The sequence below is a fragment of the Ammospiza nelsoni genome, chromosome 10 (assembly GCF_027579445.1).
Source record: "Ammospiza nelsoni isolate bAmmNel1 chromosome 10, bAmmNel1.pri, whole genome shotgun sequence".
In the NCBI taxonomy this organism is placed as follows: Eukaryota; Metazoa; Chordata; class Aves; order Passeriformes; family Passerellidae; genus Ammospiza; species Ammospiza nelsoni.
In genome coordinates, this window is record NC_080642.1 from 980136 (window position 1) to 1051294 (window position 71159).

A 71159-nucleotide genomic window follows, 5' to 3' on the forward strand; every position below is an offset into this window, starting at 1 on the left:
CTATGATGGTGTTTGCTGAGGCCAAACCACAAAGAACAGGTGAACTCACTGATCATCAGAATTAACTCCTGACAAACAATAATGAAATTCAAACTGAACCCTGTTAAACATAAATTAGAGCAGAGTGAAATAGCAATATTGAATTAGCAGCAAGATTTGTGGGGCGATGTAAGACACTCAGTGTAAGTGTGATAAGTATCATAAGTTGTGATATAATATTTAATTGAAATATATTTCTGTCAGCTGGACACATTAAAAAGTTGAGCGTTTTGTTTGAAAGGGATAAAGTGTGTGTTTGGTAGTTCAAGGAAATGAATACTTGCATGTTAGAGCTGTGAACAGCTCCATCCAAGATGAAACTTTGCTACCAGCACCTATCCTAGGCCCACCAGGACAGGCTGATCCATCCCAGCCCCACCAGGACAGGTTCTGATACATCCCAATCCATCAGGACAGGCTGATCCATCCCAGCCCCGCCAGGACAGGTGTATATCCATCCCAATCCATCAGGACAGGCTGATCCATCCCAGCCCCGCCAGGACAGGTGTATATCCATCCCAGCCCCATCAGGACAGGTGTATATCCATCCCAATCCATCAGGACAGGTGTATATCCATCCCAGCCCCACCAGGACAGGTGTATATCCATCCCAATCCACCAGGACAGGTTCTGATCCATCCCAGCCCCACCAGGACAGGTGTATATCCATCCCAGCCCCACCAGGACAGGTTCTGATCCATCCCAGCCCCACCAGGACAGGTGTATATCCATCCCAATCCATCAGGACAGGTGTATATCCATCCCAGCCCCACCAGGACAGGTGTATATCCATCCCAGCCCCACCAGGACAGGTTCTGATCCATCCCAGCCCCACCAGGACAGGTGTATATCCATCCCAGCCCCACCAGGACAGGTGTATATCCATCCCAATCCATCAGGACAGGTGTATATCCATCCCAATCCATCAGGACAGGTGTATATCCATCCCAGCCCCACCAGGACAGGTGTATATCCATCCCAGCCCCATCAGGACAGGTGTATATCCATCCCAATCCATCAGGACAGGTGTATATCCATCCCAGCCCCCCCAGGACAGGTGTATATCCATCCCAATCCATCAGGATAGGTGTATATCCATCCCAATCCACCAGGACAGGTGTATATCCATCCCAGCCCCACCAGGACAGGTGTATATCCATCCCAATCCATCAGGACAGGTGTATATCCATCCCAGCCCCACCAGGACAGGTGTATATCCATCCCAGCCCCACCAGGACAGGTGTATATCCATCCCAGCCCCATCAGGACAGGTGTATATCCATCCCAGCCCCACCAGGACAGGTGTATATCCATCCCAGCCCCACCAGGACAGGTGTATATCCATCCCAGCCCCATCAGGACAGGTGCTCAGAGGTTCTGTCCCTGGAGGTTCCCTGGCCTCTGCAGCTTAGCACAAGACATCCAGGCACAGATTTCCTTCCAGCTGGAAATGTTTCCCAGCCTGTCCCAGCCCAGCCCAGGACACAGCAGCTGTGTGGTCCCCAGATGGCCACCAGTGACACACCCTGTGCTCAGGGCCAGGTGATAAACCCAATCCAGCCCTGTGAGAGCTCTGTGGAGCTCACCCTCCTCACAGGGAAGAAGACCAACAAAGACTTAGGTTTCAAATATAAAAAGCGCAAAAATACCACTGTGGGCTGATATTTCAGAGCCAATTCAATGGCAGTGGGAAGGGCTCCAGGACAAATACAGCACAGATATTGGGGTGCTGAAGCAACATCCCAGCTCCTGAGGAGAGCAGCCAGAGGACAGCACCATCCACGGAGCTCTGGGAGCTCTGAGAGCTCCAGGCTGGCACAGGCACAGAGCACAGGAGCCCGGGCACAGCCTGGGCACCACAGCAAGGGCAGAGCTTGGTCCCTGTGCCCCTGATGTCCATCCCTGGTGAGCAGGGCTCCAGCTGCAGCTGCTCCCTGCTGCTCAGGGGGAGTGAGGTTTCCTTATTGCTCAACAAAAGCTGCTCTGTTGGGACGCTGTGCTGGGGTTTGTGGTGCTCCTGCTGCCAAACACCTGCATTTATCCAGACACAAGTGCAAAAGAATCAGTTTGTGATTTGTTTCTGCTGTCAGACGCCAGCCCCAACAAGGCACCCAGTGAAACTCTGGACACTCTGCTCTGACACGGGGGTTTGGTGCCTTCACAGCCTGCGCACCAAGAGTGAGCAGGTGAGAAACAACAGCAGCCCCCTGAGCTCAGTGTTGGGCAGTTCTGCATTAGCAGAAGTACTGCAGAATGTTTGGGGGATAATCAGACCCTTTATTCAGTTTTGCTCTTTCTTTTGTACTTTTAATGTCAGTTCTGACTTGCTTCCTTTTATCCATATAGTGAGATTTCCCCCTTGGTTCTATTTGAAGTGGTGTAATTTGTTTATTTTATTATTATTACAGATAACACAATCAATCTGTGTATTTTAAGGACAACTTCATCTGAGACTTGCTCTGTTTGTTTAGGCTGTTTATCCTATTGGCTGAGAAACTACCAGGAGACTCTTCAGAGTGCAGAGCCGTGCCTGTGCCTGCAGAGCAGCCAGCTGGAATTGGCAGCTCTGCACACAGAGACTCAGCACTGCCTTCTCCAGGCCTCACACACCAAAACTGAGCCTCGGCTGTGGCTCTGGGGGCTGAGCTCAGCAAGGTGTGTGACCCTGAGCTGCTCCTTCCTGCAGAGCTGCTGGCATGCAGATGTGCTGGCATGGATGAAGATGTGCTGTGCTGGGATGGAGATGTGCTGTGCTGGGTGGAGATGTGCTGTCCTGGCAGGGAGATGTGCTGGGTGGAGATGTGTTGTGCTGGGATGGAGATGTGCTGGGATGGAGATGTGCTGTGCTAGGATGGAGATGTGCTGTGCTGGGATGGAGATGTGCTGTGCTAGGATGGAGATGTGCTGTGCTGGGATGGAGATGTGCTGTGCTGGGATGGAGATGTGCTGTGCTGGGATGGAGATGTGCTGTGCTGGGATGGAGATGTGCTGTGCTGGGATGGAGATGTGCTGTGCTAGGATGGAGATGTGCTGTCCTGGCAGGGAGATGTGCTCGGATGGGATGGAGATGTGCTGGGATGGAGATGTGCTGGATGGAGATGTGCTGTGCTGTGCTGGGATGGAGATGTGCTGTGCTGGGATGGAGATGTGCTGTGCTGGGATGGAGATGTGCTGTGCTGGGATGGGATGGAGATGTGCTGTGCTGGGATGGGATGGAGATGTGCTGTGCTGTGCTGTGCTGTGCTGTGCTGTGCTGTGCTGGATGGAGCTGTGCTGGGATGGAGATGTGCTGTGCTGGGATGGGATGGAGATGTGCTGTGCTGGCAGGGAGATGTGCTGCAGGTCCATCCAGAGCAGCACTGACACCAAACTGGAGCACACAGGGGGATAAAGGTGGTGCAAGAACAGCTCTCCCAACGGCCCTGGTGGCCCTGGGCAGTGGCACTGGCCGTGGCACGGTGGCACAGGGGTGTGTGGTACCTGCCAGGGCCGCCACAGGGGCACTCACAGCACAAACCCAGACACACCTAGAGCTGGCAGGAGCTGCTCCACTCAGCCACTCTGTCCCCACAGCATGGGAACTCCAACAAGGAATGCAGCAGTGCTGGATTAGCCCTAAAGGGTCCTTTACAAAGGCACTGGCAGAGCCATTTCACCACTGCCATGAACCAAATCTGTACGAGCAAGCCCAGGGCTTTTAATCTGGATTTATGACTCTGCTACCAACTCCATAAACCATCTACAAGCACTTGAGTGGCTGGATTAAAGTCAGCTGTGTGGGAAAGCATGTGAGTCTGTCAGCTTCAATGGAAGCAGGTCCACCTTGCACTGATCCTGACCCTGGCTCCAGAGAACCAACGGGAGCCTGGACACACACGCGGCACATGGAGCAGCTCCAGGTGTGTTTTGGAGAACTGGATGACTCAGCTATTCAGAGGTTTCCTGTGGGATCTCAGCACCTCAGGATGGAGGTGCAGAGAGGCCGAGACCACCCTTGGGGGGCTCGGGAGTCCTGGAATGCTGCCAGAAGTGTCTGGTGGCTGCACTTTGATCCGACACAGGAGATGAGACCTGTATGAAGACTGGGAAGGTTTCACTGGGTGAATGGTGAAGGGATAAGTTAGTTAAAGTGTAAAACACAGGGTTTAGGATTTTGGTACAGGGGGGTCTAAAGAAGTAAGATGGAGGAATTGGGGCGTGTCCTGTCCTTCTTCTTCTTCTTCTTGGCCTCCATCTTCTGTGGTGGTGGTGGCACTTTGGGATTGGTTATTACTAGAAGTGCACCGGTTAATAAGGGTAGAAGGTATTGGAGTAAAATGATAAATATTGTACACGTAACTTAGGGTATGAAGATAAGTGACCGCCCGGGGGCTCGCAGTGTGCCCATAGCTGACTTGCTGTGCAGACCTCTGTCGGGCTGAAAGAAAATCTTTTAGATAAACAATTAATAAACACCGAGACCGAGACAAGATCAGAAGTCTCTCCTCATCCTTTGAAGCGCCGGGCTCTTCAAGGCCATCCCTGGGCCTTTCCAGGCCACCTAAACAGCACCGAAAACCTTACAGTTTCCTGCTTCTCCTCAGGAGTTTACAGATGCTCCCCACAGGACCTGCAGGCCGATCCCACCCTCCCTTCACAGCAGCTTTGTGTTCAGCTGGCACAGCCACTGCCCAGAGCAGCCTGCCCTTAGGGATCCTGCAGGATCAGGAGCTGTGGGTGCTGACAGCTTTCATTCTCTGTGCTGTCAGAGCAAACACAGCCCTGCTCCTTTCCGTGGTGCCAGCTCTGGCTATCACCATTGCAATTGTTCTCTGCGCACGTTGTACTGCACCAGGGTTCTGCTTCACCTCTGTGTAACACAGCCAGCGTTTCTTTCCTTCCCACACCGTGTCCTAAAATAACACTTTTTAAGCCCAATCCCCGTCATTGTGGGGAAAAGTGTGTATGGAAAATTATTATGTTGGGAACGTGTATTTAAACAGATGCCAAAAGCACACAATTTTAAAATAGTGAGAGCAAAGCAGAGCACTGCGGGGTCTGGCCAGAAGGAATCTTCACTCCAAAAAGCTTATTTCATATACACGGTAATTTCCCCAAATAAATAATGCCATAATGCTAATAATGTTTATGGGATGAGATGGATCTCTTCTGAATGCCAGCACAAAATTTAAATTAACTGACAAGAGGCATAATTTACCTTGAGTTCTCTTCATTAGGCACCACTGGCAGCTTCTCCTGAACTAGGAGGAATAACAATTAACTTCAGATGGAAATATGAAATCTAAATTACAGTTGCTAAACCTAAGAAGAGTAAGGAGAAGATTCTATTATAATAAGATATATTCAAATTACATACACAGCACCTTTAATTTGGGAGAGTGGGCTCGTTAGGAGTGACAGAAATGTGGATAGAGTATGAAGTTTAGTATTTCTTTCTATTCCTCAAACAAGCAACACAAGACTGCACCTTGTTTTCTCTCAGTGTTTATATACAGAAAATCCCAATCAGCTTCTCAGATACAGGTACAACCTATCACCCATTCTACTGGGCCAGTTTCCACCCTAAATCTTCCAAGGGTTACTGCAGAGGACACCAGGAACTGTGCTTGAAACTCCAAGGGAGTAACAGCTCCTTCAGCTTCCCACCCTGCCATCCATGATGAGGACTCCAAAAGCAGAGGAGAACTCCTCAGTTTGTGTTACTGGACTTATTTCAGCTGGGGAGCTGCATGACACCCCTCCTGCCCCAAACCACCCTTTCTGCCCCAAACCAACACCCCTCCTGCCCCAAACACCCCTCCTGCCCCAAACCAACACCCCACCTGCCCTAAACCAACACCCCTCCTGCCCCAAACCAACACCCCTCCTGCCCCAAACACCCCTCCTGCCCCAAACCAACACCCCTCCTGCCCCAAACACCCCTCCTGCCCCAAACCAACACCCCACCTGCCCTAAACCAACACCCCTCCTGCCCCAAACCAACACCCCCCCTGCCCCAAACCAACACCCCTCCTGCCCCAAACACCCCTCCTGCCCCAAACCACCCCTGTCACAGACATCTTCCATGGAAAACCCTTTCCTTAGGATTTTTCCTCCTGAGAAGCTCAGAGGCCTCAGGAACAGAATGCAAACAATGGTTATCTGCTGCTGTGGAATGCAACAGGTGCATCTGGGATTGGTCTCATGTGGTTGTTTCTGATTAATGGCCAATCACAGTCAGCTGGCTCGGAGTCTCTGGTCAGTCACAAGATTTTATTATCATTCCATTTCTTTTCTATTCCTTGCAAGCCATCTGATGAAATCTTTTCTTCTATTCTTTAGTACAGTTTTAATATATCCTTTTCTTTTAATATAATACATATCATAAAATAATAAACCAGCCTTCTGAAACACGGAGTCAAGATTCCCATCTCTTCCCCCATCGGGGCCGCTGCAAATTCAGCACACCCCTCCTGCTTACACATGCGTTAGAGTTTTATTGGTAGATCCAGCCCCAAGCAGGACGTGCTTTGAAGCCCTGCCTTTAATGGGGCTCACCCCAGATGTGCTGTGAGCCCTCGGGGGGCCTGGGCACTGCGTGTCCCTCCTTCTGAGAAATGACAGGAGTGTCACCCCCCAGGGATGTCCCACAGCTGGCAGCTCCATGCCCGCGGCGGGGCTCCATGTTCCACAGCATCCCCTTCATCCCAGGCATTGTTCTCAGACAATTTCAAACATCTTCCCTTTGCACTCGGACAATGCCATGTCACTGTTCCCTCACCATGCTCAGCCCACTTTGAGTTATTTCTGCAGCTCACACGGGAAGTGGAATAAACTAAATAAAAATTCCTGGTAAGGACAGCAGCTGAGTGATACAGAACCAGGCCCTCATGAAAGCCATTACTCTGGAACACTTAAGGGGAGGAAAGAATTTATAAGACAGACTAATTTATTTTTTTTCCAAAAGCATGTAAATAATTTATGAATTCAAGCTCTAATGGAAAGCAGGTGGGACCTGTGCTATAAACGGCTGCAGCTCCAGAAAACTGAAATGCTCACTGAATATACCTTGGTAGGACACCACAGAGCACTGTTCTTCAGAAAATACAAAACCCAGAATTGTGAATCTTTGTTTTGGCAGAGGAGGATTCCAGCATGTAAAATTGCATCATCTCAAGTACCACCTGGAAACAAATGGAGGAAGCATGTGCTGTGCTAGAAACTGCTGTAACATTTCAAACATTCTTGTCCTGCTTCTTTCCACTGCAGGCCAGCACAGAGCCCCGGTGAGAACATCTGGGCCAGCACAGAGCATGGCAGGAAGGCAGGACAGACCCAGAGGCAGTCACGTCACGCTGAATGGAGGCCAGGGCAGTGGAAGCAGCCCACGTTTTCACCCGCAGAAACGCTGTTTGCAGGGTTTTGTGGGCGCTCAGCCCCCAGGGACCCTGGAGGCAGCGGCAGCTGCAGCTGTAACCAAAGCAGAGGTTGTGACTGGCACTTGCTGGGGGAAGCTGAGTTGTCGTAAACACATTCATTAATTTCTTCCAACAAAACCAGGCGTGTCACCCCCTCAGGGGCTTCTTTATTCAATCCCCTGGCACCCAGACCCTTTGAATTTAGCAAGTGGTCCAGCCAGGCAAACCATAGAACTTCAGAAAAAACTTCAGAAATTTCAGAGCTTCTCAATCTTCTGAGTTTGAGCTCAGGGAAAAGGAAAACCAGCAGTGGCTGAGCCCTGCTCCTGAGCCCTACCACCAGCACAGAAATGTCACATTAGCTGGATCTGTATTCCCTCCTCACTGTGTTCTAAGCTTGCTGTGTATCTCAGCTCAAACAAAAGGACTTCAGGTGCATCTCATTTTAAGGCTGATGCAAAAAAAAAATTAATTATTATTATGTTGGAAAATCTGATTGTGCTTCACCACCACAAGGTGAGAAGAAAATTAAAAATAAAGTATCACTTGTCAGTATCTTTATAAAAACTAAAGCTGGGAGCTCTGAATGCATCTTAAGAAAGCTGTGAACATCTTCACAAACTGAAATTTCTAATCCTCTAAAATGCTGCAAGCAAAATGGTTCATTTTTAAATCCTCCAAAATTTTGGATTATTCCCTCTAATCTTCACTAAATCATACAAAAGATAATGAAAAGCTAATTTGTTTTAATCACTCCGAGGAAAATAATCACAGAAATCTCTTCCGCTAACTCCTCATAAGTGCCATCTCCCCATAAGTGCATCAGCAAAGATTTGGTGCCTGGCCAGGGGAGCCTCAGCCAAGTCACAATGACTGTGGAAGGTTTCAGTGCTGCTCTCACACAGCAAGGCTGTTCCAGGGAGCACAAACTCCTCAGAAAAACCCCAACAACCACATTTCAGTCTGGTCTCACACACCCTTCCTATTTTAATCCCATTCTGCCCAGTCACCTTATAGATACAGTACTTTTTATCAGGTCTCACACAGCAAGGCTGTTCCAGGGAGCAGAAACTCATCAGAAAAAAACCAACAACCACATTTCAGTCTGGTCTCACACACCCTTCCTATTTTAATCCCATTCTGCCTAGTCATTTTATGGAAGATAAAGTACTTTTTATCAGCCCAGCAGTGCTAAAGGCTTCTTAAGAAACCAATATCTGCATCAGACAGGTGTGAAAAAGCCACCTGTGAGATAAAAGGTAAAATACCTTTTCTTTACTGCTACCATATCAACGATGAATATCTGGATATCTGACATTAAGTTATCCCAGATGCAGCAGGCTGTTCCAGGAGTGTTTCAGAGCATAGGATACACCAGACCTGGGAAGACGCAGGAATAAATATTTATAAACACTCTTGTGAATTTTGTTTTGGCTCAGCCATCAGAGCAGAACATTATTTACATAGTAAAAGCAAGCTCCTATCTGTAAACAAAAACTAATGATCAGGGTGATGATATATGCTGAGGGCAGAGGATTTTTGTCTCAGGTAAAACAAACAAAACTCATAAAGATGAGAGCAGCCAGTCAGTGAGAAAGGAGGAATAGTGTCACACATCCCACAGTGTGAACTGTGCCCAAAGCTAAAGAACAGCTGTAAATGATGCATGAGCAGAGACAGCATTCACCTGAAACTGTCAAGAAAAGCCTGAATAAAATATAAGGACAAAAAAAACCTCTCTATGAAGAAATTGTACACTGTAAATGGAAAGAGCTGAAATTTCACAATGTAAGCAGTCAGTTGATGCTGCATTTGGAATGTAAAGGGCACAGATGGGGCTGCCCCAGTGCAGGTAAACACTGCTGTGGGAGCTCAGGTGAGCAGGAGCTGCAGGCACAGGTGTGGAAATTCCTCCTCATACCCAGAGCTCAGGTGAGCAGGAGCTGCAGGCACAGGTGTGGGAATTCCTGCTCATACCCAGAGCTCAGGTGAGCAGGAGCTGCAGGCGCAGGTGTGGGAATTCCTCCTCTCACAGGAGCTCAGGTGAGCAGGAGCTGCAGGCGCAGGTGTGGGAATTCCTGCTCATACCCAGAGCTCAGGTGAGCAGGAGCTGCAGGTGCAGGTGTGAGAATCTGTCCCAGATTCTGCCCTGCTGGGGATTCAGCCCAGGCAGAGCCCAGGGAGGGCAGGGCTAGGGCTGAGGATGATGATGATGATGATGATGATGCTCCCAGCAGTGAGCACACCTGCAGGGCTCTGCCTTTGGTCCAGAGGAGCTGCCCCTCCAAATGACAGGATGCACAGCACGCTCCCAAAGGGGGAGTTCTACAAGGAGAGACCTCAGAGCATTCCCAATCCTCTAAATCACGCACACAGGATAAACAGAACAGAAGTGAGACAAGCTCAGCACACTGTGGGGGTGTGGAGTGTTTTACAGCCATTGTTTTGCACCATTCCCTCACCTAAATCAAGAACAGCGGTGTCAGAAATAATTCTTTAAAGTATGAAAATAAACAAAATAATTGTACTAGTTGTGAGCATTGCTGAACGTTTTCCAGAGGAAGTCTTGCTGGACTGAAGGTCAAACTCTAACAGTGGTCTAAGAAAAGAAAAACTTAAAAGTCCATGAAGACATGTGGAAATTACATCAATGCATGACTGTATTTCATAAGAATCCTCACAGAACAAATACTACTATTTCCAGTCCTCAGAAGCGAAGAATGCATGTCACAAATTTCACACAAAGTTGAAGCAAGCGTGCTCTCCAGCCCTTCACACGTGGTAGGTGAGTGGTGTTACCCCTACAAAAACAAACACCAGGACCTCTGCCTGGCCACGGCAGCGTCACCAGGATGTCCCCACAGTGATGGGGCTGGCACACAGAGCTCAGCTGTCCCTGGCTGCTCTGCCCTGGCTCTCCTGGTGTCTCTGGGGGACAGAGGAGCTCCGGGCGTGGGTGGCTCCAGCTCCTCCTGCAGCCACCCCGATCCTGCAGCCACCCCGGTGCCCAGCTGGGCTGGATGCTGTGCCTGCCCCATTTCCTCCTGCAGCCACCCCAATGCCCAGCTGGGCTGGATGCTGTGCCCCATTTCCTCCTGCAGCCACCCCAATGCCCAGCTGGGCTGGATGCTGTGCCTGCCCCATTTCCTCCTGCAGCCACTCCAATGCCCAGCTGGGCTGGATGCTGTGCCTGCCCCATTTCCTCCTGCAGCCACCCTGGTGCCCCAGCTGGGCTGGATGCTGTGCCTGCCAGCTGGGCTTGCACTGCTCCTGACACCTGCCCCGAGCCCTTCAGCCCTTTCTAATCCCTGCAGCAGCCCGTGGCTCTTTCAAAAGCCAATTTGCTGGAGAGAGAGCAAGGGACACTTTGTGCTTGGTGTTTGAACTGAAAATTTGTTTTCCAGAAGCTCTTCACATTGATAGCTTTGGCTGTATTCTGAAATCTCCCAGTGTGACACACTGAACTGTGGGATCCTGCTGCTGCTGTCACTCACAGAAACCCAAACTTGCCTCGAGCTGGAGAGCAAGGGTATAAATGCAGTGTAATGCCAAAGATATTCATGGAATTCCCCTGCCCACAGGTGACAGAGCTGCTCTCAGGCTGTGTAAGAGCAGCAAGAAAAGCTCACTGTGGCTCTTGAATACATAAAACCCAAACTGCCAAGGCCAAGGAACACTCCAGCACTTGTCTTTCATCCCACTCCTCCCAAGGTCAGCATTTTTAGAAGCACATGTTTGTAGTGCTCAGGATTCCATCACTGAAGTTATGCTGTAATAGGTACACAAACAGCTGAATTTATATCCTGTATTTAAACAAGACTTAAACTCACTGTAACTTCAAAACCTTCCACAGGAGCAAATCAATTTGACATGAGCAAGTATCCCTGGATTGCTGCAGTCAGGAGATATGGGTATGGACCCAATCCACTCTGAGATCCTGATATACATTACACCTACAAAAAAATCTGAATTGGAGTTCAGAGACCAATTTCACAAGTCAATCCCACTGCTGATCCAAAACCAGACTTGGATGGGTCAAATTTCCAGAAAGTCCTACACTCCCTTTCTGCACAGGTAAGCAGAGGAGTTTTTATCACCATGGTCTTTTTTCAGGGTAATTATTGAACAGAGAGAAGAAAGTTAATTATGGTTTGGGTTTCTTTAACCTGGAAGAAAAGCCAGCAATTTTGTGCTACTATGAGAAAACTTCCCCGTTGTTTTCTGCCTTTCCTTATCCTCCACCCTGCCCAAGCTCAGAGACACGGGGTAGGGGGAGGAAGGTATTTTTGGGTTAGATGTAATTTTCCCTTCCTCTCTGGAAAGTAAACAACAACAGAAGCTTGTGCTTGTCTCAGTTATGAGTAAAAAATAAACCAGGACTTCATAATAAACTCACCTGGCATTTAGCAGACACGGATCTCCCCAAAACACAGAAAATATCATGCCACAGAACCTTGTAAGTGGCAAACAAGTATGATGGGGGAAAGCAAAGTCTTCACAATGTTTTTGAACACAATTACATATTCCAAGATCAGAAAGCAGCAGCAGTCACATATACCTGCAGTACAATGCATACACAGAGCCTGGCTAATGTGTGATTTATTATTCACGTCTTATCAAATATGTAAATGTGCATTCTCATAGAAAACACACATCATGCACTCGAAGCCAGGCATGTGTTACCAAGATGATGTTGAACATTTATTTCTGCATTTCAAATTATGAAATCTGTGAGACTTCTCCTTGTTCTTTACAAAACAAGTAGTTTTCTAATTCTCATCCCTCAGTTCTATGTGTATTTTGAGACATCCTAGCTCCCTGCCAAAATCAGTGGTGTCTTTAAAACTTCTTAAGGAATGTAATAGGTCTGGAAACTCTTAGTAGGCTACTAAATCCCCCTGTAAACCCTGGCAAATTCCCAGAGTGCCCATTCTCACAGGGATACATGGCCTAATTACAAACCCATTAAACACTGCAGGTTCAAGGGTCTGCTTTAAGCCTGCAATTATTTGATCCTCCTCACAGTAAAAGCTCCAGTGAAACAGAGACAGGCAAAACAGAGCCAACAGGAGAGGCAGAAGCAGGATCAGAGAGCAGGCAAACTGAAATTGTGAGGAAGTGAACAGCAGAGGAAAAAGACCAAGCAGGGAGGGATCCTGTGGAGCTGCCCCTGGCACAGGTGTGCTCACCCCTGGCAGCATGCAATGCATTCATCTGCTGTGTGATGTAACACATGAGCAGTGCCAGGGCACAGAGCTGGTGCCAAAGGAATGGAGCAGCTCTCTGTGGCTGGGCAAGGAGCAGGGATCCTGTGGAGCTGCCCCTGGCACAGTGTGCTCACCCCTGGCAGCATGCAATGCATTCATGTGCTGTGTGACATGAGCAGTGCCAGGGCACAGAGCTGGTGCCAAAGGAATGGAGCAGCCCTCTGTGGCTGGGCAAGGAGCAGGGATCCTGTGGGATGAGCTGCCCCTGGCACAGGTGTGCTCGCCCCTGGCAGCATGCAATGCATTTGTTTGCTGTAACACATGAGCTGAGCTGTGGGAATGCTCAGACAGTGCTCAGTGTGCAGCTGAGCACACCAGGCACGAGCACCCACCCATTTCCCAGGGCTCAGGCACCTCCTGCTCCTCGTGTCACCCATGGGGCTTGGACACGGGCCCAAGGAAGGCAGGACAAGTTCTCACTGAGACAAACAACAGAGATTTCTTTTCCCACATTCACACATGCAGCACATTTGCCCTTCCATATTTTAAGACAGAAAATGTAATGTAAACCGTTAGGAAAACCTCTTGGTTTTCTCTCCCAGATGTGCTGTCTCAGTGTGGCCTGAGAAGGATGGCTGGGGTCAGGACAGCTCTGCCACTGTTCTGACAGTCCAGAGTCAGCACTTTTGCCTCTGCATTTTCCATACTGTACTTGTGCCACGCAAGCCTTGTACTTTGTCATTTGACATTAAAAAAGACCAGAAAGAGACATTTAAGTCATGGACTTGATTCAAATGATCTCATGGACAGGGCTGTGGAGCCAGCTAATCTGTGGCATTGAAACACAACCTATTTTTCTTGCTGGCTGTTTGCTCATGTCATTTGGGTGGTGAAAAGAACCTCTCATCCAGGACGCCAGTGCCCTGCAGTCCCAGGCTGTGGCATTCCCAGGTGTGTGGCATTCCCAGGTGTGTGGCATTCCCAGGTGTGTGGCATTCCCAGTGCTCTGCAGCCTGTGCTGTGGCATTCCCAGTGCAGAGCAGCCTGGGGACGCTGAGGGTGTTCACTCCTTGGGCTCTCTGTGTCCCCAGCAGTTCCACTCCTGTTTTTGCTGGAGTGAAGGCCTCTCTGTGCCTCTGCTCCTTTTTTCCTAGAGCTGTGGGTTTAAAGGTAACCAGAAAAGTGTGACTGAGCCTTCTCAACTGTATTAGCACTGCACAGGAAACCTGTGGTTAACAGACCTCAATTCTCTCCTCTCCTTTTCTTCTGTGTTTGCACCATTGTTCGTTTTCACTCCATCTGCACATGCAGCTTTACGTCCCCTGTTTTGACCCTCTTTTTCCACTAAATCACCCACTATTGTCCCAATAAATTTAACTCGTGGCTCCTGGTAGGGCTGCAGAGACTCAGATCCCCAAAAAGCCTGTTAGCCAGAGCTAACTGCAGCAATGTCTGTGGCTCTTAGGCAAGCTCCAAACCCGCCAAAACACAACAAAGCAAACAAAAACACCAACAAACAAACAAACAAAACACGGGGAGGGGGATTAAAAAAAAAAAAAAAAAACACCCAAGCTTTTCAGCCTTTTCAGCCTTTTCAGCCAAGCGCTTTATCAGGCTTGCAAACACCTGCAAATCACTTGCACTGCAAAGCCTGTCGCCTAACAAAGACAAAGCTTTGTAATACAATACAATTAGACCTGAATAATTTAGGCATTGAAACAAATATTTTGAGGCCAAGACTGTTTGCTTTCCTGAATGAGAAATTACCCAGGCTTGGATTCATTACAGACCTACTGAGAAACAACACCAGAACCAAAAGAGGAAATGCTCGTGTGGAGAGACTTTACCACCTCAATTCTCACAGTCCAGCTGCACTGAACATGCACAGGGCTCAGGAGGGAAGGCAGGAGGTTCCCCATTTTCCTCTCCTCTAGCAGAGGACATGATGGGGAAGGGACCAGCAGGGTTGAGAGACGTGGTCTCACTCACACAGGCTGCACTGATATTAATTGTTCCTTGAACCCTGGCTTTGCTGCTTTGAAAGGTGAGCTTTTCCAAAAGGAACTAAATACAAGTACCAAAAATGTTGTTTCACAGTCGTGTGAATGAGTCCTAATGTCACCCAGAGGTCGTTTGGGGAATGAGGTGATGCTGTGGTCCTTTGGACCAACAGGAGGAGAACACAATATTGAATGGATCACTGGCTTTTCTAGACTCCATGAGGAAATCCAGTTGAGCTATTGGGATACAGTTTGCTTTTCTGAAGGCTGGACAGTGAACCCATTTCTGTGTGTTGTTCTGAGCTACTTGTGGGCCCAGATTTTGGAGCAGCTTCCTTCCCTAGCCAGATTTATAAGGGATACTACTGCTAAGTATTGCCAGCTCTTCTCAAATCAGCAGCGAGCAGAACTCTTTGTTTTTTAAGGACACAGATTTAACAATAGTGTGCTCTTCCACATTAACTCCCTTTTGTTCATTTTCTGACTCTAAATGCTATGTTGAGTGTTATTTGTTTCTATAAATTTACCTCGTATTTGTTTCAGCCTGGTGGCTGTGCATCAGAAGCCCAGAGGGGTCCGTGAGCAGCAGTGCCAGACCCTCCAGACTCGTCCCTAAAGGATGAAGCTGCACACTCTTCCTCCTGCTCCTTCCCACAGCAAGATCAGAGCAGCACACCTCAGCAAGGTGCTAAGGGAAAACTATTTACCCTTATCTCTGAATTCGAGGGTTCCATTGTTTCTTTCCATTGTGGGGTGAACTTTCTGCTGTTGGTTTGCCTCTTTGTTTTTTATCTTGGTGAAATCACAGAGGAAGCAGAGGAAGGTGAGTAAGAGGGGAGCAAACACTCAGTGTTTAACTGGAATCAACACAAGGGTCAGCTGCTCCTTGGGTCACTGGGCCTGCCCTGGGGAATCTGCAGGCCATGTCCACGGGCACAATGAAGATACAGCTCTGTCACCCCTAGAATGCCAAGGGATTATATTAGTTGCAGGTTGGCTAGTCCTTCTGGGCCTAGTATTTTGTATCAGGAGAGGTCCATTAGGTGGGAGGCAATGCTTTGTCCTCCGTTGAGGAATTTGGTCATGCTGAGGCAGTGGATTAAAGGGTTAATGTACCCCAGGGATGTGGAGGTTGGAAAAGCCCTCTAGGACTGTCCATTCCCCCAGCACTCCAAGGCCACCAGTGACCATGTCCCCAGGTGCCACATCCACACAACCCTTAAGTCCCTCCAGGGGTGGGGACTCCTCCACTGCCCCGGGCAGCTGTGCCAGGGCTGGGCAACCACTTCTGGGAAGAAATTCTCTCTCATATGCAAACAAAACCTCTCTGGCAGAACCTGAGGCCATTTCCCTTTGTCCTATCACTGTTATCTGGGAGGAGAAGAGACCCCACCTCAATGCTGTGTCCCCTGCAAGGCTCCCTTCTGTGACTGCCCGCAGCAGCAGAGATAACATTGTCCTCAAGAAGCAGGTCTCACTGCTGGCTTGCTGGGAGCTTTCCCCAGGACAGACCCAAAGGAGTCTCAGTGTTTGGCTCAGGGATCACACAGCCTGTGTCACCCACGCTGCTCTCTCCTTCCAAGCACGGGGCTCTACAGGAGTGGAAACTCTCTCCCTGCCTGTCAGGTACGTCAGTCCTCTTTGGGCTATTTACAGATTGCCAGACGAGTGCCTTCCTTTTCTCTCTCTTTGTGGTTCATTAGGCAGTTCTACTTTTTTTTGGTTCACCTAGAATTTTTGAAGCAAGTCCTTTTTTTTTTTTGCCATTTTAGTTCAGTCTGTTTGCACATCACCCTGCACTTCCCAAGCTTTGTTCAGTGGAGGCTGTGCAATGGGCACCTGGTTACAAAATCACATGCATTTTTAATGCCTCCTCCAGTCTTACACTGCTTGGTGAAATCTGCTATTGTTTAAGGCATCAGGTAATGACAGGAGGGACCTGCAGGAGCACATGGCTTGTCCCAGGAAAAGGACTGGAACTCTGTAAGAATTACTGCAGGAAAGCGTGAACGTGGGATATTTATAATAATTTGAACACTGATCCTGGAAAGGATATAATCAGTATTTCCCCCACTCCTCTCTGTAAGAAAATGAAGTATTTTTGTTCTCTAGACCTCTCGAAGTTTTTTTCTTGCCCATTTTTGACACTTCTATTGCTTCTGTGGTGAATAAAACCTCCTTCTTCAGAAGTTCATTTCGCAAAAGTGCTTCATTTGTACAGCTAATGCTCATCTTCCCGTCCTCATTGCATCTGCCCTGCAGATCACTCACTGGGCAGTCCCATAAAGAAACGGGGATTCAGTTTCCACCTTTCTTGGCAGAAGTTACCCCTCTCAAGCCGCAGACATTTTAGTGTGTGTAGCCGGTAATAAAAGATTTCAGAAATTCCTGCCATGTCTGCCTCAGAGGTAATAAACCTCTAAAGGAACGCAGCAGAAAGCAGTGTGGTGTCTGGTTTGAATGAGAGGAATGACTGCAATTCATATTGTTGCTGCTGATGTTTGTCAGTCTCTTAGTAAAAATGAAACTTAATGCAGATGAAACTTTGTAAGAATGAAACAAATATCGGTGGCAGAGAAATCTTTTCACAGCGCTCAGAGCTGCCTGTCCGTGCAAGAAGTCACAGCTATCTCCCTCCCAAGGAGGAATCACTCGGTGAATGAGGATGCAAGATCTTGCAGAGCGTATGCGACTGCATTAATTTGACAAAGGCGATGAGTGCGCACGAAGCAGGCACGGAGGCGCAGACATGCGGCCGCTCCATCCCCTCGCATCCCCTCCTTTTCCCGAGCCTCCCGGGGGAGCGGGGCGCGGGCAGGTGCGGGGCCGCTCCATCCCCGCTCCATTCCCGCTCCATCCCCGCTCCATCCCCGCTCCATCCCCGCTCCATCCCCGCTCCATCCCCGCTCCATCCCCGCTCCATCCCCGCTCTGCCCCGGCGGGGGCACGGCGCGCCTCGGGGGCGGGCGGTGTTTGTTTGCTCCCTGCCCCATCGCGCTTTGATGATCGCCGAGAGGAAGAAGCCTTCAGGTCAGCCGGAGAACTGCTGGCCCGGCGGCCGGCGGACAAGGGCTCCTTTGATCGGCGGGCAGCGGGAGCGCCGGGCTCGGATGTCCCGGCCGGGCGGGAGCCCCGCGGCGCCGCCGCTGCCCGCGGGCGCTGAGCGCCGCCGGCCGCTGCCCGGCACAGCCCCGCCAGCCCGAGCCTGAGACCCGGCCTGAGACCCAGCCCGAGACCCAGCCCGAGCCTGAGACCCAGCCTGAGACCCAGCCCGAGACCCAGCCCGAGCCTGAGACCCGGCCTGAGACCCAGCCCGAGACCCAGCCCGAGCCTGAGACCCAGCCCGAGCCTGAGACCCAGCCCGAGCCTGAGACCCAGCCCCAGCCCCAGCCCGAGCCTGAGACCCAGCCCCAGCCCCAGCCCCAGCCCCATCCCCATCCCCATTCCCAGCCCATCCCCAGCCCCATCCCCAGCCCATCCCCAACCCCAGCCCCAGCCGCAGCCGGCGCCGCCTCCCCGCGGGCCCCGCGGGCGCGGACCCGCCGGCTCGGGCCGTCCCCGCCGCCTCCGCCCGGCGCCGCCCGGGGATGTGCGAGGCGGCCCCGCGGCCGGAGCCCTGCGAGCAGCAGCGGGTGAGTTGAGTGCGGGACGGGGCTGCGGGAGCGGGGCGGCACGGACGGACGGACGGACGGACGGACGGACGGACGGACGGGGCTCCGCAAGCCGGGAGCTGCTAGCGGGCAGCGGCGCTCCCCGAGCCGGGACGCTGGGGCTGGGGCCGGGCTCGGCCGCGGGTCGCAGCCCGGGAGCCCGGCCCGAGCCACCCTCGGCGGGCCGGGACCGGCCCGGGCAGCGGCTGCGGCACCGCCGAGCGCCCTCCCCGCCCAGGGCGGCCCGGCCCGGCCTTAGGCGCCTCCCCGGGGGCCGGAGCCGCGCTCCGAGGGCTCCGGGGATGCGCAGAGCTCCGGGGACGTGCCGGGATCCGGGCTGTGCCTTGCTCCGGGGATGTGCAGAGCTCCAGGCCTGTGCCCTGCTCCGGGGTTGTGCTGGGCTCCAGAGCTATGCCCGACTCCCGGGATGTGCCGGGCTCCGGGGTTGTTCCCTGCTCCGGAGCTGTGCCCGGCTCTGGGGCTGTGCGTGGCTTGGGGAATGTGCCCGGCTCCGGGGACGTGCTCGGCTCCAGGGCTGTGCCCGGCTCCGGGATGTGCCCGGCTCTGGGGCTGTGCCCGGCTCCGGGATGTGCCCGGCTCCGGGACTGTTCCCGGCTCCGGGGCTGTGCCCGGTTCCAGGGCTGTGCCCGGCTCCGGGATTGTTCCCGGCTCCTGGGATTGTTCCCTGCTCCGGGGCTGTGCCCGGCTCCAGGGCTGTGCCGGGCTCCGTGCGGCGCAAGAGCAGCAGCCCCCGCAGGCTGCCCGGCGATGCCCCGTGGCACTGCCCGGCTGGCACGGGACAGGCTGCACAAGTTAATGAAAACACAGTGAAGTATTCCTGTGGTGTACTACGTTTTCTGTGGAGGCGACGCTGGGAGCCGAGTAAGCCACAAATCGATTTTTACTAACCCGTCCCAAAACCAAAAGCTGATGCATTCATTAACTCCTTGTGCCATCTGGATCAGCATCAGTCGAAACATCTTCAGCTCCCTGTGGTGTCTAAGCTTTAGCAGGCAGAGCAGAGGGGATCACAAAAGCACCAGAGAAGTGTAAGAAAACCAGAATACCGAGGCTTGCATCTGCTTAAATTATTCCTACAGTTTCGCTGTGCTTGCAGTAGCACATAAAGCAGCTTCTACCTGGTGGTCGTTAATGCAAACGGATTCAACTCTCCAAATAACTAGAAGCAAAAATTAGTCTGATGCCCTTAGACGCGAGGAGCTCTCCTGCAGGAACAGAAAGATTAGCTCGCTTGGAAAACGTAGATGACTGCAAAGAACATATTTACACATGAAAGGTGCAGTGTTTCCTGCTGCTCTACGGAACTGTATTTTCAGCGCTCAAAGTCACCGCCAGAGTCAGGAGATAAGCATCATTGCTTCAGTGAGGCTCCAAGTGCTCAGAGCATTCCGGAGACTGGCCACTATTTAGTCTGTATAAATAACTTTTCTTTTGCTGCTTAATATGACTGGAAGTGGGAAGGGGATAATGGTTAATTTGCTTTTTTATTACCTACCAATTTCTAGCTCACAGTTAATGCAGGGCACATCTCTCACTCTTTTGCACGTTTCAGTGGGATTTCAGTCCTGTGCCTCAGAGACCACTGGCTCATTTGACCAAAAATCCTGTTCTTCAGAGAAAAACAGCAGCTGATGAGGCACATGAAAGTAGTTGTGCTGGTCCCTGCAGTGCAGAAAGACAGAGGCTGGGCAGACCTCAGGATTCATCCTCCTGAGCCGTGGAAGAGCTGCAGTTCTGGCACTGCCAGCCACCTCCTGCAGCTTCATGTCCCAGGAGCAGTGACAGAAGGGCAGATGAGACACACAGAAATAAAATATCCTCTCGTTTATGTAGAGGAACAGTGTGAGAATGTCCAGTGAGCCACCAAGACAGGTGTTGGTAAACCCATGCAACATGAAACCTCTCTTACTTACATCTGTAGAAACCTCTCTTACATCTGTGGGATATTGGCCATCTTTAGTTTATTAATAAACACTTTAGGGACCTGTTTCTGCAGCAGAGGAGCCTCATTTTAGGGGAGGTGGACATCAGAGGAAGGAAGGGATTATTGGAAAGTAAGGAATGTGAATCAGGCAGAAAACTAAGGAAAATAATCAGGCAGGAGTCCAGTGGAAAAGCAAAGACTGGAGATCAGAGAGACTGCAGCAGTTTGAGGAGAGTTTGAGGTGGGATGAGCACAAGGCAGCAATAATACAGCTAAGCCAGTTTAAAATAATGAAGTTCTGAGTCTTAGACTTGTCTGGATGCAGAGCCTGAGAATGGTCCCTCACTGACATATGGGGAGAGGGAGAGGATGTAAGGAGGGCTGACCTTGGTGTGAGGGGTCTGCTGAATGTAGTGTTCCCATTATTTACCCCAGTGAAATTCCCATATTTTTTACCACTGAATGGCAAGGGTGTGTACTGCCTGTGGATGTAAAGAGCCCCAGGAAATGCTGGCAGGGATTTCATTGTGAAATACTGAGAAACGCATTGCTGTGTGTGTAGGGATTGGCATCCCAGCTGGCGGAGGAAGGTCTGGCCCTGGATGAGTGGGAGCAGGTGAAGGGAGGGCCCAGAGCTGCCGCCACAGCACTGCAAAGGTGTCCCCGTTCCCTCTGCAGAGCAGGAGAAGGAGAATCTCCAGAGCTGCTGCCGGGGCTGCGCGAGGGAGCGTGAGCTGTGCCAGCGGCGTTGCGTGACTCGCGAGTGCAGCGCTCTAACCTCCACAGACAGGCTGCTCGCAGCTCCTCAAAAATTGCTGTGAACGCTCACTGTCTTCAGTGTGAGTCTGACAGGCTCCCAGCACAGCCTGATTTTTTTTTTCTATTTTTAGAGCCAGCTGTAAAGCTGTAGTCAAGAACTGCTTACATAATATTTTAGAAGTGACAGCGAAGCACAATGGCATATTTTGACCTTTGGCATTAGATAAGTAATTGGCAGGTTAAGTTAATTTTTATTCAAGCAAAGAGACTTGCTTTTTACTGCTTGTGAACTCCTGTACCTTCACACAAGATTAAACCCCACGGGTACATTTTAAAAATAGGTTTTGGTTCACTGGCCTTCCTTTTCTGTGTGGTGTGAAGGAAGCTCCTCCACGTGAAGGAACTCCACTCTTCTGCTCTCCATCCATGACACAAAGTGCCTGGTACGTGAGTGTGAGTGTGTGTGAGTGAGTGTGAGTGTGAGTGAGTGTGTGTGTGTGTGTGTGTGTTTGTGTGTGTGTGAGTGAGTGTGCACGGGCCTGGCAGAGGGCAGGATTCTTCACTTCCTGACTGACAGCTCTATAGTATTACAAACAACAGGAAAACTCACCTAGAAAACACCTTTGTTGTGTGCAGTTGAGGAGCCGGTTTCGAGCCTGTGACTCAGGGTAAGTGCCCAGTGAATATTCCCTTTTCCATTCCAGACACTGGGTTATGGGCAAGTCAGAAAGCCAGATGGATATAACTGAAATGAATACTCCAAAACCAAAGAAGAAGCTGGGATGGAGTGGCCTGGAAATAGGGCTGGCTGTGGTGGTGCTGCTGCTGGCCATCGTGGCCGTCACCATGATCGTCCTGTACGCCACGTACGACGGTGAGTGCAGGGGGCTGCCTGGGAGCAGGCAGGGGAAAAGGGGCTGGGATGGATGAAATGTAAAGCTGCTGTGCCTGGGAGCACAGGTACAGGCAGAGAGGAAAGGGCTGGGATGGATGAAATGTAAAACTGCCACACATGGCTTGTTGCTGGAAAAACTCCGAAACCGCCTCTTTCCAACTGGGACTCGGTGGATTCGTTTGTTCCTGCAAAGTTGGGGTAAACACAAACCATCTGCTTGTTCTGACTTAGGAATACTTCTGTTTGTAATTAATGCTTCAGTAAGCAACGATCCCAACAAAGAACAACATTGCTGAAGAAAACCAAACTCCAGGGCTCCCTTTGTGTTCCTGTTTTTCCTTTTTCAGGCTGTTGCAGCAAGGACTCTCAGTGAGTGTAATCATCCTGAGAGGCTTTGTGCTTCAGTAGCCAGAGCAAAATAATTTCATTCAGGGGGAAATACATTGGTAATTTTTGGAAAAGATAATACAGAGAAGCTAAAACTTCCATCTAGGGTCAAACTAGAATTTTTCCTTATATTGGAATTAAGTGGTTTTTTATAAATTTTGAAGTACTTAATAGTTGTGCTTAAGCTTTTTATTGAAGTATAGTTCAATTATGGGCTGGAAAAATACCATTGTGGGGGAAAAAAGAAAGTGTTATTTTCAAAGTCTCAAAAGGAAATATTTTCATTTTCCTGGATCCTGTATTTTGTTCAGAAGACTTCAGAGTGAATGTCTCAGCATTTTCATATAATTCCTTGAAAATCCTTTTGTCATTGTAAAGTATTGCTAAATCCAAACTGGCTTTGTCATTCTCTCCAGTCCTTGAGCTATTTTTCTCTAAATTACTTCTCTGTTATAAAAATAGTATTTTGCCCACCTCCAATTGATGGGTCATTTTCCTCTGATGACTACAAAAATTCCACATGATGAGTGACTAGCACTGAATGACCCTAAAGGGTTGAAGATGATGGTATTTTTAGAGCCTGAGCCTATAAATATTCCCTTACTGACTGTAAGGTGTCCATTCATATTATCTTACTGTACAGTGCCATTAAGTTGACTGTCAATGGAAATATCTACAGTAGATTTTATTATATTGACATTGAGTGAATAAGTAAATAATTAAGTAAATTATTAAGAATATGACTGTATTCTCTTTCAGATGGCATTTGCAAGACACCAGACTGTATCAAATCAGGTAAGAATGAAAATACATATGTTTTTAATTAATTTATGTGGTTTACAACAAAGTTGCTACCACGGAATTCTCCCATCTAACTGCAGACAAGTATGGCACAGGGAAGCGTGGGTCTGTTCCCCCACATGATTTCCTTAGCATAGTTCTTCTGCAAAAGTAAACTCTCGTGCTGTGATCGTGTCAATCTTACAGAGCCATCCTCCATGTCCAAAAATTCTGCATGTAATAGTCCGACAAGCTGCTTCATCCTTCAGTACAAGTGCAGCTGTTAAGGGAACCCAGGTACAGCCCCATGGAGGCTCCAAAGGGGCTGATCCACAGACACCTTCAGACTTGCAGATACGGCAGAAACAGCGCAGGAAATTCAGTTTATTGGGGCTGCAGGTCCTGTTTCAGCAGCTCAGCCCTGCAGGGCAGCCCCTCATCCCAGGAGCTGAGATTGCCATCAGCATGGGCCACACACAGGGTTCATTTCAGGTTATGTGAGGTTTATTATTTCCATCACTGTCTGCTCCCTTCACTTCCAAGGTGTTCCTCTCCCAGCATGAAAGCTCATGCTGTGGTTGGGAAAATGATCCATTTAATTCTCCAGCAGATTGGTTTTAATCTCTGATGCTGCTCCTTTCAGCTGAATACGCATTGCTGCAGGGGAGTCAGACAGACTGTGGGATGGTGAATGAACTCCAAAAGGAAAAGCAGGAAAAGTTTGGAGAAATGAGGCACAATGTAGCAAGAAGTGCCCAAAGTAATTAATCAGGACAATCTTGCTCTTTTATGCTTCTGTTAAATGCTTTAACAGCATTTAACCACTGGAAGGGATAAAGTGAAGATACTGACAGAATTGATTATTCATTCTGAGAGAAGAGCTGCAAATAGATGACCAGAAGGAAAAAAAAAATGTAGTAAAATAAATAATGAACAAAGAAAAAATGTAATGAGAACTCATTGGTTATACCCAGGGTAAATGCCAGTAACTGCATGGCACTGTTGTCCATGGATTTGTGAGGCCACTGCAGTGTGGCACAGGAAGATCCAATGCAGTTTGTACATTTGAGCATTTTTTGGATAAGCTGACACACTCTGATGACTTCCCTGGGCTCAGGCAGCACAGACTGATGGAACAGGCTGGGATTTTGGTCCCAGTTTTTTTTAGTCTCTGTTTCTTACCTAGGTAAGCATATTGTTTTGCTCCTGAATCCTCCCCAGGTCACTGGCTGCTTTGCCAGCTCATATTTCTTTATTTGTAAGCTATTAAAGCAACAACTGGCAATCAGGAGCACTACAGTAAGATTAATCATTACTAGTAATTGATATGAAGCTCTACATTCTTGGTGCCAGAGTAAACAAGTGACAGTAGGAACAAAGCCCAACACTGGTTTGTCACAGCAGCACTGAGCACTGATCAAGAGTACACTGGGAATTACCTGTATTTGTATAGGTATAAATTCACCTGGATCAGAGATAAAATAATAAAATATTTGTAACATAATCGATTATAATATATAACTAATTCATAATTAAACATAATTGATTATAATATATCCGTGGTATCAGCCAAATAATGAATGGTTATCTGGGGGCTCAGGTGTGCAAGCAGCACTCTTGAGGAGAGCGTTCTGCATGTCATACTCACTGTATGTACTTCCCCTGCAGCCCTAAATGAAAGACCACAGTGCCCACAGCTGAGCTCTTCTGGTACTTTTGCAGTGTTTAGGCTTTAGGTTCTGATAAAATTGGATAGCTGATACTGGCTGGGCTGGACCTTGGAGCAGGAGGGCTATGGGAGATGATTATTTCTGTGTGGCACAGAATTTCTGTGTGGCACATTGAATTACCCAGGTGCTGACTCCAAGCAGAGCAACCCGACTGCACAGTTCAAGGCAGGTTTGATATTACACTGTTAATGATTTCTCAGATTTAAGAAAGACATAGCTTTCTCCTGGCTTCTGTTGTGAGGTTTTTCCCAAAGGACAAGTCAGTGGATAAGGGCTGTATTTTCTTGGTGTCAGGAGATGTTTCTGTCCTGCTGTCAGTGTTTGGCAGGGCTGGGTGTCCACCCCTGGCCGGGAAGGTCTGTGCTGCTGGACTGACACGTGCCAAGGGCACCCAGGGGACAGGGATGCCCTTCAGGTGCTGCCCAGCCTGCAGAGAGATCAGAGGGACACCCTAAAACAGGAGGTGGTAGGGATAGTTACAGCCTTCCTCTTTCACAGCAAACTGGTGGAGCTAGGACAGGAATAAACTGCAGCATCCAAAGCACTGCCCTTCCCCTAACTGAAACAGGGAACAAGGGCAGAAACCAGCACCAGGGCTTCCACAGTCCCAGAGCACTTGGGGCTGCAGCAAGTGCCACAGTTAGTAAGAGCATGACTGAATTTCCCAGTCTCTGGCTGTTGGCATGATCCTGTGTCCCTTCAAATCAAAGTCACCCTGAAGCCATCGACTTCAGCAGGGAAACCATCACTAGGAGGCTTTGCATCTGTTTCCACAGTGGGTTTTGTGCTACAGAAGCAGTCTGAGGTCGCAAGTGCACCTGTCCATGGCTATTTCCATCTTGCAGGCGCTGGAACAATGTAAAACCATCAGGTGTTGGCCTAGGATGTGACACTCCTGAGCCAGCAGAAAAACGGGGGCAGGCAAACCAACACAAACACCACAGACTGTCTCTCCATTCCCACCAGCACGAGAGACATGGAAAATATTGAAAGCACTGGAAAAATAACTATAAATATTTGACTTGCCCATGTGGAGGAATGAACACTTGGAATCACAAGCCTCATAATTTACTAAAAATAATGTCAGAAAAATGGGAAGAATATTCAGTATCCTGGGGAATTCAGAGGTATCCCTAGCTCCTGCCTGACCCCCCGGATCTCTCTTTTCTGTGGCAGACTCTGTTCTGGCACACTGGTGGTAGAAGCAGTCTGGGTGGAACAGGAATCGGCACGGGGGAAGCCCAGGGGGTTTGGGCAGCAGCTGGGAAGCTGTCACCAAGGAATTGGATTTCACTGAGAATCCCTGTCACGACTGCTCAGTGACCGGCCAGTCTTGGACAAGCCACCCCAGGGAGTCACAGGGATAGCAAGAGGCAGTAACAGCTCTAGAGAAAAATGGGGAGCAGCTATAATAATGAGTGTAGCTTCCAGAAGGCGTTAATAGAAAAACCTTTCCTGACAAGAACTGAAATAGTCCAACAAAGTCAGTATTTGATTTAAATAGCCAAGATTTAGTTGAGTCTAAATCATACTTAATTACCAAAATTACATTACAGTGGATAGTTAACCTCTGCTATGCCTTGTGCTTTTAATGTCCCTTTTCACCACGTTTCAGTACAAAGAAGGCTAAGTGAAGGGTAAATGAAGGGTAAATGAAACATCCTACATTTTATTTAGAACTGAGTGACCACTCACAGGGAGTAGGAACATCTGTCAGTTCCCCAGCAGTAAACACAGCCAACTGGAGAGTGTGGAACTGTGGTCAGCACAGGAACTGCAATTCCTTGTTCACTGCTGAGAACTTTGCTTGCTCTAGAACATCCCAGTACGCTCGAGCCTGTTCTAGACTGAGTACATTTGTGCCCTCCCTCCTGAGAGACAAGGAGCGAGGTGCAGAGCGTGTGCAGAGCGTGTGCAAAGCGTGTGCAGAGCGTGTGCAAAGCGTGTGCAAAGCGTGTGCAAAGCGTGTCTGTGTGCTGCAGCTGCCAGGATCCTGGAGAACATGGACCCCAGTGCCAGGCCCTGCCAGGACTTCTACCAGTACGCGTGCGGAGGGTGGCTCAAGAGGAACGTCATCCCCGAGACCAGCTCCCGTTACAGCAACTTTGACATTTTGAGAGACGAGCTGGAAGTTGTTCTGAAAGGTCAGTGCAGTTTGGGGACTAAATAAAGTTTCTGCTTTGCCTTCCGTGTTATCCCGAGAAGTTGTGGTTTTCTAGCAAAGCTCAAAGTACTGCCAGATATTTCAGGTTTTTGTGTTTGGTTCAGGACAAATGTGCCCCAAAGTGTTTGCTTGGAGAAGGCTCTGGGAGTGTGCTGCTGTGTGTGACACTGGAGCAGGGCTGGGCAGACCTGCCCTTGCTGCTATCTGCAGATCAGAGCAGCTGCAGTCGCCACCCTGAGCCTGCCCAGCGGCAGCACCTGGCAGGAGGAGGAGGAGGAGGAGGAGGAGGAGGAGGAGGAGGAGGAGGAGGAGGAGGAGGAGGAGGAGGAGGAGGAGGCCTGTCTGTGTGCACATCAGCTGAAATGCTGCAAGCTGCTCCCTGGCAGCCCATGCCCTGCCTATCTGTGTTCCATCAGACAGCCCAAGGAGCAGGGAAGCTGTTTCCCTACCTGCCATATCAACAGTATCACATTCTTCACCATCCCTTTTCTCAGGTGAAAATAACAGAGTCCAAGAAGGCATTCTGTACTCATGTAACACTCTCCAGCCCATTCTCTCCAGGCTAAATATCCTTTTTTTTTTTTACTTTGCCTATCTCCTGGTTTTGCCAGCTGTATCTTCACACAATAGCCTGGCTGTTTAAAACCTGTCTCTGAGGAGTCAGAGCGTTTGTGTTTCCCCCAGGGACCCTACAGAGTTTTGTACTGGCTCTGTTCCACATCAGCACAGACTGCAGCCACTGCAGGGCCCTTCACCTGCAGAGCTTTCCCCTCTGCTGAAGGGCAGAGCCTCCCTGGGCTGGGCACGGAGCTCTCCTGGCACAGCCCTGCTCCCCAGAGCCTGCCAGCATGGAGCAGAGTGACCAGAATGGAACAGAGTGACCATGGCAGAGCAGGAGTGACCAGCACAGAGCAGGAGTGACCAGCATGGAGCAGGAGTGACCATGAGAGAGCAGGAGTGACCATGGCAGAGCAGCAATGCCAATGACAGAGCAGCAGTGACCAGCACAGAGCAGCAATGACCATGAGAGAGCAGCAATGACCATGACAGAGCAGGAGTGACCATGACAGAGCAGCAATGACCAGCACAAAGCAGAAATAACCATGACAGAGCAGCAATGACCATGACAGAGCAGGAGTGACCAGCACAGAGCAGCAATGACCATGACAGAGCAGCAATGACCATGACAGAGCAGAGTGACCAGCACAGAGCAGAGTGACCAGCACAGAGCAGCAATGACCATGACAGAGCAGCAATGACCATGACTCTCTGTGTGTGTTCCAGATGTCCTCGAAGCCCCCAGCACCAACGATATCCCAGCAGTGCAGAAGGCCAAAACCCTCTACAGGTCCTGCATAAATGAAAGTAAGTGTCCCCAAGGCCATGGCCTGCAGACACCCCAGCAGCACACAAAGGGCAGACAGGCAGCTGCGCCTGTGTCCCATTCTGTGCACCACTTCTCACATAACATCCTGAGTGAAAACTGAAATGTGTCTATTCTATAGAGCCCAGTCAGAATGTCAGCAGTAACGCTGGTATTGCACCTCCTGCTTTACTGTCTTAGGTATTTTAGGTAACTCTTCAGTTACTACTTTGCTGCAGATATATAAACTCAAATCCTTTCCATTAAAGGAATTAACTTCTTTTGTAGAAACTAGCAGGGATGAGGTGAAAGCTGCCTGGCACACCAGGCTCTGCCACTAGAACAAAGAGCAGTGAAACAGTTTGCAGGACTTCCTAAATCATATTTTTATAGTTTCTGTAATAGCAAGAATACTTTTCAAAACTATTATTTCAAGCTATCTGCAGAGAGAGAAGAAAAGAGACAGTACTTCAATGTCATGGTCTCAAGGATCTGCATATGCTGTTTGTGACAGGAACATTTTTACATTAAATGTTAAAGCACAGTCATACATCACAGCAAACTGCTGCTGTGGTGATGGGGGAAACTGTTCTCAGCTTCACTTTTCTGAACTCATTATAATATATGTTATAATATATAACATTTGTGGGGTTTAAAATGTCACGGTAACTCATTTTATTTTTTCCAAAAGCTGCCATTGATCTCCGAGGTGGAAGTCCTCTAATTAGCTTATTGCCAAATGTGTCTGAGTGGCCTGTAGCAACAACTAACTGGGATGATTCCTATGGTAAGATAACCTGTGCTTACTTCCTTTTAGTTAAAATACCTGAATTATTTAATTTATTGCTTACTAAAAATAGAGACTGACTATACCTTCCATTTGCTTAGGTACTGCTTGGACAGCTGAGACAGCTATTGCACAGCTCAACTCCAGATATGGAAAAAAAGTCCTTATTAATTTTTTTGTTGGCACAGATGACAAAAATTCCACAGCACATATCATTCACGTAAGTCTGCCTGGGCGCCTTGTTGATCACAGAAGTGCAGCAAATAACTGGAAGCACAGACATAAAAGTTGGCAAGGATAAACATCAGGGATCTGGGTTTGACCTGAGCACTTTGTGTGAATTTGTGAGTTAGTGTGGTTTTCAGCTGAGACTCTGGGTTCCACAGCTCCCTAAGCTGACAGCTTTGTTCTGTGTGCTCAGACACTGTCGCTGCCAGGGGGACAGGAGAGGCAGAGACAGAAAGGTCATCTCTGAAACCTGAACATGAGCAGGGCAGGAGCTGCTGCCTGCTGGGATGGAGCAGTGAGAGCAGCAAGGGCCAGTGCCTCCTGCCCGGGGTGGATGGAGCCCCACGTGCAGGGAGTTCGGGGATGCAGGAGCTGCCCAGCTGCTCTCTGGGCTGTTCTGTCACCTGTGGGTCACCTGTTTGAACACTGGTGCCACTGCCTTGCACTGCTCAGCAACAGGAGAAGAAAAAGATTGGAAAGAAAGCCAAAAAGTTTAACGAGAATGAAAATAGTTAAAGGTGGGCCATTAAAAAAGGTGGGCAACAGGGCGAGAGAGGAACGCCCCTGTGGCCAGAACATGACCTGTGCAGTGAAGCCTCGGCACCTGCAGTTACCAAGGACAGGGCAGGCTCTGCCATCTCCCTTAAGCATTTCTCTGTTTCTCTCTGCATTCACAGATCGACCAGCCGGGGCTGGGGCTGCCCTCCCGGGACTACTACGAGTGCAGGGGTGCATACCAAGAGGTGAGGCACACGCAGGGACAGTGCTCCTGCTGCAGCCTGTGCTCTCCAGGCAGCTCCTTGGCTTTCGGAGACCTTTTGGAAGGAGATAAACACGGAACAATTTAGCTTTGTTACAGAGCCTCGCAGCCGGATCAAGAGCTGTCCCCTGAGTGTCAGGGCTGTTTTTAGGCAGAACACGAGTGGCCATGGCCAGCCCTGTTGTGTCACTGCAGAAAGGAGGTCACCTCTGAGCTGTGACCCACTGGCAAATGCTGCAGGTGAACTTCAACCAGGAATAGGCTTGGGAAGAAACACAGAACATTCAGAACCAAAGAGACAACACTTTGCTGCATGAAAGATCTGAAAAGATCACAGTCTCCTTCAGCAACTGCTGAGCACAAACACAGCAGCAGAAGGATGTGATAGCCCAGAAATGGCTCAGATCCCTGAAACCCCGCATGGTCTCCTTTAATTCTTGTTTGCTCATTACTTGTGCGGGTCTCATTAACCTGTTAGCACTGACACTGTATCCCTGTTGCTAATCTTGGATGTGCTCTAAGTCCTTGAGAGCTGAAGGGTCTGTGCTGAAGTCATGGAGCTGAAACTGCTACCACAGTGACCTTTAATTAACCACATTCCTTCTGTGTAATTAAATGCAGAAGCATGAGAAAGTGTGCAGGCCATTTGGGCTTTGGAGGTATTTTGCTGATGTGCCAACAGTTAATGGTGATTACATTTAATTACAGATCACATGCTCATTAAGACAATCATTGCCATCTGAACTGCCCATTCCATGTGAGATGGCCTTTAGGAGCTGACTCACACTCTGTGCCTTCCATGTGAGCGTTAACTGCAGCGCTGAGAGACAATTCCTGTCCTCTGACCTACCCGAGGGGCAGCTGGGCACCGCTGGAAAGTGGAGGGGGAAATACAGTTGGAAAACAGCATTATCACTGCAGCAGGCTCCCAGTGTCACTGCTGCACACCAGAGCTGTTCCCTGCCAGCCCCTCTCTGCTGCTCCTGGCTCTGCTGCCTGCTGCTGTTCCACTGCAGGAGCTGCACACAGCAAAACCATCTCTGCCCCCTGCCCCTTCCAGGGCTCTGTCCCCAGCTGCACTGCACCCCACAGCCACAGCTGGAACCTGCCAGTAAGAGAGCTTCAGAATCTTTCTCTCCTGTGAGATACAGGATGGCTCTGCTCACACAGGAGTGGTTCCAATGTCTTAAGCTTCCACTGGAATTGCTGAGACTATTTATACAGTGCAGATGAAATTAGCTGATTTAGTTCTTTGCTACCTGACTTCAGAGCTGCACTTAGCAGAAAAACAAAGTCACTGATTGGTACCTAAAAACCTCTGTTAACTTTGAGGTAATAGCTATATTGAATTTCATTTTTACAGTGCTGGTATGCACTGACTTGCTGTAGCTCTCAGTGGTTTCATGGGCTTTTCTATTTCTGAAGTGATCTCTCCTGCTTCTAACTGGCACTGGGAGCCTTTTGGGCTGCTGAGCCCTGTCCCTGTGCCTGTCCCTGTCCCTGTCCCTGTGCCTGTCCCTGTGCCTGTCCCTGTCCCTGTGCCTGTTCTTGTTCCTGTCCCTGTCCCTGCCGGCAGCCCCAGTGGGCACAGCCCCAGTGGGCACAGCCTGGCAGGGAGGGTGCCCAGGAGGGCACAGGGAATGGCTGCTCACCTGCAGCTCTCATTAAACAGGTGTGTCCCCTGCCTCAGGAGCTGAACCTACCAAAATACTCCTATCAGTAAAGCTGATGGCATGCACACCTTATTAATCCTAGCTTTAATCACTGCTTTGGTAGATTACATTGCACAAAACAGATTTTTTATTTGATAGCTGATCCAGCACTATGCATGTTGGTTTTTTTTTTATTTGCATTGAAAAGGAATATTGAAAACAGCATTTCTGCTGATAGAAAAATGAGTGTGACTTAACAATGAGGAACTAGAATTACAAATAATAATGGAATTACAATAAAACAGAGGTTCCATAGAATACAATGACACCTTAAGATATTTGGCTGTGTGGCATTTCAGAGAATTTGCTGCGGTATTTACATTCTTACCATTGCTGAACTCTTTAATGCTAGATTTCATATAAATTGTCAGTAGTACACCTAACTCTGAATACAGCAATGTGAGTTCTGGCTGTTCCAAGGAGCACTGGGGGAGGCTCACAGCTTCTGGGAGAGCTTTTCCCACAAAGCCAATTCCCTTGGTTTATGTTCCTGGGAACACAGCTCTTTGGAAATGGTATTTTTGGAACTTGTAATTAAAGTGAGCTAGAAAAAACATGGGTGATGGTTTAAATATGGACATACAAATGTCTCATTCTAAATAATGAAAACAGTGCAGTCATTGGGAGTGTTCAGCTTTGAGCAGTGCTCCAGTTACCAGCAGTGCTCCATCAGGAAATGCTCACAGTTAAATTCTAGTTGTGACCTAACAGTAATTCTGATAAAATTGACCTGTTTGAAGAAGGAATGAGAACTGCAGTTCGTAAAAATGAAGGTGAAATCCCGAAGATAATCAAGGTATGCTCTCCTTGGAAGAGTTTTATCTTTAAACTGTTCCTGTTTTTTCCTGCAGGCGTGTTCTGCCTATGTTGATTTCATGATCTCTGTAGCTAAACTAATCCGACAAGAAAGAAATCTTCCTGTCAATGAGAGTGACATTTCTGCACAAATGAGAAGAGTTATGGACCTGGAGAAAGAGATCGCCAATGTAAGAAAAACTTCTTTAAACTATCCTTTAAACAATTGAGCTTTTCCACAATGCCTAAGAGAGCCGACAGTGCGGGGAGTGTTTAACCTCCTTGCTGCTGCTGCTCCGTGGGAGCAGAAATGCACAGAGCCTGTCACACCTGAAGGAACAGCTGTGCCCTGGGAGGAGCAAGGGAAAGTATTCGAGGCAGCTGTTTCCCAAACAACAAAATGTTTATCCTGACCTGCTCACAGAAGGCCTGCAAGAGCAGAGAGGGACAGATTGGGGTCTGGTTAATGTGGTCAGTGTGGTTTAGAGCGTGAGTTTTGGAAATGCTGGGGCCTCTCCTCCCTTTGTCCCGTTTCCCTGTGGGCTGTTTGGAGCCCAGAGCAGCAGATCCCCAGCCCTTGGCCTGCTGTGAGCACAAAGTCCTGTTTGTGCTGCACAAGCTGCTCCACAATGCTGATTGTTCCAAGGGCATTTTTTACCAAGCACTGTTCTCCCTCAAAAGAAAGGGACAAAGGAAAAATAATATCATGAATTTGACTGTGGAGGAATAGCGAGGGTTTGAATGTGCATGGAGAAAACCAAAGGCATTCATGAGCAAACCATGGCTTATTATTGTTAACCATTGCAGCAGGACCTGAAGCTGAGGATGACCATGAAACAGGCTGAATACATATTTTATAGCTTCAGCTATTTCTGAAGTTACACTGATAGTAAGGTCTCATACTTGGGAAAACCATTTATGTAAACTAAACCCATCTGACTTGGATTTCCTTCCTTTTCCTGAGAAGCACACCTCTGGGCTTGGATCAGAGATGGGCAATTATTATCAAAAAGGGAATTCCTTGAAGACAGGCTTTGAAGAGCAGGATGAGAGGAGCTCGTGCCTGCAGTGTCCCTGCTGTGGTGGGGTCCAGCTGGTGCTGGGGAAGCTGCCACTGCCTAAAAGGGATTTTAACCTTCCATCCAAACTCAGCATCAGCCTCAGTGTGACTGAAGAGAGCTGGCATTGTGCTCTTGGGAGTTTGTTTAAAAAACACAGAAAAACCCCACTGAATACACAATAGAATTGGGAAGAGGAAGCGGAAGGGAAGGATAAAAGGAGGCTTGGCATAACTCATTTTTCAAAGCACTTTAAAAGGGTGAAATCTGCTGCTGTGGATGCAGATGTTGAACTCAGCAGTGCAAAGTGCCAGTGCCCAGAGCAGCACAGGGCTGTGTGAGCTGGGGCTGTGGGTCACAAAGAGCACACAGGGCAGCAGTGCACCCTGAGCAGAACCAAAACTCCTGGGAACTCACTCAATACACTCAGTGATTCTCTCCTGATTAACTCTGACAGGCAACAACAAAATCTGAAGACAGAAATGACCCACTTCTGCTGTACAACAAAATGACCTTGGCACAACTCCAAAAGAACTTCTCACTGGTAATCAATCATAAGGTGAGTGATCAATAACCTGGTATTTAACCTCCAGTTTATCACTGATGGGATTAAACAATGAAGCCTGGATTTTTTTTTCTGTTAAAGACATATTTGCAATTGAACAGGATCCCTGATGGGCACAGTCTTTCTTGCTCTTCTGATGACACTGAACTGTATGCACATTCTGTACCCACTGCTTCTCCTGAAGGCACATCTTCCCATCGGCCTCACATAAAAAGGTGGAAAAGTGCAAAGGGAAAAACCATTTCCAGTGGGAGGCGTCTCTGCCCATGGCAGGGGGTTGGAAATAGATGATCTTTCAGATCCCTCCCGACCCAAACCACTCTGTGGTTCTCTGATCTGTTCCTTGTCCCCCTGGGTTCATGGCCCAGGACTGGAGTCCAGCCTGCAGCCACCAGCTGCCTCAGGGATGTTTAGTGAATACTCAGCCCCATCTGTTTGTCCAGAGCTGCAGATTCAGAACAAGAATCCGGTTTGCCCAGCATTGCCTCTGTCATTACTGCTCGCAGGGCAGGTAGCAAGGAGCCCAGGCTGCCAGGGCCATGCAATGGGGCAGCTCTGCACATCCCTCCCACTGCAGCTGCCCCGGGATGGGGCAGCTCTGCTCCCACCCTGAGCCATGTGCTGTTTGTGAGGGCAGCCTTTAACCCACGGCACCGGAGAGCAGCTGAGAACCAGCCCAAGCTCTGCCAGCACAGCTCTGTCCCCCCAGGAACACGATGTCGCACTGAACGTGGGCAGGTTTTGTCCTCATGACTTTTATTGAGGTTTGTGAGGCCAGTGAGGTGCCATGAAGCACTGTTATTCCTGGCACTTGTTCGTATTCACTGCAGTTTTATTGACTTTAATTCTCTGACAGTTCCCTCCTGCCTGGTTTAATTGGTTTCATAATTCACTGTCTCCCACAGGTGTAGCTGGTTACCATTACAGTCATCCTGTCAGAAAACAACAACTCCTGTCACAGAATGGCATTGCCCTGGTTATTATTAGTGCCTGGGGGGTGCTGCAGATCAGCACTAATTTAAATTTATTCCAAAATGCTCAAAAGACACTTGATGGGAGCTGGTAGTGTTGCAATGTCTAAGGATAGAACAGCAATTATTCCCAAGATTAGCCTGGAGTTTGCTGCTTCTCTCCCAGACCTGCAGTGACTGCTCCTGAAAGCTCATCTGCTCTCCTCAGCTACTTCCACTTGTCTGATGGAAGACATTACCTCTTCCAATAAACCTTTCCAAAGACACAGGCAGGGAACAATCACTGACACTTTTTAAAGTAATAGGCAGAAACTTTAAAAATTAAAAACAAAATTGTGCTAGTTTGAAATCAAAGCAATTTCTCTACCCTTTCTGCCAAACACCCCCCTATGTTAACAACATTTCTAGATCTATAAATGATCTCAGGCCAGCTATTATTACAATGACCCTGTTTATAAGTAGTGCAAATATTATGGAAACTAAAGGCAGACCAGCTGTGTCATGCAAACATACTTAACTGTTTACGATGGAACCATATCATAATGCATATTGATTTTCCAGGACTTCAGCTGGTCAGAATTCATAAATGCCATCATGTCAACTGTGCAAATCAACGTTGACAACACGGAACACGTCATTGTTTATGACCCTGACTACCTGCTCAACCTCAGGTCTATTCTTGAAAAATACTCTTCCAGGTAGGTGTGGTATTTGCATTTTCTTTCCAGAAAACTTCAAAAGCCTCAGAACATCACCAGCTTATTATGATTGTTGTGTAAAACAGAGACCTTCAGAATTACATGGCCTGGAGATTCGTCATGGACCTTGTCAACAGCCTCAGCAGGGACTACAAGGACACGAGGAATGCTTTCCGTAAGGTGCAGAAATTCACCTCTCCCTAACTTCTAATGATGGCTTTTGTGAGCCACAAAAGATAGAGTTTTTTATATAGGTGTAGTATATAAATATTTAATGTATTTTGGATTTTTCACACAAAAGCCAGATGTGTTTACTCTGCTGGAGCGTACCTATAATTTATGGGATTTATGCCTGATAGCTGAGTGGATTTGAAAGCACTGCTCTGGTACCTGGTCTCTTGTTTTTCTGAATCTAAATTAATCCCCATTTTGGTATCGGAACAGCCCCATTTATTTGCACAGGATTACAGTTCTGACTGACTGGTTAGAAACTCCTCATCATCCAGGGGAATATATTCAAGGCCAACATTATGGACCCAATCTTGGTTTCCAGTCATTCAATCCTGCTGACAGCTTAGTGCTTTTAAGGAAATGCTGAGCAATTTCAGCAACTGGGCATGGAAGTTCTTTGTATTCCCACAGCAGAACTTATTCCTCTGTAAGAGTTTTCATGCTGATCCTAGTTAGAGAGTGAGTCCAGCTAAGTGCCCTGGATGGGTACGGACTGGGTGTGGGCATGGAGGTGGAGGAGGCCCTGTTTCACCCTGTTTGCCCTGCTGTGTGTCTCATGTTTAGCCCTGTTTAGCCCTGTTTGCCCTGCTGTGTGTCTCCTGTTTCGCCCTGTTTATCCCTGTTTATCCCTTTTATTCCTGTTTATCCCTGTTTGCCCTGTTTAGCCCAGTTTAGCCCTGCTGTGTGTCTCCTGTTTATCCCTGTTTATCCCTGTTTACCCCTTTTATTCCTGTTTAGCCCTGTTTGCCCTGTTTAGCCCTGTTTGCCCTGCTGTGTGTCTCCCGTTTATCCCTGTTTATCCCTGTTTATCCCTTTTATCCCTGTTTAGCCCTGTTTGCCCTGTTTAGCCCTGTTTGCCCTGCTGTGTGTCTCCTGTTTAGCCCTGTTTAGCCCTGTTAGCCCTGTTAGCCCTGTTTATCCCTGTTTAGCCCTGTTTAGCCCTGTTTATCCCTGTTCAGCCCTGTTCAGCCCCGTTTATCCCCGTTCAGCCCCGTTTATCCCCGTTCAGCCCCGTTTATCCCTGTTCAGCCCCGTTCAGCCCCGTTCAGCCCCGTTCAGCCCCGTTTATCCCCGTTCAGCCCCGTTTATCCCCGTTCAGCCCCGTTCAGCCCTGTTCAGCCCTGTTCAGCCCTGTTCAGCCCTGTTTAGCCCTGTTTATCCCTGTTCAGCCCCATTCAGCCCCGTTCAGCCCCGTTTATCCCCGTTCAGCCCCATTCAGCCCCGTTCAGCCCCGTTCAGCCCCGTTTATCCCCGTTCAGCCCCGTTTATCCCCGTTCAGCCCCGTTCAGCCCTGTTCAGCCCTGTTCAGCCCTGTTCAGCCCTGTTTAGCCCTGTTTATCCCTGTTCAGCCCCATTCAGCCCCGTTCAGCCCCGTTTATCCCCGTTCAGCCCCATTCAGCCCCGTTCAGCCCTGTTTATCCCCGTTCAGCCCCGTTCAGCCCCGCTGTGTGTCCCGCAGGCGCTCTATGGCACCACCTCCGAGAGCGCCGTGTGGCGCCGCTGCGCCAACTACGTCAACGGGAACATGGAGAGCGCCGTGGGCCGGCTCTACGTGGAGGAGGCCTTTGCTGGGGACAGCAAGCACGTGGTGAGGCCCTCAGCCCTCAGCCTGAGTGTGTCGCGCCGATTCTTTAACGTTTTCCAAGCCTTCTGATGTTTACGTTCTCGTAACGAGATTTCTCGCACACTTTCTGTCAATAACTCATTGTTTCGCGTTCTTTTGCGGAAGGAAGGAGTTTGTTAGACTGTTGGTTTGTCCAGTGTCACTGGAGAGGTGGCACTGTCACCCTCCCATCCACTGTCACTTTTAGAAATCTATAAATGTTAGAGTCAGAAAATAAACTTCCCTTTTCTCACCTTGAGAACAGTGGTGTGTGCACTCGTGTTGTTTCGTGTCCTCTAGTGACACGAGTGCACTCCATCAGGGGCACTAAGTATTTAACAATACTCTGTATTTAGTATTTTAGAGTATTTAACAATACTCTGTCTAGTCTTTTTTCCAGTTTTCACAGGAGAAGGTACCTTCATCACCACCATGAGTAACAGGAGTCTCCTTGAGCCAGGTCTCATAAGCTCTTGGAGGTCTATTGCTCACCTAAGATAGATCAGCTACCTTTGGAGGCATAAAAACAGCAGGATAGCTTCTGTTGCAGTGTTAGAAACAAAAAGGTTTAATAAAAGGCAAAATAACAAAAAAAAAAAAAAAGCCAAGTGCAAGAGGTTTCTGCTCCTAGTAAAACACCTCACAAAAGTAATTAGTTTCTTTGTTCTCTTCTTTTTTCTAGTAAATTGCCTAAGCAAGACTTTTTAGCTTCTGTCCAATTAGCTATCCTTAAGTTTGATGTCCCTTAAGCCTATAAAGTAGCTTTTTCACCTAATCGAGGAAAGAAACTTCTAAGCTTCTTTCCTTTTAAAAAAGACAAAGAATAGTTAATGTGTCAACAAAAAGCACATTCTTAAAGGCATGCACTTCCTGACACAGCTTTGGTTGCAATTTCTATTACAGCCTAATCAAGGTGGGCTTGATTTTCGAGTGTTTATTGAAGTGTGAAATGTGGGGTTATTCCAAAGGTTTAAAACTGCAGGTTTTTCCCAGAGCACAGTGTGAAATGCCCTGCCACACTGGGCACAACTGAATAAATAAATAACCATTTACCAATAACTAATAATAATTTACCAATAACCAATAACAATTGGTGATTTCTGCTCACTCCCAGCCACACAGAAAATTCCAGAACAGACCCCTTAGCTGACTGTGATCACCACTGGAATCCTGGTGTGAAACCACCCATTTTTGGGCTTGGCACAAACACAGTGATTCCCTCAGATGCACAACAGCCAGCAGGGCAATGTCTATCAGGTTCTGGTAACCTGCATGGCTGAACTGCATTGCCCACCCTCTTACTCTGTGGGTTTGTAACATTCTGGTGTTTTTCCAGGTTGAAGAAATGATTGCAGATATTCGTGATGTTTTTATAAAAACCTTAGATGAACTTTCCTGGATGGATGCGGAGACCAAAAAGAGAGCAGAACAAAAAGTAAGTTCTGTCTGAAATATTGGTAATGTGTAGTTCTATAAAAATTGGTATTTCAATTGCTTGTCCTGACAAAAAACAAGCAGTAACTTCTATATTATGATACCAACAAATTTATAGTTATATAGGCACAGCAGTTTAGGATTCCAAGGGAAGGTCCTCTGGAGATATGCACACAAAATAGGAAAAATCTGCATACAAGATTACGACCTTTCAGGCAAATCAGTGATTAAGGAGCTAGATAATGAATATCTACAGGAAAACAATACTGAAAATGAGAAGGAATGATTTCTGGTGACTTGACCAGCTATTAGGCAGAACAGGATAAAACCCATAAACTTGTGCTTTCAGTGAATAAAAAATTTAAACAAAATCTATATATAATTAACATCCTGCAGTTTCTGCAGTGGCTTCCATATTGCCTTTCTTATGTAATTTATTATTTAAAACATGGCTGGATTTGCTATGGATATCAAATTCCCTTGTCCCTAGGCAAGAGCAATTAAAGAGAGGATTGGTTATCCGGATGAGATCGTGACAGATGATGACAAGCTCAACAGTGAGTACCAGGAGGTAAGTTTGCACAACAGGCAGGGGGATTGGAAAAGGGTTTGCAGAGAGGAAAAGGGTCTGACCCTTCCCACTGACCCCTGTGTGCCCAGCTGCAGGGGGAAGGGAGAAGGTGTGACCAGCCAGGTATGGATGTGACACGAGATGTGACACACAGATGTGACACGCAGACGTGCCACACAGACGTGACACGCAGACGTGACACACAGATGTGACGCGAGATGTGCCGTACAGATGTGCCGTACAGATGTGCCGCACAGATGTGACACGAGATGTGACACAAGATGTGACACAGATGTGACATGAGATGTGCTGCACAGATGTGACACGAGATGCGACACAAGATGTGACACAAGATGTGACACGAGATGTGCCGCACAGATGTGCCGCGCAGATGTGACACAAGATGCGACACACAGATGTGACACAAGATGTGACACAGATGTGACACGAGATGTGCCGCACAGATGTGCCGCACAGATGTGACATGCAGATGTGACACACAGATGTGACACGAGATGTGCCGCACAGATGTGCCACACAGATGTGACACAAGATGTGACACACAGATGTGACGCGAGATGTGACACAAGATGTGACACAGATGTGACATGAGATGTGCTGCACAGATGTGCCACACAGATGTGACACGCAGACGTGACACACAGATGTGACGCGAGATGTGCCGCACAGATGTGACGCGAGATGTGACACAAGATGCGACACACAGATGTGACACAAGATGTGACACAGATGTGACGCGAGATGTGCCGCACAGATGTGCCGCACAGATGTGACATGCAGATGTGACACACAGATGTGACGCGAGATGTGCCGCACAGATGTGCCACACAGATGTGACATGCAGACGTGACACACAGATGTGACGCGAGATGTGCCGCACAGATGTGACGCGAGATGTGCCGCACAGATGTGACATGCAGACGTGACACACAGATGTGACACGAGATGTGCCGCACAGATGTGCCACACAGATGTGCCACACGTCTCTGGTGGCATTCCACGGACACATCCACATTCTGTTGGGCCATGTGAGGCCACGCACGGAGCTCAGGGCAGCATCGCAGGGGCACAGACTGGCCCAGCCCTGGGGCAGAGCCTGCCCAGGCACGGAGCTGGCTCTGCTCTGTCTGAGGTGCAGCTGCTCCTCTCCAAACTGGCAGCTGCTGGTCAAGGGCAGCACCAGGAATTGCTGAACTCCACTCAAAATATGTCTAGAAAGAGAGAATGAAGAGCTCTGGGAAAAGTACCCAGCTGCCAACATAGATCCAGCTACAATATCAACTCTGTGGTGTAGCAGAGCTCTGCAAACCAAGGTCTAATTGTAGATCAAAAAATATTCTTAGAAATGTTTAGCTCATCATACTTAAGACTAGATTTTCCTGACCCGTGTGTCTTTAACACCACCACTACCTCCTCTTCTCCCTTTCTTTTTAGTTGAACTACAAAGAAGAAGAATACTTTGAAAACATTATCCAAAATTTAGTATTTACCCAGAAGAAAAGGTTGAAAAAGCTTAGAGAAAAGGTGGACAAAGAGGAGTAAGTATTTAATAATAGTCTGTCTAGTCTTTTATCCCGTTTTCACAGGAGAAGGTACCTTCCAACTTCAAATATTATGTGATTCTCTTACACAGTTTCTAGGCTTATTCTAGCAATCATTAACCTTGCATTAACAATTGAAATGCTAACGTTTATTCTTCTGGTGTTGCCAGGTGGATAAGTGGAGCTGCTGTTGTCAATGCTTTTTACTCAGCAAGTAGGAATCAGATAGGTAAGGTTTACCTATTTTTAATATATGTATGTATGAACTTTTAAAATCAGGAAGTGAAACCATCTTGATGTAACAGATTTGAGTACAAAGATTCCTCATGCCAGCCTACCCAACAGCATCCATGGGAATGCAAAGCCCTGTCCATTCTGGCTGAGGATTAGAACCACATGGAGGCCCCAAGGCTTGTGAACCATCCCAGCCCCCTTCACAGGGCTGCAAGGCTCCCCAGAGTCACGAAACATTTCACAGCATTAATTATGCATCTCAATATTTCTGTCACGTCCATTCTGCAAAGAGTGTTTGAATTTTAGTCATCCGAGTGTCACAGACTGCAGTGTCCTTTCTAGGCCATCACTGAGTACTGTGATCCACCCTAACTCCTGAAAACAAGTCCAAGGAAATGGAAAAGCCTTGTCCTGTAGGGCTCTGCACAGAAATGAAACAAGATTGTTTCTTGATGTGAGCATTTAGCTCTTGACTGAACAGTTAACACAAAAACTTCCAGAAGGCTTTGTTTAAAATAGCTTTGTTCAGTAATTTGTAGGAAAGGAATCATGATGTGGAAGACTGAAACTGGTGACTGGCAGTTAATGTGAGTCATAAATTCTTACCTCATCCTTCAACTATGGCATGCACAGGATAATTAAAGCAGTCTGATCTTTAGAGTGATGTCTGAATTAGAACTAGACTTTAAAAAACCCTCCAAAGAGCAGCTCTGTGCATGGTGTGTGGGGAACGTGGGGCTCTGTGGCTCCATCTGGGTGAGGTGTGACCTGCTCTGCTCCATCAGCAGCTCAGACCATCTATGCTCCTTGATAACAGATAGGACAGTGAGACATCCATTCCACAGCAAACCAGCACTGGGATTGTGCTAGAGGAGCCAGAGGTGGCTCCTCTCACTGCTGACACATCTGTGCTCCCTGATAACAGATAGGACAGTGAGACATCCATTCCACAGCTAACCAGCACTGGGATTGTGCTAGAGCAGCCCAAGGTGGCTCCTCTCACTGCTGATACCCTCTGTGCTCCTTGATAACAGATAGAACAGTGAGACATCCATTCCACAGCAAACCAGCACTGGGATTGTGCTGGCTATCAGCTCACTGCTGATACCATCCATGCTCCCTGATAACAGATAGAACAGTGAGACATCCATTCCACAGCAAACCAGCACTGGGATTGTGCTAGAGCAGCCCAAGGTGTCTCCTCTCACTGCTGACACATCTGTGCTCCCTGATAACAGATAGAACATCTATTCCTCAGCAAATTAGCACTGCACTGGGATTGCTGTGGCAGCAGCTCTAGAGGTGGCTCCTCTCACTGCTGATACCATCTGTGCTCTCTGATAACAGAACAGTGGGACATCCATCCCACAGCAAACCAGCACTGGGATTGTGCTAGCTATCAGCTCACTGCTGATACCCTCTGTGCTCCTTGATAACAGATAGGACAGTGGGGCATCCATTCCACAGCAAACCAGCACTGGGATTGTGCTAGAGGAGCCCAAGGTGGCTCCTCTCACTGCTGATACCATCCACGCTCCCTGATAAGAGATAGGACAGTGGGACATCCATCCCACAGCAAACCAGCACTGCACTGGGGTTGCTGTGACAGCAGCCTGCACACACAGCACAACTGGCTCATTTCTAACCTCTTTGTTATTTTCTGGCTTTCCCGTGGCTCTTTCTTGTCCTGAAAGAAAGCCCTAGAGCTGAACTGGATTTTTACTGAAATGCAAGAAGTATCAATCTTCTTCCTTTTGCTGTATGAGGACCGTCACCCAATTCCTTCTGCCTGTTTAAGTTGTGTAGAGCTACATCCACCTCCTTCTCAGGGAGAATTAAAACTTCATATTGCAGGGACAGCAGGGAGACAGGAAAAGACCTTCAAATACTAAGTGGAACTGAATATTTTATAGTATTTTATTACTCTTAATTTATAAAAAGATCAGAATTGCAACATGGTTTCTTTTTAAATGAATTGTTTTGTAGAAGAAGCCTAGAAAAATGAGCAGAGAAGTGGGTAAATGGAACTGCTTTGTTCCAGTTCTTTTATTGACAGCTTGGCCCATTTTTATTGATTCCAGTGGGAGTTACTTGTATTTTCAAGGGAAGAATAAATTCCTGTCTCCGAGATTGATTTGTGATGGAATGATCAAATAATCTATTCTTCTTGGGGGACACCCTCCCACTTCTCACAATGTTGTGAGGTTTGTTTAATGATGAGACTGAAGCCTGTGAATGCTAAGTGATGTAAATTGGAGCAAACTGCTTTTTCCTGCAGAGCAGAAGCGTAACAAAGCACGAGCTGGTCATGGTTTTGGAAGTGTCTGAAGAGGGGGGTGGCCCTGCTGCTCTGTTGCTGCTGTCCCACAGCATTCCCACATGCCAGTCGCTTGTTGGGACATCTGAGAGAATGGGCTGGTTTGGGCTGAGCCCACAGCAGTGGTCTGGCCCCACTGTACCTGCAGGGTGACAGGGCAGGGCCCTGCCTGTGCTGTGCCTTCCTCCTCAGTGTTAACTGCTGTGACCGTGTTCACAGGGGCTCTTGGATGAGGGAAGAGACGAGGATCTGACTCCATGTTTCAGAAGGCTGATTTATTATTTTATTATATATATTATATTAAAACTATACTAAAAGAATAGAAGAAAAGGTTTCATCAGAAGGCTAGATAAAAATAGAATAGAAAAGAATGATAACAAACCAACATGAGCTAATCCCAGATGCACCTGCTGCAATCCACAGCAGCAGATAATCAATGTTTACATTTTGTTCCTGAGGCCTCTCAGCCTCTCAGGAGGAGAAATCCTAAGGAAAGGACTTTTCATAAAAGATGTCTGTGACAAGCCGTGCTTCCTTTGCAGTGTTCCCTGCGGGCATCCTGCAGCCCCCTTTCTTCAGCGCCTCCCAGCCCCGCTCCCTGAACTACGGCGGCATCGGGATGGTCATCGGGCACGAGATCACGCACGGCTTCGACGACAACGGTGAGCGCCGGCTGCCCTGGCAGAGCGCCCAGAGACCAGGGCGTGTGACACGCTCCAGGGTGTGTGACACACTCACAGGGTGTGTGACATGCTCACAGGGTGTGTGACACGCTCCAGGGTGTGTGACACACATACAGGGCGTGTGACATGCTTACAGGGTGTGTGACACGCTCCAGGGTGTGTGACACGCTCACAGGGTGTGTGACACGCTCCAGGGTGTGTGACACGCTTACAGGGTGTGTGACACGCTCACAGGGCGTGTGACACGCTTACAGGGTGTGTGACACGCTTACAGGGTGTGTGACACACATACAGGGCGTGTGACACGCTCACAGGGCGTGTGACACGCTTACAGGGTGTGTGACACACATACAGGGTGTGTGACACGCTCACAGGGTGTGTGACACGCTCCAGGGTGTGTGACACGCTCACAGGGCGTGTGACACGCTTACAGGGTGTGTGACACGCTCCAGGGTGTGTGACACGCTCACAGGGTGTGTGACACGCTTACAGAGTGTGTGACACACTCCAGGGTGTGTGACATGCTTACAGGGCGTGTGACACGCTCACAGGGTGTGTGACACGCTTACAGAGTGTGTGACACACTCCAGGGTGTGTGACACGCTTACAGAGTGTGTGACACACTCACAGGGTGTGTGACACACTCACAGGGTGTATGACACACTTACAGAGTGTGTGACACACTCCAGGGTGTGTGACACGCTTACAGGGTGTGTGACACGCTTACAGAGTGTGTGACACACTCACAGGGTGCGTGACACGCTCACAGGGCGTGTGACACACTCACAGGGTGTGTGACATGCTTACAGGGTGTGTGACACGCTCACAGGGTGTGTGACACGCTCACAGGGTGTGTGACACGCTTACAGAGTGTGTGACACACTCACAGGGTGCGTGACACACTCACAGGGTGTGTGACACGCTCACAGGGTGTGTGACATGCTTACAGGGTGTGTGACACACTCACAGGGTGTGTGACACGCTCACAGGGTGTGTGACACACTCCAGGGTGTGTGACACACTCACAGGGTGTGTGACACGCTTACAGGGTGTGTGACACACTCACAGGGTGTGTGACACGCTCACAGGGTGTGTGACACGCTTACAGAGTGTGTGACACACTCCAGGGTGTGTGACACGCCTCAGTGCTCCATCCCTGCAGGGAGCACCTGGCAGGGAGCTGAATTTCCCTGTGTAACTTGGGCTCTGGGTTTCTGAGCCACTTCAGCGCTGCTCTCCCCAAGCGCACTCCAAAGCGGTGCTCGCTCCAAGCCCTCTTCCCTCGTATGAATAATTCCGTTTAACTCCCTGTCACAGGCAGGAATTTCAATGAGAACGGGGACCTGGTGGACTGGTGGAGTGAAGAATCAGCGCGGAAATTCAAGGAGCTGTCCCAGTGCATGGTGTACCAGTACGGGAACTTCTCGTGGGACCTGGCAGGGGGACAGAACGTAGGTCCTGCCTGGGAGGCGGCGCTGCTCGCAGTGCAATAGCAGAGTTATTCCTCTCTGTTCCACCACGGCTCTGCCTTTTCACAGCCTGGCAATGCGTTCCATCACACAGGACAGGGAACAGATAGAACTCCCAGCCCTGAGGTTGTCCCAAAACGTGTTGAAGTGTGGGAGCTCAGAGAGAGGCCAATGAAAATAGAGAAGAAAATTTCAGCATATTTTGCTGCCCTTTTATTCGCACATTAAATTCAATCAAAGCATGATTCTAGATTTTGCAGCTTTGACTATCATTAATCAATATGATGGACTAATACTTAAAATAACGATTTTTAGAAAACAGAATTAGATGTTTCCCATTATCAAAGCTTCATCATCTTTGGTGCTATTTGACTGACTTAGAACGTGCTAAATAGAGAATTTCTACGTATCTGGCTACCAAGAAGCCACTGAACTTGCCTCCTATACAGAAAAATACCTTCTAGCAGGTTTGCTGATGTCTGTTAACAACAATTTCAGCAGTTTGGAGTTTGGATTTTAACTTGTTCTACAGATTCTCTCCACTTCCTCTAACTGGAGCTGTGGTAAGAAACTCAGGATTAAATTCCAGGAGAGAAGAGGAAGAATAAATGAGCAATGACTAAGTAGCAGAAAATCTGGGTGAGAGATACAGAGCTGAGAAAGTTGCCTGGAGGGGAAGGAAGAGGATTAGAAAAACAATAGTATCTCAAAACATGGATTTTGAGACAAGGGACATAAAGACTTTTCAGAGATTTTAACATAATCTTCTGCTAAACCTTCAGATTTTAAGGTAATTCTTGCCATTAGAAACTGGAAAATGCACAAAGATTGGTGTTACAGGTCCTGGATGAGCTTTTTTTTCAGAAACCAATAATTTTTGCTTTCTATTTTACAGCTGAGTGGAATCAACACACTAGGAGAAAACATTGCTGATAATGGGGGTGTGAGACAAGCATACAAGGTAAGGAATACCCATTTCTCTATTTTAGCTGAAACTGTCAGAGATTAAGAAAGTCCGTTTCAGAGCCTTGGAAGAAGAAACACAATTTCTGTGTTGGGGACAGGACCAGACCTACTGTGCCATCGAGGCCTGCATTAAAGCCACTGTCCAGCCGTGGTATCTCTCTCACCCTGTAACCACGTCAGGCTACAGATTACCTGTTCCTAGGGAGCTCGTTTTCAATGTTTTTTTCCCTTTGTGAATAAGGAATGTGAGGAATGGAAACATTCACTGGCTGACATTGGACCATGACCTGGAGAAAGTGCTGACACCAGCAGCTGGCTGCCTCTGGCTGTGTTTTTCACCAGGTTTTTCACGCCAGGAAGGAGGGCAGGATGGCTTTCTTCTGAGCCACAGACATAAACACTTTGCTTTTCATCTTGCTCAGGTGACCTGGGCCCTCTGTGCTGGTATCTCAGGGTGCCAGAGACACTGAACTCCCTGCACTAAGCCTTGCGGGCAGCTGGATGCTTTCTGGCTTTGCTCTCCTTCTCTTCCCCAAGAGCTGCTGGACTCCCTGGCTGGCCGCCATTGAGACTGGCAGTCAGGGAGACTCAGGTTATTTTGTGATCATGGTCTGGGATAAAGCAGCCCGTCAGCTTCTTCTGTTTATTCACAAATATCCTCCTTCTGCTTCCCTGAACACCTTCTGTGGCAAAACACTCAACACTTGGCAGCTGAGTGCTGTCCCTGCCCAACAAAGAGCCTCTGGATGCACGGCCAGCTCTCACTGCAAATGGACATGTTTGAGGGCAAACACAATTATTAATGAGAGTTAAGGAATGGTTTGCAAGCCTAAAAGAGGCTTCAGGATTATTAGATTAGTGTGATCTTTGGTTACTGGAATATTTGTGCAAAGTGCAAAGCCATGAAAGGGGATACGCTTTCCGAAAGGAATGGGAGTAGCCAGAAAAATTAGGTCAGAAGTATTAAAAATTATTATGACATCATATAAACAGTAAAAGAACATCCAGAAGGAATCGTGAGGGGTCAGTATCCCACCCCCCTGCCCATGCAGGTAGAATTAACCCCTTGTGCATCCTTCCAGCCTCCAGAGGAGCATTCCCACTCCTCCTCGCGGCGCTCCCGGTGCCACCATGGCTCTGCCTCCAACAAACACAACAATTGCTCCTTTCTCTCCTGTGACCTTTCACATATTTGAGGACTTACATGCTTCAAGGCCCAGACTTCTCTCCTTTAGACTAAACAAACCCAATTCTTTCAATCTTTCCTCATAGGTCATGTTTGCTGGACCTCTGCTCATTCTTGCTGCTTTCTTCTGGACTCTCTCCAGTGGGTCCACATCTTTCCTGAAGGGCAGTGCCCAAAAGTGGACAGAGCACTCCAGCTGAGCCCTGGCCAGAGTGGAGTAGAGGGATTACTTCATGTGTTTCATATAAGCCACTCCTGTTCACACACCCCAGTACAACACTGGGCTCTTTGCACTGCTGTGGCACTGCTGGCTCTCGTTCAGCTGTTATCCATGGAAACTTCCAGAAGTTTTCCATGGACCTGCTCTCTGCTCATCCCTCAGCTGTGCTTGGGCAGTTGATTGGCTTTGCTCATGCGTTGTTTTGGCTCTGACTCCAGGCAGAACATTTCTGCAGCATCTTTCATCAGGGATGAGACACCAACAACACATCCACGTTTGACATGTCTCCGTAAGAAACATGAAAGCAGCTGCCCTTACTGTGGCAAGGTTTTAAACCCTTCTGCAATTCACTTTTAAAAAACCAAACCCCAAGCAACACACAGTGGGAAGAATCTCTTTTTCACAGTGCAGCATTAGATAATTGATAGCACAGTACTAAGAAATGGCCCTGATGTCTTCTGCTTCAAGGTGGCACATGTGGGATGGATGGCCAAGGGAGGCAAGGATTAATTATGTCAAAGAATCTGTGTTCCTCCTTGTCATCATTTCATTTTGACTGGAAAATGCTGGAAGTGGTAACATTTCTGCTCACTTCATTCCACAGGCTTATGAGAACTTTGAGAGAAAACATGGAAAAGAAAAACTCCTTCCTGGTCTCGACATGAACCACAAACAGCTGTTTTTCCTGAACTTTGCACAGGTATCCTTTCCTCCTTGCCTGAGGGCTTTGAAAACCACTTGGCATTACAGTTTAGCAGCAGGTCAGAACAGGCTGCCTCCCTGGGCTAACTGAGAGCTGGCAGAGCTGCAGAGCTGAGCAGTGCTCACTGCACAGCAGTGAAATTAAAGTCTTGTTGGCTGATTTTTATCTTCCCCAAAGAAATTAATTCAGCCACTTGTAAGCCTGGTAGGAAGTGCCTTGTGACCAAGTGCCTTTGTCTGAGGACAAAGACATATTTTTTTAAAATACACCCTTTTTTCTCTGTGTTCTAATGTGGAATTTATTCTCATGAACATCAGGTATTTCACAGTTAAATAACAGCAGGTCTCTTCCTGTAAAATCTGAGGCTAATGATGCTTTTCTGTTACCTGTGCAGGTGTGGTGTGGCACGTACAGACCAGAATATGCAGTGAACTCCATCAAGACCGACGTGCACAGCCCAGGCAGATTCAGGTCAGCAGAGCCAGCACCCCAGAGCAGCCCTGATGTGTAACCCCTCTGCAGCATGGGATCTCTGTGGGGAACTGCAGAGACCCTGCCCAGGGCTGGGCTGCCCTTCCAGGGGGCTTTGAGATGCACACACCACAGGCAGAGCACTCTGGAGAGGGCTGGGCTGTCCCTGTCCCTCCAGCACTGCCCAAACGGGCAAAGCCCTTCCCAGGCAGCTCCACAGGCAAAGCAAGGATGCGGGATCATTGTCTCATCCTGGAGAACATCCAGCTTAATTCTGTCCACACTGTGGGATGTGGACAGCCTGCACCCCAGGACACACAGCATCGCCTGGCTGTCACTGTGTGACTGTCACTGCAGAGTCCCAGGGACTGTGCTGGGATCCAGGGCTCATCCACAATTCCCAGCTCCTGCAATAGCTCCTGTAGGGTTCTTGTACACCAACAGCTCTGATGAGCTTTCACCCTCCCCTGGAGTCACAGGTAGGATCACTGGAGATCCCTGCCCTCCCTGCTAACAAGCCCTGTGCAGTGGCACAACACAGATGTGCATTCTGTGTCTGGTGAGCCCAGCCAGCCTTCCCAGGACCAGCTGGGCTCAGTTCAGTGGAGCCCTGCAGGAAATGTGGCTGCTCAGGCCGGACTGGGATCTTTCCCTTTTCTCTGGAGTCAGAGCAGCCTGTTCATCAGCAGTGCAGCAATGTGCTCTAACAAGCCTGTCTGGTCCCACGCCACGCTATCAGTGGCAGCGCAGCCATCACAGCATCTGCGGGGAGGCTGAGCCCTCTCCAGGCTCCACGTCCACAAGAGCCAAGCTCTGTGCTGATAGAATCCCCCACATTAACCCCAGTATCTTTCTCTGGCTTTCAGCAATCCCTGTTTGCCCCCACGCTGGGATGCTCAGTGAAAGCAGCGACTGTTCCCGCTGTTCTCCGTGTTTCCCTAGGGTGGGTTGTGCTATCTGGGATCTCTCCCAGAGGCACTGTGTGCTCCTGCAGCCAGGCCTGTCTGCTCTCAGTGCTAATGAGGCTCCAGAGGCCCTGCAGAGCCTCAGCACATCTGATTTGGACGAGGTACAAGGCCTTTGAAGTGGCTGGTTCAGCATCCCGTGCAACGAGCTGTGTTTGTGTGCACCCTGGGCACGTCACATCGTGCAGTGCCGTCTGTACCTCGGCAGGACAGGCTATAAACTGTGCATGCAGGGACACAGGTGTTCATGAGAAACCTGACAACATCCCCAGAGTGGGCAGTCATTTACAGCATGAGGCCCCCTAAGAGCTCTAAGACAGAAAACATTTCATGAGACATACCCACAAAATTAACACCTAATGACATACTACACAAGTGTCAGGAAGGCTCCCCAGGTGCCTCTTTTGATTATTACCTGGGGAGTGCAATGAGCCTTTTCAATACCTGCTACACTGGCTGGGGGCTGCTTCTCTTGCAATAGAACAGGCAGCTCCTCATGGAAGTTGTTAATTGCAGTGCATCCCATTTTAGCAGACCTTGTTCACTGGAGCAGTGAAGCACAGCTAGATGACCAAATGCATGAGGTTCCTGATAACTGTTTTTCTAACCCTTTTTCTGTCCATCTCCTGCTCCACTGCTGGCTCCCAAGAGCAGGGAGTCACTTTTGGCCTTCTAGAACAACTGAAGTATTGCAGGTGTCCCTGCTGAACTTCACCTCAGCTTCTGTGGGCACACCCTGGTTCTAAGGATGAACATAATTCTCAGAATAATCATGAATTACTCAAAGAAACAGTTCTTTAAAGAACTTCTGGGCCACACTCAACATCCATCAGTATCTGTGTCTGACCTGTTTCCCTGCATAGGTATGTGCTGCTGTATTCCCAATCCTGAAGGAACAAGTGACTCTTAGCAGATCTATTCACACGTGTTCACAATTACACATGTAAAATCAGCCCTAGCTGGAACGGCCTCATACTCACTCCCCATGTTGAGGTGAAAGCCATTGTTTGTATGAGATTTTTGCCAGAAAACTCATTCACTGGAAAATGTGTGCAGAACGCCCAGAGGAGCAGCATGATCTCAGTTAAAACCTGGTTGGTGTAAAAATGTAAATGAACATTCAGTGAGGATTTACCACCACAGCCCTTGACCTCGGGTTTTGTTTTCCCTTCACCAAGACACTTGTCAGCAAAACGGAGCTGGAAAAGCCCTCGGTGGAAACCACTGACGAGTGAGAAATCTGTTTGGGGGCAAGAACTGGCTGGTGAGAGCCAGCCATGAGCAAGGGACAGGCCCTGTGTTTCTGGGGTTGCAATAGGAGCAGGACAAACTGAAGGAGAAAACCCAGCCAGCCCTTGAGGTGAGATGAAGCAAGGCAGGGCTCAGCAGCAGGGCGTTCCCCACACTACGCTGAGGTGACACAACAAAAACAAGTTACAAAATATGGGTCGTGTTGTTTGTTTCAAACCCAGGCCAGCAGCAATGACAGCGTGTTGCTTTGTTTTAAAGGGTGCTGGGGTCGCTGCAGAACTCGCCAGAGTTTTCAGAAGCCTTTTCTTGCACCACGAGAGACAACATGGACCCTGCCGAGAAGTGCCGCGTCTGGTGACGGACTGCACACCTCACACCTCAAGGAGCTTTCCAGGAACAGAGACCTTTCCAGCTGATTCGAGAAGGGGAGGAGGGAAGGGAGCAGAGTGGAATGTGCTGGAGACACGGCTGTAACCCTTGGTAAACATGCAAACCCCAAATCACCACCCTGGCAGCAGGGAAGGCAGCGCTGGCTGCTCCTCCCCAGAGCCCGCAGGACCCGACTCACCTGGCAGTGCACAGCTCACCTCACCTGCAGCTGTAACCCTGCCCACAGCCCGGGGGAGTCATTTGAAATGGCCAAGTACAGCCCATGATCTCCCCCGGGCGGGTGAGTGCAGGTTTCTGATCGGGGCAGGAGGGAAACACTCAGAAACACACATTTTAGCCATCATACCACGACAGAGAGACAGCAGTTTATATCCCAGTGTCAGACTCTGTACCCTCTGCTGTTGCAGGAAATCTGTTCTACCAAATGTTTTCATTTTTACTTGAAACCATTTATACAAGAGGAGTCCAAAGACCTGCTGTACTTAAGTAACTTCTCACTGATTACTCCAGCGTGTATTACCTGAAGTCTCTATTTACAACAGTTAATTTACAGCTTTCCAGCCCAAATGGAATCGTAGGTAATTTATTAATTTCTGTACCTATAATCTGTAAGATTGTGATCAAAGACCCTTTCACCATTTTCTAAGCTTTATCTTGCTTTCTCTAAAGTCGCTCTTTTTTAAAGTTTCTAGTAATGTATAAATCATAGTTTTTATATTTAAATCTTGAGCTACACTTTTGACTTGAAATATTGTAACATATTTTATCAGTGGCTGCATAGAACTGGGAAATTGGACTAAAGCATGGTATCGGGCAATAAGACAAAGCCTACAAAACTGAGTTCTCCAATGGAGGGCGCAAACAGGGGAGTTTCCAGGCTGACTGTCAGTGCTCAGGCTCTGATCCTGCACACCACTCGTATGTGTTCTGATCAGTGTCAGCCCTCACATCAGCAAAGCTGCACAGCTGATTGCAAGAGTCTGAGGGAGCTTTAAGCAAGAGGGTAAAAGGCTTTAAATCTGCAATGATATGTATTAAACATCCTCATGCAGATTGCAAAGGAACTTACTGCTTTGTTTATCAAAGCAAAGACATTTGCAAACCAAGTACCAGATACCTCAGATGACTGCTACAATAGGTCTATTTAAAAAACCTATGTCCTTTTAGCCGAGTTTGTCATCTGATCAAAACATTTTGATAATAAACTGAAATTATGAGCCAAATGCAGTGCGTGTTCTTCATAGGAATTATGAAAATGGCGCCCCCGCCACACCCGGACCAGGACAGGGACTCGTCACGCGTTGTTCCCTTTGTGCTTCTACCCAGAGCAGGGCAGGGCCCTCAGGTTTGGGGCACAACGGGGTCACACGGGCACAGGTGAGCGCAGGTGTGTGAGGCGCTGTGGGAACAGCCAGGAGCAGGTGAAGCTCTTCCCTGGGGGGGTGTCAGCCTCTGGGGCAGGAGAGACACAGCAGGTGAGCAAAGCGCCCTGCAGCAGCTGTCCTTGGTGTGAGACTGGGAACGTCCCACCCAAACTCTGGCTCACAGGCAGCTGTTACCCCTGTCCTACCCAAACTCTGGTTCACAGGCAGCTGTTATCCCTGTCCTACCCAAACTCTGGTTCACAGGCAGCTGTTATCCCTGTCCTATCCAAACTCTGGCTCACAGGCAGCTGTTATCCCTGTCCTACCCAAACTCTGGCTCACAGGCAGCTGTATCCCTGTCCTACCCAAACTCTGGTTCACAGGCAGCTGTTATCCCTGTCCTACCCAAACTCTGGTTCACAGGCAGCTGTTATCCCTGTCCCTGTCCCTGTCCCACCCAAACTCTGGCTCACAGACAGCTGTTACCCCTGTCCTACCCAAACTCTGGTTCACAGGCAGGTGATATCCCCACGGCTCTGCTCTGCACCAGTCATGCTCTGTATACACCAACACCCTTAAATGGGATTATGAGCACTGAAGAATATAAACATGAGCCGGGAGGTTTCCAGGATGCATCCCAGGACAGGGGGACAGACACTCCTCTCTGCCTGACTTACTCCAAGAGCTGTTCAGGGGACACAGGGAAAGCCAGGCAGAGGCTGTGGGGCAAGCTTGGCATCCTACTGTAACAATATTGTGGTGGCCAGACACTGAGTTATCACCTCGCTTTAATAGTGCAGCACCAGCATTTTCCAAGAAATCTGAATGTGCATGGGTTTTTCCCCTCAATCACCAACACCTCTTTGAGAGAAAGGAACCTGGCTCTCAAACACTCATTTTATTTTTCAGGAATGAAAAACCCCAAACCTTTTGCTACCCCTTTTACCCCCGCATGTGAGGAGAGCTGCACGCTGTACAGCTGCACCACGACAGACACCCGAGTGGGCAGTCTGAAGGTGGTTACAAAAGGTCACTGCAGAGTGCTCAGTGATCTTCCAGCAGCGTGGGGGATGCATATTTTCTTGGAATAATCTTCTCTTTATTACCCCATAAAACTGGCAGGAACTCCTGCTTTGTGTACAGCAATGATATTGACGCCAGCCTAGAAAGTTATTTTGGTTTGCTCTGCCAAATCAGATCTCAAAAATCAGGTAAAGCTAAACCAGATTGCAGTGTTTACATTTTATCTCTGTAACATTTTAATTGGAAACATTCGATTTCCAGCGTTGTGAGACACCCAAAGGGCTGTTTGGGCCAGCGGGCCCTTTCAGAACTGCTTCCCTCTGTGCCTGGTAAATGAAGTGAGTTGTGAAAACACAGAGGTGGTCGGTGTGGAGTCACAGCTGGATCAGTCTGGGTGGGCTCAGACACTGAGGGATGGAAGGTGGGACCCTGAGGTGTGTGTGGATCAGCCCAGGGAGGGCTCAGACACCAAGGATGGAAGGTGGGACCCTGAGGTGTGTGCCCAGGCGGGCTCAGACACCAGGGATGGAAGGTGGGACCCTGAGGTGTGTGCCCAGGTGGGCTCAGACACCAAGGATGGAAGGTGGGACCCTGAGGTGTGTGCCCAGGTGGGCTCAGACACCAAGGATGGAAGGTGGGACCCTGAGGTGTGTGCCCAGGTGGGCTCAGACACCAGGGATGGAAGGTGGGACCCTGAGGTGTGTGCCCAGGTGGGCTCAGACACCAGGGATGGAAGGTGGGACCCTGAGGTGTGTGTGGATCAGCCCAGGGTGGTCTCTGTGCCCAGCCAGCCCCTGAGGGAGGAGGGGGATGCTCCCACCTGCAGGGACCCCCGAGGCGCCGCTCAGGTGTCACAGGACACAGCAGCCGGGCAGGTATCAGCAATCCCAGGGTTTATCCCCTCTCTCCCAGGACATCTGATGACCGTGGACCCCCTGTGCCCTCAGCTCGGTCCCAGGAGCACAAACCCGGTGTAAGACAATTCCCAAAGGAATGTCACACTTCAGTGCTGCTGCCGACTGCTGGAGTGGCCAGGAATGTTCGTGGCTGCACCACGGCCAAATCTATTTGTGTTTCCATTCCTAAAGCTCAGCAGACAGTGCCCACAGATGGAGACAGGATGTCTGACTGATGTGCCTTCCTCACATTCTCAAAATTATACTAATTATGTGAGCAGGGGTGAAAAAATTGGTTTCTTTCTCTATTTAACCCCATCAGAGTTTGTTAAGAGTTTTTTCACATTCCCTTAAACACACATCTTGCTGGGATTGTCCAGACGTGCCTCTCACAATCAATTCTCTGCTTTAACTGGGGATTGAATTATTAATGATTTCATCTTCTCAGAACTGCAGTTCTTCAGTAGAAAAATCTCCATGCTCAAAAGCCCCGAGCTGTCAGTGAAAATGCAGTGATCTGATGCTCAGTTGTGATTTAAATGGCAAAGTCACTGGAAGTTCACGTGGCTTATTATTGACTGGGGGAGTATAATTATCTCCAGTTCTAATTAAAGAGCAAAGCCCAGCGCGGGGCACTGAGGGCCCTGGTGAGCCCTGCTCCTGCTCAGGCACACTGAGCTGCACAACCCTCCCAGCCCTGACTCAGCCTGGGCTTCTCTTTTCCAAGGACATGCAATGTTCCGTTTCATAACAATGGAGTCCAAGAGATTTTCCCCATAATAACGCTAAAAATACTTGCCCAGGCCCCATGAGAAATTAACCCTTGCCTGTTTCTACCAAGCCTGAAGCTCCTTAGCTGGTGGTAGCTGTATTAAAAGTTTGCTGTTCAGCAAGCAAGCAGGATCCTGACCTACCACGAGATTCCAAAAACCACTCCCTAAATTTCAAATAATCTGAGAACAGGGAAATAGGTTAGGTGATTCTTCCTAATGGATAAAAAGTGTGCACAACATTTACATGGCTGATATTAAAAATAACTCATTTTATACGTATTTTAGTAATTAAAAATCTAAACCGAACTTCTGAGTTCTTCTGAACAACTTCATTGTAGGTTCTTCTCAGCTGTAAGACACAGAAAAGAGCGTTTTAAAGGGTGGCAGTGCCACACAGGGCAGGGAACACTGCCGTCACTGCAGGGCTGTGTGTGTGTGACACTGCTGTCACTTACCGCAGGGCTCCGTGTGACACTGCTGTCCCTGCAGGGCTCTGCGTGGCACTGCCATCCCTCCGAGGTCAGGAGAAGACAATGTACACCATGAGGGCACAGCCCAGGATCCAGCCCAGCGCCAGCAGCACGGGGACAAGCAGGCGGGACAGCGGGGCCTGGGCTGGACAGAGCACAGGACACAGAGCACAGGACAAGGACACGGGACAAGGACACAGGACACAGAGCACAGGACAAGGACATGGGACAAGGACACGGGACACAGAGCACAGGACAAGGACACGGGACACGGGGTCAGTGACACTGGCAGGGACTCGCTGGGCAGATCCCACCAATGCCAGCACTGCAGGTGAGCACATCCAGGGTGCTGAGCCCTGGCTCAGCTGCTCAGCAGCCCTGGACCCAGCTCAGAGGAGCCCAGGACAGCCCCGGTTCTCTGTGGAGCACACAGGGAGCAGGACCGTGTGACACTGCCGTCACTGCGCTGGTTTGACATCTCCAAACAGCAGCAGAACTCTAGGGACCCTTCTGTGGGCTCCTGCAAGCAGCACACCCTTGCCAAAAAGCAGAATAACAACCTCTGAGATCCTGTGACTTACCAGTACGCTGCACCTCTTACAGCACATCCGTACACAGGTAATGGAATGACGGGTTTCTGAAGGGATTAATGAATTGTGTAAAACTATCCACAGCACCTTGCACAGTTCAGATCGAGCAGGCAGGCTCAGAGGGGTTTGAGGACTGGCACATGGTTCTTCTGAAGCTCTGCACAGCACCCCTGTCTCACCAAAACACTGCACAGTGTGTCTGCCAGAGGGACAGACCTGCCTGTGCTGCCATGAAAATATTAAACACACAAACACATTAAAAATCCTGCCCCAAACCGGGTGCCCTTTTGCCCAGGGGAGCAAACTCAGATATCTATCAAGCTATCTCCCTAGATACCAGAGTCAGTGGTGCAAAAAAAAAAACCAGGAGAAAAGTCTTTAAAAACTTTGAACATAGCTATGAAGATGTATTAAAAAGTTCCCTTCACAAGTGTTACCTGAGTAACTGTGCACACAGCACACAGCACAGCTACAGTTGTAAATTTAAGTGAAATAAATAAAAATTTACAACAGATATAAAATTCATTTTTATAAACTTCCTTTTCTCCTTGGAGAACTGAAGTGTGCTTACAATGGAAAGGTCATTATTGAAATTTCATTTTGCTCTGCCACTTGAGCTCTGTGGGGTTAAAATCTAAATTACTCTGCGTTCACTTGGCACTACACTTGGAGCTCAGCTCCACACAGTATAACAGAAATGCTGTCAAACAACTCATTTTACATACTGTCCTACTGTGTCAGCTAACCTGGAATGACAACTACAAAACATAAAGAAAACAAAACTGGTAGGATTCAAAAATACAGGAGGAACCCAAGCTGTTAATAGAATTAGCTTTTAAAGAGGTTACACTTTCTTGCTGAAAAGTAAATTATATCTAGTGTATCAGACAAGAGCACAGGTAGCTGAGTGTATTCACACTGCATTGCTCAGACCCATTAATTTCAGATTATTATGACATCCACATGTAATTGTGCCTCTTACCTGGTTCTGCCATTCCCCTCTGCTGGTTTAACGGCAGTTAAGGTTTGCCTCTGCAGCTGCTCTGAGAGCCCTGGGATGCTTTAAATAGAGCAATATTTGGAATGTGCTGCAGCTGCCTGGCCCACTGGTGCCAGGGGTTGGCTATAAGCATTCAATTGTCTAAAAAGGCAGGAACAAGGGCTTCAAGGTTACCTCTGCCTGTCCCTGCCACTGCACCTCTGTTTCAGAGCAGTCTGACCACAGAGGGGTCTGTTTCTTGAAGAGGGAAACAAGGCTGAAAACTGCTTTGTGGTCTCTTTATAGGCATGAAGCTCCCATGGTAAATGCAGCCAACACTCAGGAGCACCCCGTACCTCCAGCATGACAGGGACCTGCTGTGTTCTGAGTGCCCCACGCTTCTGTCATCCCTCTCCAATGGAAAACCCAGCCAAGTGCAGCTCAGGGCTCTTGTGCAGCTATCCATCCCTGTGGTCACCAGCTCAGGCTCCTGTGCAGCTATCCATCCCTGTGGTCACCAGCTCAGGCTCCTGTGCAGCTATCCATCCCTGTGGTCACCAGCTCTCTGCTCAGGGTTCCTGTGCAGCTATCCATCCCTGTGGTCACCAGCTCAGAGCTCCTGTGCAGCTATCCATCCCTGTGGTCACCAGCTCAGGGCTCCTGTGCAGCTATCCATCCCTGTGGTCACCAGCTCAGGGCTCCTGTGCAGCTATCCATCCCTGTGGTCACCAGCTCTCTGCTCAGGGTTCCTGTGCAGCTATCCATCCCTGTGGTCACCAGCTCTCTGCTCAGGGTTCCTGTGCAGCTATCCATCCCTGTGGTCACCAGCTCAGAGCTCCTGTGCAGCTATCCATCCCTGTGGTCACCAGCTCAGGGCTCCTGTGCAGCTATCCATCCCTGTGGTCACCAGCTCTCTGCTCAGGGTTCCTGTGCAGCTATCCATCCCTGTGGTCACCAGCTCAGGGTTCCTGTGCAGCTATCCATCCCTGTGGTCACCAGCTCAGAGCTCCTGTGCAGCTATCCATCCCTGTGGTCACCAGCTCAGGGCTCCCATGCAGCTATCCATCCCTGTGGTCACCAGCTCAGAGCTCCTGTGCAGCTATCCATCCCTGTGGTCACCAGCTCCCTGCCATGCACTGTTCAGCCCATCACAACATTCTGAGACACGGGAATAAACCATGAGCTTCACTTTCTTTGTCTGGCTTTGCCATAAAGAAAATCCTTTTGGGATGAATTCCAATTTGTTGTGAAAAGAAATATGATTCTGTGTAAAATATTTATTAGGGAAAAAAAAATCTCTGATACAATAACTTTGTTGGCTGCACAGCTGTTCCTGTAAGAATCCGATCTGGCTTGGTTCTGCTAATTATATCTATCCATCTGATCTCATGGAAATAATTTCCAGCAGGAATCATGTATTCCTGACAAGAGCATCTGACCTTCAGGGCTTGGGATCCTTCCAGGCCTAGTTGCCACAAGCAAGGGCAGCGAGTCATTGCTGCTCACCCCCAGTGTGGGGCTGCTCACACCAGTTTGGGGCTGCTCACACCAGTTTGGGCACTGCTCACACCAGTTTGGGTATTGCTCATACCAGTTTGGGTATTGCTCACCCCAGTTTGGGTATTGCTCACCCCAGTGTGGGCACTGCTCACACCAGTTTGGGCACTGCTCACACCAGTTTGGGTATTGCTCACACCAGTTTGGGCACTGCTCACCCCAGTTTGGGCACTGCTCACACCAGTTTGGGCACTGCTCACACCAGTTTGGGCACTGCCCACACCAGTTTGGGTATTGCTCATACCAGTTTGGGCACTGCCCACACCAGTTTGGGTATTGCTCACACCAGTTTGGGCACTGCTCACACCAGTTTGGGTATTGCTCACACCAGTTTGGGCACTGCTCACACCAGTTTGGGTATTGCTCACACCAGTTTGGGTGCCCCAGTTTGAGCACTGCTCACCCCAGTGTGGGCACTGCTCACACCAGTTTGGGCACTGCTCACCCCAGTTTGGGCACTGCTCACACCAGTTTGGGTATTGCTCACCCCAGTTTGGGCACTGCTCACACCAGTTTGGGCATTCTCCCCAGTGAGTGCTGCCCTGCACGTCCACAGCTGGACTCAAAGGAGACCAAAGTAGACCAAAGTTGTAACTGCAGCAGATGGACTAACAATATAGACATTATTTTAAACAACACATCTTCTGTTGGGAGCTGAGGAATGAACTGCAGACATCAATTCCACAATAGACCTCAGTCCAACGGCCCAAATATAAAAGAAAGCAGAGGGACAGTTTCAAAGTACAATAACGAGGAGGGGACACAAGGCTTAAGAAAACACTCAGAATGATCTGTGGCAACATGCAGCTACTGCTTTGCTGCTGAAGAACAATCCACAAGAACAACAGTTCCCTCATTTCTATTTGTGTGCCCAATTACGTGATCGTGGTTTGCGCTTTTCCCCCTCTGTGCTGGACTCTGAGACACTCAGTCTCCAGAGTCACACGTGGATGGCAGCTGGGCTCAGAAATGAGATTCCCTTTCAGCCTCCAGCTCACTGAGGTGCTCCAGCAGATTGGTCTCAGGGCACCCTTTGGGGCAGCCTCCAGCGCTCCACTGCCATTAATGCTCCAAGCTGGGAATCACTTCCATGCTTTAAATGTCTGCAGTGCTCCAAGGGAGCTAGGGCCAGCATCAGGAGGAGGAACAGGGGAAGGCAGCAGGGCTGCAAGGCTTTCTGTGAGAGAAGGGATTTTAACAGGAAAATCCTTTTAGTGCCTGGTGTTTGGGCAGGAACTGTCAGAACCTCAGTGACCTCCCCCACTGTGCAAAGCAAATTGGCCACTTTTAGTGTTAAAATACCCAATATGTTCAGAGCACATCCCAATCCTCATCACTGCAGCAGTAGCCAGAGATCAAACACTGGAATGTCACATTTCTATCTTTGTTGCTCTCTGGGAATCTGAACCCATATGCAGGAGGCTGGCAAAGAAATGTTTTGTTTTACAAATTCTATATGACCCCTATAAATAACTGCAGCCTACACAGCCTTAGAGGAGATTAGAAGGACAGACCAACTCATCTTCACAAAGGGAACGCTCCAAGTAATAAAATCTTTATAGCTTTGTAATACTGGTATTAATTTTTAAATCTTATTTCTTTTAATTGATCTTTTTTCCTTTAAGAGAAAACCCTGATTTATGAGCGAATCAAAAGCCATGTTTATAGGCCTTGAATTATTTTATGACTTTCCCATACTCCCTTGTGACCTGCAGACTAACATATGAGAATATCAGATTATTGCATTCACAAAATAGGTTTATGTGTGGAAAATCTGTCTAATAAATGCATTTTATTAGTCACACCAATCTTAGCATTTGAAAGCTCCCTTAAAAATTACTAGGCATTACTTCTACTCACATCCACATCATGACAATAAAGGCTGATTTATTTGATAACTATGCAGCCAAAGACCTGAAAAAAATCCATGTATTCAGCTACTAAATAATTAATTCCACACGCTGCTTCCTAAAGCTCTGGATCTACACATCATTTCTGCTGGGAGGGAGCAGCATCACCCAGCTGAGTGCTGAGACACCTGCAGCAGATATGATGGGAAAGGGCAGTGTGGAGATGTCCATGAGCCATTGCTGGGCCAGTCCCACAGAACAGCAGTGATAACGAGCTGGGTTTGCCTCTGTGCAGCTCCAGTGCCTGGCCTGGCAGCTGAGGGATGGGAATTCCTGCAGAGCTGGCACGGGCACGGCCCCATCTCCCCGAGACCTCCTCACTGACCAGGGCAGCTCCTGCAGGGCTGCAGACGGCTGTGAGGCGAGGAGCAGCAGCAGGAGCCCAGGACAGAGCCCAGGACAGAGCCCAGGACAGAGCCCAGGACACAGCCAGGGCAGAGCCCAGGACACAGCCAGGACACAGCCAGGACAGAGCCCAGGACACAGCCAGGACAGAGCCCAGGACAGAGCCCAGGACACAGCCAGGACAGAGCCCAGGGATGGCAGCCGCTGAACACAGAGCTCAGTGAACCGCAGATCAGGTGTCCAGAGCAGCTCTGCAGCCACGTCCTTCCCCTGAGCTGAACGGGCACTGAGCTCCCCCCAGGGACAGCCCAGCCACCAAAGATCCCGATTATTCTGGAAGGGAACCCGGCCCAGTCACACACTGGAAATAGCCAGGGTTTACCATTTGAGAAATGGCAGCTTTCTGCAGGATGGGAGTTATGGTTTGTACCTTACTGCAACCTGTTGCTGTGGCTGTTGCTGTGGACTTGGCGTTTCCTTCAGAGCTGAAAGGCATTTAATGTGTCACTTGGATTTGCGCTGAATCCTCGCTCCTGGGCCAAGTCAGACCTCCAGGCTTACCACGCTGCGTTTTCCATCTGATTTTTCTGCTGTGACAGAACAATGAAGTTAATAATTGCTCCATTCCGTTCCTTTGGATGAGAAGAAATAACCTGCAGTGCACTCTGTGTGCAGCAGAGAGCTTGAGGAAGGCTCCCTGGAGCAGGCACAGGGGGTGGTTTTGGCCATGAGACAGAGTCACCCCTTGCACAGCTCCATGGTGCTGGCACAAAGCTGGGAAGAGCCCAGGGCACCCCCAGGGCACCCCCAGCCCCAAAGTGCCCATCAGCAGCTGCAGCCAACCCAGCGCCATCCCCCAGCTGCCAGGGCAGGCTCAGGGGGCAGGGAAAGCTCCCCCAGAGGAGGGCACAGAGAGCAGCAGGCTGGAGCCACCTGGGACACCCCAGCAGGGTTTGACCAGGGGGCTCTGCCTGATCCCAAACACAGGGCTGGAACAGCCAGAATGGGTCACATTTTGGCTGCTCCTCTGTTCTAACTCCTGCAAAACAAGGGATGTGCTCAGCTGGGATGTGTGTCCCAGCTCTGGGTCCAGCCCCACATTTCCTGGTGCAAACAGCTGGCAGAGTGAAGGTTCTGCCCTCACAAACAACCACTGACCTGTGTAATTCAGCTCATGTGCTGGGCAAAGTCAGCCACGGGCTGAAAACATCTTTATTGGATCTTACTGTGTCCTCTGAAACAACATTGGCTTGTGCCAGCAAGGAACACAACGGCAAAACACAAACTGGCTGAAGAAAAAAGGGTGTGTTCGTTATCATGACTTTCTAAAATGTCATGTTTGTCTAAGATTTATTTCTTGATTTGACCATTCCAGCTGACCATAAACACTGAATAAAATGGAGCCAGCTAATTTCAATGTCCTCTTTAGAGTAAAGTGAAGAATTTCTTCAGAACCTTTTATTCTACATTTTCATAGAATCAGGGAATGGTTAATGTTGGAAAAGATCTTTAAGATCACCAAGTCACACCACTGGAGATGTTCCTTCCTTTAGCAGTCTATCCACCTGAAGGAGAACATGAGAGGGATCCTTGTCCTTGCTCTTCCTATAGCTTATATATTCCTTTTTAAATGAGCCCTCTGTTCTGGGAAAAATGTACTTTTAAATTTACCACGGCAAATCAGTTAATTTAAAAAGTTTTGCAAGCCTTGAAAAGCTGTGAAGATATTACCAAGTTTTACCTGACCAGAAAGCAATAAAAATGGAGAATTTCATGCACAAATTAAAAGACAATCTTATTTGTAAGAAGGGAGCAGTTTTGGGAGGAAGATGACTGCAACCACCGAGTCCCTGCAGAAAAGGCGTGTGAGGAGCAGCAGCTCCAGACTGGTGCTGCAGTTCCCTCTTGTGACAGCCAGAGCAAATTCCTGTTTGCAGGGAAGCAGGAGCTCAGCCAGCAGAGCCACACGCAGCGGCGAGGGCTGGGGATTCCAAACAAACCGAACCTGAGACGTCCCTCAGGGAAGATGTGTTCGGTCTTTTGGCCTTTGGAAAAGGAGTTTCCTACCCCGGGGCGCCTTTGCTGCGGCTCACACGAATGGCACAGCAGCTGGAGGAAATGAAGCACCTGCACCCCTTTCCTCAGCCCGAGGTCCCCCTGGCACTGGCCAGGATGCTCCAAGGCGACAGGCGAGGGCACTGCCTGCTGCTCACATCCCTGAGTGACCAGGAGCGGCATTTGCAGGCAGAAACAGAGACCGGCTGCTGGCCTGGCACGAGTTCTCCCTGCCCCGCTCACGCCCGGGTTCCTCACCGCGTTTCAGCCCCGAGTAACCCAGCCCTGATGGGTCGAGCGCTCGGGCTCCGTCCCTGCCCGGTCCCGGCGGGAGCGGAGCGCCCAAATGTCCCCGGGAAGCTGCGCTGCTCCGGGCAGGCTGGTGCCAGCAGAGGGCAACCCCTGCCCGCAGAGCCAGGCAGTCACTGTCGCAGTGTCTGGGGAAAGCCTGCTAATGGTTAAAAACGGAAAACAGTGAAGCGTTTCTAGCGTTAATTACATTACAGGATAAATATTATATTGCCTTTGATTTCTGGATGCAAACCCCTCCTCTTGGGACACAGAACCTACAGACAGCAAACAGTGAGGCAGCTCTCCCCTTCAGTGATAGCTCACAGCCACCAGGAAATTATTTAAAATAACCACCAGGGAAGGGAAGGGAAGGGAAGGGAAGGGAAGGGAAGGGAAGGGAAGGGAAGGGAAGGGAAGGGAAGGGAAGGGAAGGGAAGGGAAGGGAAGGGAAGGGAAGGGAAGGGAAGGGAAGGGAAGGGAAGGGAAGGGAAGGGAAGGGAAGGGAAGGGAAGGGAAGGGAAGGGAAGGGAAGGGAAGGGAAGGGAAGGGAAGGGAAGGGAAGGGAAGGGAAGGGAAGGGAAGGGAAGGGAAGGGAAGGGAAGGGAAGGGAAGGGAAGGGAAGGGAAGGGAAGGGAAGGGAAGGGAAGGGAAGGGAAGGGAAGGGAAGGGAAGGGAAGGGAAGGGAAGGGAAGCTCCTCCTGCAAGAGCCCTGCCCTGGGAAACATTTCCATGGCTCAAATTTCTGTTACCCCACCTCTCCACACCTTCCCTTGTTTTTAGGGAGCAAAGAACAATGCCTGAACTCAGCTGTCTCTCCTCAAAATCAGCGTGTTCTGCAATGCTCCTCAAGTGACAAAAGAGGTCACAAGTGACATTTCCCCAAATTGGTGCTGTATTTTGAAGAATGATGGGTATATAAAACCCTCCTTCAGAAGATAAAAGGCCAATGATCCCTTTTCCAGGCCCTTCCCCACACACAGAAATTTACCACTTCAATTACTCCACTTTTAAGTTAATTGCTGCAAAAATACTGAAATTCTTATTTGAGTAAAAGGCTTTCCTCGGAGTCAGTTTATTCTGGGTTCATTTAAATTAATTTGAAATAAGCTATCTTTAAACCTCATCAAGAGCATGTTAGCTTTTGTAAGGGCTTAAGAGCTTTACGATCATGCTGCCAGTAAAAGCACAGGCAGAAAAGCCTGAAGGCTGGGGGGGAAAAGAGAGTTTGGAAGGTTTTTATAGGCATATCATCTCTAAAAATAGTCTTTTGGCAAGTTATCTTGAAGTTTGGATTTAAAGCAAAAATGGAGGCAAATCACCCTCCTGGGGGTGTGATAATCTCTGCTGGATGATCTTATCTGCAGATAGCAAGATCTTGTTTTCTAAATGTGTGTCAGAACTTTTCATGTATTTTTACCTGAGCACCAGCCTTTGCCACTTCAGCAGGTGCAGTGAACTGCCATCGAGTTTTCTAGGCTACAAAAATCCCCAAAAATACTGAAGTCGAAATATTCCATGTGTTACATGAACTGTTACCATCCTCATCAGCCAGCAGCAATAGTTTAGAATATACAAAAACCCCCAAAAGAAGCACAAAAACCACTTAATTCCCCTCTCCAGAGAAACTGATGCTGCTGGTAACTGATACAAATATATTCAGTAAATGTTATTGCTATTGTTATTGTTGATGTGATTATTGTTGTTGTTATTGTTGTCATTGATGTAATTGTTGTTATTATTATTAGATACATTCCCTCATGTAAATTGATTCTAAAACCCCAAGGGTTATTTTTGTATGAGCAGGCACATGGGAAGGGAAGTAAAGCAACAGTTTAATTTCCAAATACTTTGGGATTTTTCAGACATTCCCTAAGTGACTTTTTTCCCTGGGGAGTTACTTCTGAACAAGCAACATAAAGTTTAAATGCTGCCAAATGCCAAAGGATGTTTTCTTCTAAATGAATGCTAATTAAATTAGTAGCAAAGGTAATTACATTGACCTTAAATTCTGGATGCATTAAGCGACATTCAAATGGAGACAGTTAATATTCAGCGTCATGTCTTTCTGTACTGGCACATTAGCATACAGTTCTTTATGGTGCAGTTATTAAATGAAGGATCTGCGATGCACTGACCACGTCCTTGATCCCTGTTTGTGCAGCTCCTTGAGGCACTGACTGTGGCACTCATCCCACAGGTGGCCTGGGACAGGTTTGCAGGGCAGTGCAGGACTTGGTGCCACGGCTCTGAACTCCTAAAACAGGCTCAGGTGAGTTAAAACTGATCCCAGAGTGACACAGACATCTTTCATGGAAAACCCTTTCCTTAGGACTTTTCCTCCTGAGAAGCTGGGAGGCCTCAGGAACAAAATGCAAACAATGGTTATCTGCTGCTGTGGAATGCAACAGGTGCATCTGGGATTGGTTTCATGTGGTTGTTTCTGATTAATGGCCAATCACAGCTGGCTTGGACAGAGAGCCTTTGTTATCATTCTTTCTTTTTCTATTCTATTCTTAGCCAGCCTTCTGATGAAATCCTTTCTTCTATTCTTTTAGTATAGCTTTAATGTAATATATATCATAAAATAATAAATCAGCCTTCTGAAACATGGAGTCAGATCCTCCTCTCTTCCCTCATCCAAGAACCCCTGTGACCACGGTCACACCAGAGAACTTCATTTGAAACAGTGTCCTTCACAGAGCTTAAAGGAACCTTTAGGCCATCCCTCCTGTGACTCCTTCAGGAGTTTGGAGCTGTCACAGGATGCCACCCTTGTCCTTGCAACAGCTGCACAGCAGCAGGGCCCAGGAAAGGGCACAGGGACCTGGGCAGACCAAAGGGGCCGGAGGGACAGGACAAGGGAACGGCTTCCCACTGCCAGGGGCAGGGCTGGATGGGATGTTGGGAGGGAATTGTGCCCTGCTGCCCATGGGGAGGAACAAGGGCAGCACAAACCTCAATGTCCAGATTTACTCAAATCCCTTCACAACCTCCAGTGTGCCAACGCTCACGGCAATGACAGCACTAAAAACCCACTGAAAATAGAGTAAAACAGTCTCAAAAGGCCATTCTTTGGCCTTTGTGCTGTGCCTGACAGCTGTCCCCTGCCAGCTGGAGAGAGAGGGGGCTCTGTGACACCGGCTCCTCCCAAAGCATCCGTGCCCTCCCGTGGAAACAATCCCAGACTGGCGTTTGGGCAGAGAGCTGAGCAGTGCCAGGGCACCTGGGGCTGCTCTGGGACAGCTGACTGACAGCGTGCCGAGTTCCAGCTTTGTGGATGTACAGGCTCTCTTTAGCTGATTTATTTTTAATTTGCTGTCTGCTCTGCACTTACTGCTGCAAGGTCCCTGCCCTGCATTTCCCAGCGCAGTGCTCACCCCTGTCCCACTGCACCTTGTCCCCAGACACTCCAGAAGCATGAAGTCAGGCATATATAGTATATATATTATATATTGTTGTACATAGGAGACATAAGGTCACAGCTCTGCTCTCTTTGTGCTCTGCCCTAAGCTCTGACACTGGAATGATGACATAAAAAAACCTATAGAATAGAGATATTTTAAAGTATTATCCTCTAGCCTCCCCAAAGTAGTCAATATGTTTTAAAAGGTCAACAAATTAATTTTCTCCTTCTAAAATTAAAAGTTTTGGATGGTTCTCTCCAGATTGGTCAATAATACTGACAGAAGGAGCTGCTTTTGGAGCTTTTCACTGACTTTGACAAACATTACAGGAGAGCCTGGGCCTTAAACCACAACTATTTCTATTCCCTCTGGCAAATTATTGATTTCCTTGCTTTTGTGGCTGTGAGGAAAGCTCTCCCTGCCCATACAGGTGTATCCACCAAGCCCTGCCCACCTTGTCTCACACAGCAATATCCACCCACAGCACAGCGCTCAATGCCATCCCTGCAGTGACAGCTCCAGACACAGGGAAACCAATGATCCCATCACTTAAACATCCTCAGCTTTAAATGCTGCACCTGGAAACGCATTTAAAAATTTAGCATGAGATAATATTAACAAATTCCCAGTATTGCACTTATCCCTTATTTAAAAGGCTTTCTCCTTGTATAAACCAATTCAAGTTATATAATGTATGTGGATTTACTTTGCCCCAGTTCCAGCTGGCAATATATTGCTAAGCCAAGGCTGTACAATTGCAATTTGGCAGAAAACAGGTCAGGGATATATTACACATCAAAATTCTCCAACTGTTCTGAATGCTTCAAATTAAAAAGGCAAATATAAACAACCCTTGAGTCAGAATGATCCCATTCCATTACCCTATTCCATTATCCTGTTCCGTTATCCTATTCCATTGCCCATAAATTTATACTGGGGACAGTTTTTACTGGTTCTTTTGCTGCTTTTCCACATCTGCAGGTGCAGTTTGCTGTGAGAGATGCTGGGACAAAGCCAGGCTGGGAGTGCGGAAGGGGGAGACACCTGCACCTGGCCACTCCTGCCCTGCCTGCTGCAAGGGCTCCAGCCCAGGGCCTGCAGGGCAAAGGGAGCGTGGGGTAAAGAGCGATGGGGGAAACACCTCACAGTGCCGGGCTGAGGGTTTGTCATCCTGCCTGGGAAAAGGCAGCTTGGGATGAAGGAGCAGGAGGGCAAAGAGTGAAACGCCTTCCAGGTGCTGGGCTGAGGGTTTGTCGTCCTGGCTATGACCCAGCCACGAGGGACACAGGGCTGTGACCCAGCCCACAGGGGGACACCGGGCTGTGACCCAGCCACGAGGGACACCGGGCTGTGACCCAGCCCACAGGGGGACACCGGGCTGTGACCCAGCCACGAGGGACATCGGGCTGTGACCCAGCTATGAGGGACACCGGGCTGTGACCCAGCCACGAGGGACACCGGGCTGTGACCCACCCCACAGGGGGACACTGGGCTGTGACCCAGCCATGAGGGACACCAGGCTGTGACCCAGCCATGAGGGACACTGGGCTGTGACCCACCCCACGGGGGGACACCGGGCTGTGACCTGGGCACGGCAGGGACGCTGAGTGTGACGCAGGCACGTGTGGCTCCTCAGGCTCATTACCAACGAGCTCCTCTCTGGAGCAGAGATGTCCCAGCCTGAGGGACATCACTGCCTGCCCAGGGCCGTGCCCTGTGAACCAGAGCATCTGCAATGCCAGACTGCTCATTGCCCTGCAGCCCCAGGGCAGCCCTCAGTAGACACCCAGGAAATCCAAGGATCTGCAGCCCTGTCCTTGCCTGGCACATGGGGTCAATGCTGCCTGTGAGCCCTGGTGCTGCTTTGGGCAGATTCACTTTGCCTTGTGCCACCCCACTGCCCAGCCTCTTCTGGCCTGCCTTAATCCTCTCAACATTATATTTTTAGCATAATTACAGCTGCTCACTAATTTGCTGCTAACAGATGATTCCAAGTTCATTGAAGGAGATACCAGAACTACAGAGAGCCTCTTTATACTCCACTGCCAATTTTAACAAATATTAAGGAGTCTCTAGTAAGTCATGTTAGTACGGAAATTAAGCTGCATATTGGCTCTTTTGGGAAAAATATCTTCCTAACAACATAGATCTTGAACTAATTACAGATCTTAAATTATGGGACTGTCTTCCAGCAAACATGACATCCCAATATAAGCACATTTCAATACAAGTTCCTACTGCCTCTGAGCTCTGCTTACTGCACCCTTTTACCTCTGTGATGTCACACTGTGTCTGTGCCTCAATTTCATAAACAGCAGCTGCTCCAGGAAAACAAAACACAGATCATTTCCTTTCTTATTAAATCTCCTTCCCAACTTGTCTTCTGGCTTTTTAAACAGCCTGCTGCTGAATGATCCCTCTACACATGTTGATATCCTGAGCCTCAGACTGCTTCCCTGCCACTCCGACACATTGATTTTTTAAGGAGAAAAACAGGACTTTTTAAAATTTTTCCCCAATACATTGCAAAGCTGATAATCTAATGTTAAAGCTAAATGAAAGCATGCAAAGGCTGGGACGCTGTCCTCCCTGGCCCAGGGGCAGCGCAGTGTGGTATGGATGGCACCCAGGGGTGGGCACAGGGGTTGGGCAGGAAGGGAGCCAGGGCTGGAGGGGACAGGGGCAGGGACAGGGAGCAGCTGCAGGAGGAGGGCAGGATGGAGCTGAGCACCAACTGCGGCCACTCACTGGGCCTGCTCTGGCCACCAGCAACGCTTTGCTCCAAGGACACAGTGATGCACAGAACCCCACCTCTCAGTGCTGGCTTTGGGGCCAGGGAGGGATTGTTTAACCTGCAGCGAGGCAGAGCTCCCCAGGGAGAAGGGGAAGGTGCAGCACCTCTGTCTGCGTGGCTGCACAACCCACACCTGAGGCTGCCCATCCAGCCCAGGGCCTGGCAGCATCCCAAGGGAATTCCAGGTCCTGCCACGGCTCCTTGGCTGCAGAGAAAAGCATTCACAGCCCCTCTCTGCCATCAAACTGCCTGGAACAGTAAGGGTGGCTCAAGCCTGTCTCAACAGTTGTCATTTATTAACTTATGTTTTATGGCACCAGCTCTACTGCTGCAAGGAATTAGTCATTTATTTAGTTCTGACATTTCCTCTCCCGTCATTAAATTCAGTCTTCTGTATAATACAGAGAAAAGAAAACAATTCCCCCATAGCCACTCAAACTTTATGTATAACAATTCTCTGAAGGAGATGATGGTTGTGTGGGCTGAAATCTCACAGAACTGCAGTGCGACTCAGGATCGTTTCCAGATAACTTTAAAAATCCCATTAAAATTCATCCATATC

General features: G+C 48.9%; 2 protein-coding genes across 3 annotated transcripts; one reads left to right on the top strand and one right to left on the bottom strand.

Moving 5' to 3' along the window:
• The first annotated feature begins 18171 nt into the window (after positions 1-18171).
• On the top strand, positions 18172-53358 carry MME (membrane metalloendopeptidase). 2 transcript variants are annotated; one of them, XM_059479610.1, is made up of 23 exons: positions 18172-18275; positions 21702-21871; positions 23039-23074; positions 26772-26933; positions 28238-28318; positions 29008-29103; positions 29205-29323; positions 30009-30074; positions 32655-32789; positions 34114-34215; positions 35754-35890; positions 35977-36070; positions 37581-37709; positions 39061-39159; positions 39649-39729; positions 41185-41288; positions 41462-41520; positions 44385-44504; positions 45843-45976; positions 46890-46955; positions 48971-49066; positions 49464-49540; positions 52015-53358. In XM_059479610.1, exons 2-23 carry the CDS (start codon positions 21712-21714, stop codon positions 52112-52114), a joined length of 2253 nt encoding a protein of 750 aa, XP_059335593.1. In that variant the 5' UTR covers positions 18172-18275; positions 21702-21711; the 3' UTR covers positions 52115-53358. The 2 variants fall into 2 exon arrangements, with proteins under 2 accessions (XP_059335593.1, XP_059335594.1); XM_059479611.1 differs by lacking the exons at positions 18172-18275; positions 21702-21871 and adding an exon at positions 21475-21665.
• A 3037-nt stretch (positions 53359-56395) lies between these two features.
• Positions 56396-58280, bottom strand: STRIT1 (small transmembrane regulator of ion transport 1). The gene is made up of 3 exons (XM_059479726.1): positions 58245-58280; positions 56658-56817; positions 56396-56551 (listed from the first exon to the last, which is right to left on the bottom strand). Exons 1-2 carry the CDS (start codon positions 58255-58257, stop codon positions 56723-56725), a joined length of 108 nt encoding a protein of 35 aa, XP_059335709.1. The 5' UTR covers positions 58258-58280; the 3' UTR covers positions 56396-56551; positions 56658-56722.
• Positions 58281-71159: the final 12879 nt, after the last annotated feature.

Bases quoted from the DNA above. Each gene is read 5' to 3' on its own strand.
- MME (XM_059479610.1), top strand. From the start codon at position 21,712: ATGGGCAAGTCAGAAAGCCAGATGGATATAACTGAAATGAATACTCCA. The intron at 32,790-34,113 runs GTAAGAAAAACT...TAACTCTGACAG, and splicing joins TGGAGAAAGAGATCGCCAAT to GCAACAACAAAATCTGAAGA. The intron at 39,160-39,648 runs GTAAGTTCTGTC...CCTTGTCCCTAG, and splicing joins AAAAGAGAGCAGAACAAAAA to GCAAGAGCAATTAAAGAGAG.